The sequence below is a fragment of the Rhinoderma darwinii genome, chromosome 12 (assembly GCF_050947455.1).
Source record: "Rhinoderma darwinii isolate aRhiDar2 chromosome 12, aRhiDar2.hap1, whole genome shotgun sequence".
Classification (NCBI taxonomy): Eukaryota; Metazoa; Chordata; class Amphibia; order Anura; family Rhinodermatidae; genus Rhinoderma; species Rhinoderma darwinii.
The window spans coordinates 1,355,469-1,418,630 of NC_134698.1; the positions used below are offsets into that span (position 1 = coordinate 1,355,469).

Sequence of the window (63,162 nt, forward strand, 5' to 3'; positions counted from 1 at the left end):
AACAAACAGCTCCAGCTCAGCAAACAGCTCCAGCTCAGCAAACAGCTCCAGCTCAGCAATCAGCTCCAGTTCAGCAAGTAGTGCCAGCTCAACAAACAGCTCCAGCTCAGCAAACAGCTCCAGCTCAGCAAACAGCTCCAGCTCAACAAACAGCTCCAGCTCAGCAAACAGCTCCAGCTCAGCAAACAGCTCCAGCTCAGCAAACAGCTCAGCAAACTGCTCCAGCTCAACAAACAGCTCCAGCTCAGCAAACTGCTCCAGCTCAGCAAACTGCTCCAGCTCAACAAACAGCTCAAGCTCAACAAACTGCTCCAGCTCAGCAAACAGCTCCAGCTCAACAAACAGTTCAAGCTCAGCAAACCGCTGCAGCTCAGCAAGTAGTGCCAGCTCAACAAACAACTCCTGCTCAGCAAGTAGCAACAGCTCCAGTTCAGCAAGCAGTGCCACTTCATCAGCCAGGACAGATATGCTCATGGCTAGCCTTACAATCACCTGCTCCAGTGGCACCTCTAACAACAGCTCAAGTTCCTGTACCATCATCCCAAGCAGCTCAAATTTCAACTGTAACACCATCCCAAGGAGAAGTTCAAACACCTGGCCAGGGTCAATTGGTGGCAATCCAAACAGGAGTTCAACAGCCAGCTGTAGTGCAAACTCAACTCCCTGTTCAACTTCAAGCTACAGGTCAACTACTAATTCAGGGCCAGCAAGAAGTGCCTGCTCAGCTGGTTGTCCAATGGGTAGCATCTTCTCAGGTGGCCCCTCAACAAACAGTACCACAGATAACTCTCCAGGATATCCCTCAAACAGTGGTGTATTTGGAAATTCCCCAGGCTGTGGCTCAACAAGTAGTAACTCAAGTAGTTCCCCAGGCTTTTCCTCAACAAGTATCATCTCAGGTAGCTCCTCAACAAGTGGTACCTCCTCAGGCTGTATTACAAGTGGGATATCACGTAGTTCCCCAGGCTGTTCCTCAACAAGTAGCATCTCAGGTAACTCCCCAGGTGGCTCCTCAACAAGTAGTGCCACCCCAGGCTGTTCCACAAGTAGGATATCACATAGTTCCCCAGGCTGTTCCTCAACAAGTAGCATCTCAGGTAACTCCCCAGGTGGCTCCTCAACAAGTAGTGCCACCCCAGGCTGTTCCACAAGTAGGATATCACATAGTTCCCCAGGCTGTTCCTCAACAAGTAGCATCTCAGGTAACTCCCCAGGTGGCTCCTCAACCAGCTCTACCGCCCCAGGCTGTTCCCCAAGTGGGATATCAGGTAGTTTACCAGGCTGTTCCACAACAAGTAACACCTCAGGTAGCTCCCCAGGTGGCTCCTCAAGTGGCACCTGCCCAGGCTGTTTCTCAACAAGCAGCATCTCAGGTAGCTCCCCAACAAGTGGTACCTCCCCAGGTTGTTCCTCAACAAGTAGCATCTCAGGTAGTTCCCCAGGCTGTTCCTCAACAAGTAGCATCTGAGGTAGCTCCCCAGGTGACTCCTCAACAAGTGGTACCTCCTCAGGCTGTTCCTCAACAAGTAGTATCTCAGGTAGTTCCCCAGGCTGTTTCTCAACAAGCAGCATCCCAGGTAGCTCCCCAGGCTGTGCCACAACAAGTGGCATATCAGGTAGTTCCCCTGGCCGTTCCTCAACAAGTAGCATCTCAGGTAGCTCCCCAGGTGGCTTCTCAACAAGTAGTACCACCCCAGGCTGTTCCACAAGTGGGATATCAGGTAGTTCCGCAGGCTATTCCTCAACAAGTAGCATCTCAGGTAGCTCCCCAGGTGGCTCCTCAACAAGTGGCACCTCCCCAGGTTGTTCCACAAGTGGGATATCAGGTAGATCCCCAGGCTGTTCCTCAACTAGTAGCATCTCAGGTAGCTTATCAACAAGTATTACCTCCCCAGGCTGTGCCACAAGTGGGACAACAGGTAGTTCCCCAGGCTGTTCCCCAAAACGTAGCATCTCAGCTAGCTCCCCAGGCTGTTCCACAACAAGTGGCATATCAGGTAGTTCCCCAGGCTGTTCCACAACAAGTGGCATATCAGGTAGCTCCACCAGCTGTTCCCCAACAAGTAACATCTCAGGTAGCTCCCCAGGCTGTTCCACAACAAGTGACATATCAGGTAGCTCCAGCTGCTGTTCCACAACAAGTGGCATATCAGGTAGCTCCACCAGCTGTTCCCCAACAAGTAACATCTCAGGTAGCTCCCCAGGCTGTTCCACAACAAGTGACATATCAGGTAGCTCCAGCTGCTGTTCCTCAACAAGTAGCATCTCAGGTAGCTCCCCAGGTGGCTCCACCACAAGTAGTACCACCCCAGGCTGTTCCACAAGTGGTATATCAGGTAGTTCACCAGGCTGTTCCTCAACAAGTAGCATCTCAGGTAACTCCCCAGGTGGCTCCTCAACAAGTAGTTCCAACCCAGGCTGTTCCACAAGTGGAATATCAGGTAGTTCCCCAGGCTGTTCCTCAACAAGTAGCATCTCAGGTAGCTCCCCAGGCTGTTCCACAACAAGTTGCATATCACGTAGTTCCCCTGGCTGTTCCTCAACAAGTAGCATCTCAGGTAGCTCCACCAGCTGTTCCCCAACAAGTAGCATCTCAGGTAGTTCCCCAGGCTGTTCCACAACAAGTGGCATATCAGGTAGCTCCACCAGCTGTTCCCCAACAAGTAGCATCTCAGGTAGCTCCCCAGGCTGTTCCACAACAAGTGACATATCAGGTAGCTCCACCTGCTGTTCCTCAACAAGTAGCATCTCAGGTAGCTCCCCAGGTGGCTTCTCAACAAGTAGTACCTCCGCAGGCTGTTCCAGAAGTGGGACATCAGGCTGTTCCTCAACAAGTAGCATCTCAGGTAACACCCCAGGTGGCTCCACCACAAGTAGTACCACCCCAGGCTGTTCCACAAGTGGTATATCAGGTAGTTCACCAGGCTGTTCCTCAACAAGTAGCATCTCAGGTAACTCCCCAGGTGGCTCCTCAACAAGTAGTTCCAACCCAGGCTGTTCCACAAGTGGAATATCAGGTAGTTCCCCAGGCTGTTCCTCAACAAGTAGCATCTCAGGTAGCTCCCCAGGCTGTTCCACAACAAGTTGCATATCACGTAGTTCCCCTGGCTGTTCCTCAACAAGTAGCATCTCAGGTAGCTCCTCAACAAGTAGTACCTCCCCTGGCTACTCCTCAAGTGGTGCCTCAGTCAACTTCCCAAGCTCAGATCTCCACACAACAAGCAAATGAAGTGCCACTCTACCCATTTGTATGTAACGCAGGGTACCAGTTTTGGTCTCCCTATGCTTATTTTTATTATTAAAGAAGAAATGTGGCCTTGTCCTGGTGACACATCTCCTGCCTTCTTCCTTAGGAACTTGTCTGTGTAGAATCTTCTTCCGCTATCAATGTCTTAGAGATTAAATTCCTATATAACTGTATTTCCAGGGGAAAGAAATAAAATATACTGATAAAGCTTCACTCGCCTAGTCTCTTTTATGAAGGTCGGATTATTTTATTTCATTTTTTATTATTATTTTTCAGTTTAAAACTAAAATAAAATAGGACCCTCCATCAGATTACGTATATACTACCCTTCTCAACACAGGTCTGCTTGTGGTCACTGATTCTCGAGCGGGTCGAGATCTGGACTGTGACTTGGTCATTGTAGAATGGAGAAGATAAAATAAAATATTGGATCCTTTGTTCTGGCGCAACTGTATGAAGCAAACTCTGTTTTTCAAACAGATTGACACTGATCCAAGAGATATTGATCTATAAAGATTTATTTGTATAAATTAAATCAACGCGTTTCGGGGCCGGACCGGCTTCTTCATCAGGTAAAATACAAATAGGCAGGACTGTGTGACTCTACAGGATAGCGGCTCTGCCCCATGACCCTTTAATGAGTAATTAGAATATAGTGTGCCCCGTTTCAAAAGTTGATCTTATAGATTTTTCTGCATCTGAAAAAAAAACATACAGAGAATATTTGGAAATATTGTCAGGTCATGTATTATAGCATGGTGGCGGTACAAGGGTTAAAATTACCAGACAGGTCCCCAGTAAATATAAATCTGCCCAGCAATTTTGTTATTATAAATATATCCTATATAATTACAGCTCCAGAACCAACATCTGACATGTATGGCTCCAGAACCAAGCTCAGTACATATATACTGCACCAGAACCACCAAGCTCAGTACATATATACAGTACCAGAACAAAGCTCAGTACATAAATACAACACCAGAACCAAGATCAGTACATATATACAGCACCACAACTAAGCTCAAACATATATACAGCACCAGAATCAACCTCTGTACATAACTACAGCACCAGAACCAAGCTCAGTACCTATATACAGCACCAGAACCAAGCTCAGTACATATATACAGCACCAGGACAAAACTCAGTACATATATACAGCATCAGAACCAAGCTCAGTACATACAGTGAAGGAAATAAGTATTTGATCCCTTGCTGATTTTGTACGTTTGCCCACTGTCAAAGACATGAACAGTCTAGAATTTTTAGGCTAGGTTAATTTTACCAGTGAGAGATAGATTATATAAAAAAATAAAAATAAAATCACATTGTCAAAATGATATATATTTATTTGAATTGTGCACAGAGAAATAAGTATTTGATCCCCGACCAACCATTAAGAGTTCAGCCTCCTCCAGACCAGTTACTGCTCCAAATCAACTTGGTGCCTGCATTAAAGACAGCTGTCTTACATGGTCACCTCTATAAAAGACTCCTGTCCACAGACTGAATGAATCAGTCTGACTCTAACCTCTACAACATGGGCAAGACCAAAGAGCTTTCTAAGGATGTCAGGGACAAGATCATAGACCTGCACAAGGCTGGAATGGGTTACAAAACCATAAGTAAGACGCTGGGCGAGAAGGAGACAACTGTTGGTGCAATAGTAAGAAAATGGAAGTGTAATGACGGGGGTAGGGAAACGGACAAGTGAGCCCTAATCTACCCGCCACTCTGTCCCTGCCTACTTGCAACGACCCGCCCTAGGCGACGGGGTACAACTTGGCGGCGGTCCCTTCGCTCAGTAAGTGCACGAGATAAACAGACAAGGGAACACAAAGCAAAGGGAAAGGGGCAGTTGTCCACGGCAACACCGTGAGCAACAAGAATGGTGAACGAGCCGAGTCAAAACCAGGAGTGCACGAGGTACCAAACGCAGAGCAGGAGAGTAGTCAGTAAGCCAGGGTCAGTATGGAGCAGGATCAAATAGTCAGAAGCTGTAGCAGGGCCAGGAAACCACACAAGAAGAATCACAAGCAAAGGAGGAACAGGAAAGGCAGGTATAAATAGACAGAGGGCGGGAGCTAGCTCCGTCTGGCCAGGCTGCGATAGGCTCTCCCACTCCTAAGCCTACTTCACCGCATCAATGGGAGAATGGATGGAGCAATGTACCGTCAAATCCTGAGTGACAACCTCCTTCCCTCCACCAGGACATTAAAAATGGCTCGTGGCTGGGTCTTCCAGCACGACAATGACTCGAAACATACAGCCAAGGCAACCTGTGAGTGGCTCAAAAAGAAGCACATTAAGGTCATGGAGTGGCCTAGCCAGTCTCCAGACCTTAATCCCATCGAAAACTTATGGAGGGAGCTGAAGATCCGAATTGCCAAGCGACAGCTCCGAAATCTTAATGATTTACAGATGATCCGCAAAGAGGAGTGGGCCAAAATTCCATCCAACATGTGTGCAAACCTCATCATCAACTACAAAAAAAATTCTGACTGCTGTGCTTGCCAACAAGGGTTTTGCCACCAAGTATTAAGTCTTGTTTGCCAAAGGAATCAAATACTTATTTCTCTGTGCACAATGCAAATAAATATATAATTTTGACAATGTGATTTTTTTTTTGATTTTTTTTATATCATCTATTTCTCACTGGTAAAATTAACCTAGCCTAAAAATTCTAGACTGTTCATATCTTTGACAGTGGGCAAACTTACAAAATAAGCAAGGGATCAAATACTTATTTCCTTCACTGTATATACAGCATCAGAACCAAGCTCAGTACATATATACAGCACCAGAAACAAGCTCAGTACATATATACAGCACCAGAAGAAAGCTCAGTACATATATACAGCACCAGAAGAAAGCTCAGTACATATATACAGCACCAGAACCAAGCTCAGTACATATATACAGCACCAGAAGAAAGCTCAGCACATATATACAGCACCAGAACAAAGCTCAGTACATATATACAGCACCAGAAGAAAGCTCAGTACATATATACAACACCAGAACCAAGCTCAGTACATATATACAGCACCAGAACAAAGCTCAGTACATAAATCCAGAACCAAGCTCAGTACATAAAAACAACACCAGAACAAATACAGCTCAATTTAGTGCAACCCCTGCCATATAGGTTTGTACGGCGTAAATCTACAGCTCCCAGAATGACATGAACAACGGTAAGACACCAAAACAAATTCATACCACCCATCATCTCGCTGCAGATCAGTGACTACAGTGCTGATTAGAGGCAGAATAAACATTTACATTAAGTGACTCACCAGTGACATCTCAGATTCTAGTTCTTTTTCCCTTTTCTTCTCCCTCCAGTCCAGACCTCTATGATGGATTTCTCCCGGCCACGACTCAATTATGCAGTTTTCCGCTTCATGTCTTCAGCTTCTCACTTTTAAAACAATTCTGCACCTATAAACTAATATAAAATTCTCAACACCTCTAACTATAATAGCGCCATACACTGTGTCACTGATTATAATAGTACCATACACTGTGTTCCACACACACACACACACACACACACACACACACACACACACACACTGTGTCCCCTGTAGATAGTGCCCCCATAGTCACATGTCGATAGTGACCCCCATAGAGCCTCTGTAGATAGTGCCCTAAATAGAAGACCCTGTAGATAGTGCCCGCATACAGCCCTCTATAGATGGAGCCCACATATGGACTCCAGAGCTGCAAGGCAATAGTGCTAACCACTGAGCCACCGTACTGCCCTACATATAGCTTCCCCTATAGATAGTGCTCCACATATAGCCCACTTCTGTAGATAGTGCCTCACATATAGCCTAACCCTGTAGACAGTGCCCTACATTAAGCCCCCCTGTAGATAGTGCCCCACAGGTAACCCACCCCTGTATATAGTGTCCCACATATAGCCCACCCCTGTAGATAGTGCCCTACAAATAGCTCCCCCTATAGATAGTGCTCCATATATAGCCCACCTCTGTAGATAGTGCCTCACATATAGCCCACCCCTGTAGACAGTACCCTACATATAGCACCCCTGTAGATAGTGCCCCACAGGTAACCCACCCCTGTATATAGTTTTCCACATATAGCTCACCCCTGTAGACAGTGCCCTACATATAGCCCCCCTGAAGATTGTGCCCCACAGGTAACCCACCCCTGTATATAGTGTCCCACATATAGCCCACCCCTGTAGATAGTGCCCAGCATATAGCTCCCCCTATATATAGTGTTCCACATCCCCACATATAGACCCCCCTGTAGATAGAGCTCCCACTATAGATAATGCCATTCAAAGTTTTAGTAGAAAAAAAACAAGCTTTACATATTCACCCTGATCGCGATTCCACGTCGTCCGGTGGAAATGCATATCTGCTCTCTTCTGAACAAGCGGCGCGTCGTTGAAAGGCGCTGATTGGCTAGGCAGAATGACTTGCCCCGTCAATCAGCGCCTTTCAACCACGTAAGCGGTCCGATGAACGTGCCCGGCCATTCAGCGCTAATGCATGTATTTGTACCAGGGTGCTATAGACGCAGGTACAATTACTGCAAGATGGGGTGGCTGTTGCTAGCATCGGGGCCCCCTCCTGTGCTAGCGACTCCCCTGGGCATGAGAGGGCTTGTGTCGCCTGGCCCATAAATGTTAGAGGCTCGGTGGCGCGGGCCTCGTAGTAGCGCCGCTAGCACTGTAGCAGCCATAACGGCTGCTAGCGGCACCACCTGGCATATGGGGGGGCGTGTCGGCGGTCGGCATGGGCCCCCTCATGCCGCGGGCCCTGTAGCAGCCACTACATTGGTAGTTACGCCATTGAGTACTACCTCTTATTATTATATACAGTAGCAAACCTTATTATTATAGACAGTACCGATCCTTCTTATTTTATACACTACTGCCTCTTATCATATACAGTACCGTCTCTTATTATTATATACAGTGTCGTGGCCTGTACAGTATCGTCCCTTATACAAAAACAATCTAGACACTAGATGGCAGTAGATCTCCCTATACCTGTTTGACCGTAGACTCAGAAATTCTGTATCAGGGCGGTGTCCAGTTAATGGTGGCAGAAGACCGGCCACAGGACGTCATTTACATGGGTCTGCCTGTCCGCTCCTCATATATGCAGAAACGTGGACATATATAAATATAATTAAATAGCAGGTGTTTACACATTTTACCAGCAGGGGGCACTCTGGGACAAATAACGTGAAGCCTACAGAATTGATAAAATAGTGGAGACATCAAGTCCTTCTTACAGGTACCAGAGAGCTGCGGAGGAGATCATACACTGCTCCCAACCAGCCACACATGTGACACTACCGACCCCGAAACCCAGCGGAGCCTAGTGACAATATTATTCCAAGAGGATAGGGGGCTGCCCGGAACATCTGCCTCCGCTTATCTCAGAGACAACAATGGAGAAGGATGAAATCTACCCTGTAAGACCCTTGTTCACACAGACCACAGAGAAAAATGTCTATGGCCGACATTACCGCAGATCATTCCATGTCACAGTCCGGGTGATAATCATATTGTATCTCAGAGGACTCTGTATAACCAAGAGCTGCACCGTGATAGTTATATCTGCAGATTATTTCACCACTGACCTCTAGAAATCTGCAGAACATTGCTCTGTCCTCTCTACCTCCTGACAGATACATAGTGATATATCCTGCAGATTATTACACCACTGACCTCTCTACAGATCTGCAGAACATTGCTCCTCTACCTCCTGACAGATACATAGTGATATATCCTGCAGATTATTACACCACTGACCTCTCTACAGATCTGCAGAACATTGCTCCTCTACCTCCTGACAGATACATAGTGATATATCCTGCAGATTATTACACCACTGACCTCTCTACAGATCTGCAGAACATTGCTCCTCTACCTCCTGACAGATACATAGTGATATATCCTGCAGATTATTACACCACTGACCTCTCTACAGATCTGCAGAACATCGCTCCTCCACCTCCTGACAGATACATACTGATATATCCTGCAGATTATTACACCACTGACCTCTCTACAGATCTGCAGAACATCGCTCCTCTACCTCCTGACAGATACATAGTGATATATCCTGCAGATTATTACACCACTGACCTCTCTACAGATCTGCAGAACATTGCTCCTCTACCTCCTGACAGATACATAGTGATATATCCTGCAGATTATTACACCACTGACCTCTCTACAGATCTGCAGAACATCGCTCCTCCACCTCCTGACAGATACATAGTGATATATCCTGCAGATTATTACACCACTGACCTCTCTACAGATCTGCAGAACATCGCTCCTCTACCCCCTGACCGATACATAGTGATATATCCTGCAGATTATTACACCACTGACCTCTCTACAGATCTGCAGAACATCGCTCCTCTACCTCCTGACAGATACATAGTGATATATCCTGCAGATTATTACACCACTGACCTCTCTACAGATCTGCAGAACATCGCTCCTCCACCTCCTGACAGATACATAGTGATATATCCTGCAGATTATTACACCACTGACCTCTCTACAGACCTGCAGAACATTGCTCCTCTACCTCCTGACAGATACATAGTGATATATCCTGCAGATTATTACACCACTGACCTCTCTACAGATCTGCAGAACATTGCTCCTCTACCTCCTGACAGATACATAGTGATATATCCTGCAGATTATTACACCTCTGACCTCTCTACAGATCTGCAGAACATCGCTCCTCCACCTCCTGACAGATACATAGTGATATATCCTGCAGATTATTACACCACTGACCTCTCTACAGATCTGCAGAACATCGCTCCTCCACCTCCTGACAGATACATAGTGATATATCCTGCAGATTATTACACCACTGACCTCTCTACAGATCTGCAGAACATCGCTCCTCCACCTCCTGACAGATACATAGTGATATATCCTGCAGATTATTACACCACTGACCTCTCTACAGATCTGCAGAACATTGCTCCTCTACCTCCTGACAGATACATACTGATATATCCTGCAGATTATTAAACCACTGACCTCTCTACAGATCTGCAGAACATCACTCCTCCACCTCCTGACAGATACATAGTGATATATCCTGCAGATTATTACACCACTGACTTCTCTACAGATCTGCAGAACATCGCTCCTCCACCTCCTGACAGATACATAGTGATACATCCTGCAGATTATTACACCACTGACCTCTCTACAGATCTGCAGAACATCACTCCTCCACCTCCTGACAGATACATAGTGATATATCATGCAGATTATTACACCACTGACCAATCTACAGATCTGCAGAACATCGCTCCTCCTCCTGACAGATACATAGTGATATATCCTGCAGATTATTACACCACTGACCTCTACAGATCTGCAGAACATTGCTCCTCTACCTCCTGACAGATACATAGTGATATATCCTGCAGATTATTACACCACTGACCTCTCTACAGATCTGCAGAACATTGCTCCTCTACCTCCTGACAGATACATAGTGATATATCCTGCAGATTATTACACCACTGACCTCTCTACAGATCTGCAGAACATCGCTCCTCCACCTCCTGACAGATACATACTGATATATCCTGCAGATTATTACACCACTGACCTCTCTACAGATCTGCAGAACATCGCTCCTCTACCCCCTGACAGATACATAGTGATATATCCTGCAGATTATTACACCACTGACCTCTCTACAGATCTGCAGAACATTGCTCCTCCACCTCCTGACAGATACATAGTGATATATCCTGCAGATTATTACACCACTGACCTCTCTACAGATCTGCAGAACATTGCTCCTCTACCTCCTGACAGATACATAGTGATATATCCTGCAGATTATTACACCTCTGACCTCTCTACAGATCTGCAGAACATCGCTCCTCCACCTCCTGACAGATGCATAGTGATATATCCTGCAGATTATTACACCACTGACCTCTCTACAGATCTGCAGAACATCGCTCCTCCACCTCCTGACAGATACATAGTGATATATCCTGCAGATTATTACACCACTGACCTCTCTACAGATCTGCAGAACATTGCTCCTCCACCTCCTGACAGATACATAGTGATATATCCTGCAGATTATTACACCACTGACCTCTCTACAGATCTGCAGAACATCGCTCCTCTACCTCCTGACAGATACATAGTGATATATCCTGCAGATTATTACACCACTGACCTCTCTACAGATCTGCAGAACATCGCTCCTCTACCCCTTGACAGATACATAGTGATATATCCTGCAGATTATTACACCACTGACCTCTCTACAGATCTGCAGAACATCGCTCCTCCACCTCCTGACAGATACATAGTGATATATCCTGCAGATTATTACACCACTGACCTCTCTACAGATCTGCAGAACATCACTCCTCCACCTCCTGACAGATACATAGTGATATATCATGCAGATTATTACACCACTGACCTCTCTACAGATCTGCAGAACATTGCTCCTGTACAGAATAATACAGATACTGAGAATTACACCCAGTATACAGGACAGGAGGAGCGGGTGTGTGCTGTCTGTGTGTTGGAGGAAGCTCTTTCCGGGTGTCGGCTCTTTCCTCTCCAGGGAGAGAGTTTGCTGCTTGGGATGAGAGGAAGTTCTTCCCAGCCAAGTGCTTCTCAGCCTCCTGTTACCCGGTCTAGGCCGGCGGGTAGCGGGAGCGTTCAGCAACCGGCCGAAGTTGTGGGGGTGAGAAGATCTAGTCGGGGTCACAGCGATGTGGCCCCGATCCCGCCCCCGCCTGAAACCAGGACAGAAAGCCAGGAAAGCCGCAAGGTTCCTGGTGTTGCAGCCAGCAGGATCGCTCCTGGAGATGTGCAGCAGAGCATGCATGATGGTGTGGAGGCAGATTGGGGTGAACTACGTGCCACGGAGTCAACAACCACCTTTAGCTCCCGTGTTGCGGAGTGCCTCCGTGGGTATGAGGACGCCGGGAAGGCCATTCGGAAGCTCCAGGAGGAGCTGAAAGCAGCCCGGGTTCGGTCGCACGTCACTTCTGGAGCAAAGAGGTTGGTAGTAATGGCGACTATCAGGGATCTCAAATCTGAGGTGGATGCCCTGAAAGAAAAACGCACGTTTATTTTGGAGAATAGTGGACCTTTCAAGGAGAAACTCCTTAATGATGATCGGTTCCGGGCAATGAAGGGTGTCTGTGACCCTGGAAAGCAGACAGATGATGAGGGTGAGGAGGAGGAAATGTGTCCGGGTGCGTCTGGCCAGCGGAGCACGTGCAGCGAGCTGCCTGCAGAGCAAGTGGCTTTACCCATGGACTCCAGCTCAGCCGGTGAGGGGGACACCTGTGACCAGGACATCAGCAGCAGCAATTCAGGTGGGAGGCTGATGGCGGAAATACGGCAGCTCCAGTCTCCGGTGAGCCTGCAGCATTTTTCTTTTGGCGCGGACTTGGGTCCAGAGGAGAATGTTAATGCCAAGCGCGCAGCAAAGCGCAAAGCCCGGCGGCGACTAAAATCCAGAAAGGCTGGAAAAATCGTGGAGGAGGTCAGTTTTAAGTTTGTTCCCCACCCAGTGCTACCTAAGCTGGCCGCAGGGTCAGCTCGCTGCACAAGCCCCGTGATCCAGCCTAGCCCGGGCCCTGAAGTGGGTCCGGTGCAGGAAAGCGGGGAGATTAATGATGGCGTAATAATGGAGGCTGATGTCCCTGCTTGTCGTAGTAGCGGTGGCGTTTTTGGTGGCGTTTTTAAGGCGTCAATAGCGCCAGATAATGTTGGTGGCCCAGCGTTGGGTGCAGAACAAAGCTCTGGTGCTCAGGTTTCCTCCTCAGTAATGGGGGGCGGCTCGACACCAGAGCTGGCAGCGAATATTCCAGTGTCCCTGGAACCCGTTGGTGCTACTGAGCGGCGGCAGCATGAAGGGGCTGCTGGGACTGACGGCACGGTTGAATGTCCCCCCAAGCTTGCGGTCATTGGGTCCGGTGGCGCAGTCACTAGTATTCCTTTGGTGGCTGCGTCACATGAATCCCCAGCCCGGGAGCCAGCTTTGCCAGGGGTGAGGGCGAGTCTGGGCATTGCTGGCTCTAAGAAGGAAGGATTGTCTCAAGTAAATAAATGTCACGCTAATGAGGTTGAGGGGAAACCTGATGACACCGAGGCGATAACATCCGGCCCAAAAACACTTTTTACTGCTGGTCCAGAGGGTGAGGGTATGAATGGTGCCGGTACAAGTGCTGTTAATAATGGTGAGGGTATGAATGGCGCAGGTACAAGTGCTGTTAATAATGGTGAGGGTATGAATGGTGCCGGTACAAGTGATATTGATAATGGTCCCTCTCCTGTGTCTGGGGCCGGGGTGAGTGGTGGGAATGTTACTGCCAGGGGTATGAGGTCTAGTGAGGCCGGTCCATCTGCCCCCCCAGGGGTGACTACTCGCAGTTATGCCAGTGTCACTGCTGGGGCCTCCTCCTCATCTTCAGGCTCTGGGGACGGTATTTTACAGCGGCGCCTCCTGGAGGCCCTTAAAAAGGGTGAGAGAACAATAATGGTAGAGGGCCGAGCGGTTGATCTGTCCTTCTGGATATACAGGCATGGCCTGACTGCTTTCCGAGAAGAAAGGGAAGGGGAAACTGTGTGGACCCTTCCGACAGCCGGGCCTGGGGGGGCTCGTAGGAATGTTGTTCGTCTTCGCTGGAGAGGCAATGATACGTGCCCACCTAGGGCAAAAATAGTTGAGCTTCTGTTGAAGATGAATTTCAGGGCGATCGACATCTTTGCCCTGATACATCCCTATGGCACCCCAGTATTTGACATCAGCTTTGTTCGGCCGGAGGGCCTGGAGCTCTTTTGGTCAAATTATGAGCTGGTGAAGAATGAGCCCGGCTGGCGAGACTTCGCTGTACAAGCGTTGTCTCGTCAGAGCGAAATCAAGAAGGTGACCGTCCTAACTTGCAATGAGTGTCTTTCTTGTATGGACATTATGACCTGGCTCAGCAGGTACGGGGAGGTAACGGAGGTCCCCAAAAAAAACAGGGATGAATTTGGCATCTGGTCAGGGGCCTGGACCTTTATGGTTAAATTAAAGCGTTCAGGAAGTACTGTCACCCACATCCCTTCCTCAGCCTTTTTAGGAAGGGACCGAATCCTGGCCTTTTACCAGGGGCAGCCGAAGCTCTGCCACAGGTGTGGTGACCCCACGCACTTCAGTGCCCACTGCAGAGTGCAGAAGTGTGCGTTGTGCGGGGGGATAGGTCATCTTGCCGCATCCTGTGGGGATATTCGGTGTCACCTGTGTGGGGATCTTGGTCACCCATTCAGTCGCTGCCCTCGTTCCTTTTCCAACGCCATGGCGGGCCCAGCGGGAGAAAGCCGAGAGGTTGCTCCTGCCGTGGTTGGCACTGGTGGAGGTGAAGGGGCTGAGGGGCCAGGGAAGAAAGGCAAGTCACCCTCCAAGTTAAGGCGATTGGAGAACCGTCGAAGGAGTAGGGAGCTCGGGGAGCCCCAGGCAACTGGGGTAACCCTTGGCCCTGCTCCAGGGGCGAGTGTCATTGCTACTGAGGCCCTGGGGGAACAGGACTTGAATGAAGAGGTCAGGAGGTTGGAGAGGGAGGAGGAAGCCGCTTCTTCATGTTCCTCGCTATATGAAAGTATGGATGAGGACAGTAGACGGTGGCTAGATGAAAAGCGCAAGCAGGGTGCTAAAAAGAAAAAAAAGGGAGATAAGAAATCTTCTCCTCCCCTGGTCCAGGTGCCTAAGGAAAGCCCAACCGGCTCACCTCTTGTTGTTCTCTCAAACCGCTTTCAAACCCTGAGGGACATCTCCTCTTCAGATGAGGAGTGTGGGGGCGAGGATGTGGCGAAGGTGACGAGGGGGTCTGTGGGGGGCGTCCAGCTTCTTGCCTCAGGGCATGCGGAACCCTCAGGGAGAAGCGCTGTCCCGGAGCCTGGAGGTGAGGTTGATAGTGGTGCTGGTGAGGAGGTGGAGGAAGGGAAGGATATGGACACATCAGCATCCCTCAAAAGGGCCCTCGGCTCTTCATCAGACAGTGATAAAAACCAGGGGAAGGGCAAGGGGAAGGGGAAAAAGGTCATCTAATTCAATCACCCAGGATGGCGGCACCCACCCCGTTGACGCTGGCATCTATTAATGTCGCCAGCATTAAATCTGACAAGGCTAGATTTGCGGCCTTTGATTTTCTCGGCCGAATTGAGGCCGACATTTTATTTTTGCAAGAGACCAGGCTGACAGACTTGGCAGCCATACATAAAGCGAAAAAGGAGTGGAGGCGTGGACCATCTTATTGGTCTCTTGCGGCCGAGCCGGGTAGCGGGGTGGCGGTTCTTTTCACCGCATCGGTAGAATGCAGACGGGTTATTGAATTAGAAATGGGGAGGTGCCTGATCTTGGATGTCCTCATGAAGGGACAGGAGCTCAGGCTCATTAACATCTATGGTCCCCAAACCAGCTGGGACCGGAAAAGTCTCTTTATGAGGATCAAGCCCTATCTTTTTACGAGTCGGCAGGTGGTCTTTGGAGGGGACTTCAATGCTGCCACGAGGTCCCAAGATAGGGGAGGTTCCAGAGACAGGCTGACTTATGACTGTGTGGCCCTAAATAGGATAGCTAGTGAGGCTCGCCTGGTGGATGTCCACATCCGGCACACCCCAGGCCACGCGGGATTCACTTTTTATCGAGGTAGTTGTAGGTCTAGAATAGATAGGTTTTATTTAAAGGAGGATGCCATCTCTTCGGCAGTGTCCGTCGTTGAGGTGGAGTTCTCCGACCACTGTTTAATTTTATTTTCTCTGAATGTTGCAGAGACCCCCCGGATGGGAAGAGGCTTTTGGAGGCTCAATTCGTCTCTCTTGGAAGAAGCGGAGATAAGACGGTCCTTTGAGGATTTCTTTCAGAGCCAGGTACCATTACTGGATCTTTGTAGCAGTAAGTCGGAGTGGTGGGAGATGTTCAAAAAAAGGGTGGCGAGTTTCTTCCGCCAGCTCTCGAGCCTCAGGAGCCTGGACAGGTACCGCCTGTATCAGGGCCTGAGGAGGAAACTCGAGCATCTTGTCTCGACTGGAGGTGACCGCGAGGACATTTCCAGAGTGAAATCTTTGCTTAAGAGTTGCCAGTATGATAGACACGCATCTTTAGTTTTTGAGAGGGATTTTGGGAAGTACCGCTCGCCCGACCCCTACAAGAACTGCAAGATGTCAGTAAATAGTAAAGTGGTTTCAGGACTGATGGACAGTACAGGATCCCTGAAAAGGTCCAGATCAGGGATCTTGGAGGTCGTCAGATCCTTTTACTCGCACCTCTTGGGAAAGATGGATCTTGATCGGGATGCGATGTCGGCTTTCCTGGCTGAAACTGTCCCCGAACCAGGAGTAGACCCCTCTCTTGGTGTCTTGGCAGAGGCGATCAGGGAAGAGGAAGTGAGACTGGCGATTGAAGGGCTTGCCCTCAAGAAGTCGCCGGGTCCAGATGGCTTAACGTCTGAATTTTACAAGACCTTTAAGGACATTTTAGTTCCCCTGTTGACTGAGGTGTTGAATGAGTGTCTTTCCTCGGGCACTTTGCCGAAGTCAATGAGGAGGTCGGCCCTGATCATCCTGTCAAAGGGTAAAGACCCATCGCACATTGAGAATTGGCGTCCCATAGCGCTACTCAATGTGGACAGAAAGGTTCTGGCAAAGGTGCTGTTTAATCGGCTGGTGAAATTTGCACCCCGGCTCCTTTCGGGGGCTCAGCATTGCTCTGTTCCAGGCCGCAGCGCGTTTAGCGCTGTACTCGGTGTCCGAGAGGCAGTGGAGCAGAGTAGGGCGGGCCGTTGGAAGGGGTACTTGCTGTCCTTGGATCAGGCAAAAGCGTTTGATCGGGTTGATCACGAGTATCTCTGGTCGGTCCTTCTGAGGTATGGTCTGCCGGGGGGGTTTGTTGATTGGCTTAAGATCTTGTATGCAGGGGCAGAGAGTTTTCCGCTTGTGAACGGTTGGATTGGCCGCTCTTTTGAGGTTGGGTCTGGGGTTCGCCAGGGTTGCCCGCTGAGCCCGCTTTTATACGTGTTCGCGATTGACCCCTTCCTTAGGAGGGTAGATCGTGGACCGTTGGTGGGAGTCAGCATGGACTTGGCAGCCTCGGAAGCCACTCTGAGAGTGGTGGCGTATGCGGATGACGTCACCGTCTTTGTGTCCTCGAGAGGGGAGGCAGAGTGGGTGATGTCTGAAGTTGACCGCTACTCGGAGGCATCCGGGTCCATGATCAACCAGGATAAGTGTAAGAGTCTCTGGCTGGGAGGGGGAGATCCTACCTTTGATCTCTCGGACACTCTTCCAGGGCCTCAGGAGTTTGTAAAAATTCTCGGCATCGAATTTGGCCAGGGGGATTACCCCAAACAAAATTGGGACAGCAGGCTAAAGATCGCCGCTCAGAAGGTCGACCAGTGGAAGGGTTGGTCTTTGACCCTCAGGGAAAGGGTCAACTTGATCAAAACTTACCTGCTCCCTTTGTTAATCTATTTGGGCAGTGTCTGCATCTTGCCAGAACCTCTCTGGACTCGGGTCTACAGCTTGTTCTTCCAGATGTTATGGGGGAATAAGCTGAACCTAGTCAAGAGGGAGGTGACATACCGTACGAGGAGACTAGGGGGGTTGTGTATGGTCAACCCTGTGGTATTCCTGGTTAATACCTTTGTAAAGATCAACATGTCAAACCTCTGGCAAGAGAGGGCTCCTCCGTGGGTAGTCTCCTGCAGGGGGTGGTTTCGGCCTTTCTTCCAGGAATGGGAGACAGGAGGGCAAGTGAAGGACCTTCGCACGCCGCATGGGCATCTTCCGGCTTACGCTACCGTGGTTCTGAAAACAATTCGCCGGTGGGGTCTGGGGATGTGGGAGATCAGGACTCTGTCAAGGAGGCTCCTTGACAACAGAGTTCTGTTGACCCATTTCCAGAAGCCCCTGGCGCTCAGGGACTGCCCAAGTCGGGATCTGGAGGTTGGTTTGAGGGTTTTAAATTCTAGTAGGATCCCTTTAAAGTTTTGGGACTTGGCTTGGCGTTGCTTCCATGGGAAACTGTATGTGAGGGACAACTTGAAACACAGGAACCCTGAGGAAAGGGGTTGTCCCCGGGAGGAGTGTGGCGGCGTGCTGGAAAGCATGGAGCACTTCCTGCTTCATTGTCCCCTCAATACAGGGGTCTACAGCAGGGTGGGTGCCTCCATTGGTTGGCCTGGTCTGACTGGTCTCTCCTATGCGGAATGGGCCTATGGAACATTCAGACACCTGGGTGGTCGAGATCGGGGCACTTTATTCTTAGTCAGCTTAGCGGTCAGGTACGGCACGTGGAACGCACGGTGTTTTGTATCAACCAGACAAAAAACCCTCCCGGAGGAAGAGGTGGTGAGGAACATTCTCGGTGACCTGGGGAAGGTTCGTTCTTTGGAGTTCGAGAGACTGGGCACGAGTAGGGCCTCCATGCTTTGGAGGGGTTTCTCCTTCAGCGTGCCCTAGTCTAGTCGTCTCTATTCCTGGTGAGGGGCTAATGCTGTCACTGTAGCTTTTTGTTTTCTGTATAGTTGATGATGGATATAGGGCTTGCAGGTACCGAACCAGGGCCTTGTGGGTAGGATTTGTTAAGGATGTTTTATGTGTTATGTCAGGTAATGTAGGCCATTGTACAGGCTGAGTCTTTACTTACTATATCTTGTAGAGTGTAGTATTTTTGTATAGATGTGAGGGGGTTAGGTGTTAGGTGGGGAGGGGGGAAAGGGGGGGAGGGGGGGTTCAAATAATAAGAAAAAGCCGGGCCCGATCAAAGAGACATTGAAGGATGGACGATGGTGTCGGTCGGAGCTTAGGTAAGGACTTTGGACTGGACATTGGTCTTGAATTGGGTATAATGTAGATATTATATATTATGTTCAGTATTGTTTTGTATATATTGGTTACTAATTGGTATTCATATTGCGGATTTGTGGTTAAGAAAAAGGGTGGAGGGAAAAAAAAACAAAAAAAAAAAAAACATTTAAAAGTTAAAAAAAAAAAAAAAAAAAAAAAAAAAAAAAAAATTTAAAAAAAAGGGGGAGGTTATTTGCCGATTAGGCTCATGTTGTGTTTTCTCATGTAGGAATTTCTCATGTAGGAATTTCTCATTTTTCCTTGGTTAATATATTTTGATGGGCACATGGACCGGTTAGGGTCAGTTTTTGTTTTTATTGTGGTTTAACAATTTTATTTATTTTATTTTTTAGACTGTTACTGATTTTGGTCTTTTGAGGCGTCTGGATTGATGTTGTGACTATGAGTTTTGTGTATTTGTATTTATACTGATGTGAGTGACGTGTGGATGATGTGAGTGACGTGTGGATGATGAGAGTGATGTGTGGATGATGTGAGTTATAATACAGAAGACTGAGTGCTGGTAGGAATGTGATCTGGACCAGAAAGGAGGCGGCCGAGATTCATAATGTGTTTATAACTTGTTCATTTTGTGTTGGTTTTTGACCCGTGTATTGTATGTGCGGATTTATGGCATGTGTATGTTTGTTAACATTTATTAAAAAGATGAGAAGTGGTACTGTGCAGTGTCCATATATACAGAATAATACAGATACTGAGAATTACACCCAGTATACAGGACAGGAGAAGTGGTACTGTGCAGTGTATATATATATATACAGAATAATACAGATACTGAGAATTACACCCAGTATACAGGGCAGGAGAAGTGGTACTGTGCAGTGTATATATATACAGAATAATACAGATACTGAGAATTACACCCAGTATACAGGACAGGGGAAGTGGTACTGTGCAGTGTCCATATATACAGAATAATACAGATACTGAGAATTACACCCAGTATACAGGCAGGAGAAATGGTACTGTGCAGTGTCCATATATACAGAATAATACAGATACTGAGAATTACACCCAGTATACAGGACAGGAGAAGTGGTACTGTGCAGTGTCCATATATACAGAATAATACAGATACTGAGAATTACACCCAGTATACTGGACAGGAGAAGTGGTACTGTGCAGTGTCCATATATATATATATATATACAGAATAATACAGATACTGAGACTCACACCCAGTATACAGGGCAGGAGAAGTGGTACTGTGCAGTGTATATATACAGAATAATACAGATACTGAGAATTACACCCAGTATACTGGACAGGAGAAGTGGTACTGTGCAGTGTCCATATATATATATATATATACAGAATAATACAGATACTGAGACTCACACCCAGTATACAGGACAGGAGAAGTGGTACTGTGCAGTGTATATATATATACAGAATAATACAGATACTGAGAATTACACCCAGTATACAGGGCAGGAGAAGTGGTACTGTGCAGTGTATATATACAGAATAATACAGATACTGAGAATTACACCCAGTATACAGGACAGGAGAAGTGGTACTGTGCAGTGTATATATATACAGAATAATACACATACTGAGAATTACACCCAGTATACAGGACAGGAGGAGTAGTACTGTGCAGTGTATATATATACAGAATAATACAGATACTGAGAATTACACCCAGTATACAGGACAGGAGAAGTGGTACTGTGCAGTGTATATATATATACAGAATAATACACATACTGAGAATTACACCCAGTATACAGGACAGGAGGAGTAGTACTGTGCAGTGTATATATATATACAGAATAATACACATACTGAGAATTACACCCAGTATACAGGACAGGAGGAGTGGTACTGTGCAGTGTATATATATACAGAATAATACAGATACTGAGAATTACACCCAGTATACAGGACAGGAGAAGTGGTACTGTGCAGTGTATATATATACAGAATAATACAGATACTGAGAATTACACCCAGTATACAGGACAGGAGAAGTGGTACTGTGCAGTGTGTATATATATATATATATATATATAGAATAATACAGATACTGAGAATTACACCCAGTATACAGGACAGGAGAAGTGGTACTGTGCAGTGTATATACAGAATACGAGCAGTTACTGGGATACATTCAGTATATAACTGGCAGTCACAGAACCTGTCCTCCCACTTGCTGAGCCTCCCCTGGGGCGATCAGTGATCAGAGGTGAGGCCTGTATAAACAGCCACATATGTGACATAGTTATTAGCCGCAGCTTCAGGCCTCATGTACATCAGAGGGGAGTCCAGACATGGAGAAACCCCTCCCCCCTTTCACTATCGGACGCTGCTTGTAAACAATACGCTTTTGTAGTAATAAATTAATTCTATGAACACAAAATACATGAAGTCACTTTACAACAACCTGTCAGCAAAATAAATTCTGTGCCATAAAATGACACAAAAACTGAAATTGTCACAAAGTCTTCATTACAAAGTTACTTTTCCTTTGCTCACGAGAATGGGCGCCATTTAATAATACGTTTTTAGAAGTTGGACCCGCTACAATGAGAAGCTTCAGAGAAAGGGGGTGTCCAGTTGAGACCAATGCCCTCAACCTAAAACCGGAACTTAAAGGGCCGGTCCAGTCTAATGAAAAGTTCTGCAACTTTGGGACGGATCGACTCCTGTGTCTGTGTGTAGAAGGGTCGTAAAATTTCCCAAAATGTTGGCGTATTTCGGCGCATTTAATTTTAGACTAAATTAATAACAGATGTTTGTGCATCATTAGATACTTAGAAAAAAGGCGTGGCCTAATGGACAAGGGGAGTGGCTTAAAATGTGCCAACCGTAAATTAAGCCAAGCAGTAGTTGGCATAAGGAGGAGAAAAGTATCCAGCAGAATGTGCAAAGTTTATCGTGCAGTGTGCGCTACCGTCTGCATCAAACACAGCTTAGTAAATCTGCCCTTTTGTGTTGACTTGCCATATTCAATATCTATGCTTGCTGTCAGTGATTTAAGCCAATCTTATTTACATTTGGAGCTAAGAACTTGTCCTGCTGTTGTTTGTTACAATGTATCCAGCCTGGACTCCATATTGATACATTTTATCTGCACTGTTACAGGGGATTGTCTAGATTGGATACATATGTAACAAACCCTCAGCTGTGAAAAGCACTAGGTCCTTACAATTACTATTCACATGTTGCGGTTGAGCTCTGGTTAGAACCACATCAAAAAAACGTATCGGAAAAACGCAACTGCATCGAAAAACGCACCAAACAGCGGTAAAAACACATGCATCGGGATGCGTTTTTTTCATTGCGGTTCTTACCACAACTCAACTGCAAAGAGTGAATGGAACGTTAGGGGGTTAAATATGGTAAACAATAATGTTTTAATTCACATACAGCAAGCAGAGATATTGAAAACAATGAGGATATGAATCACAAGAGGGCTGTAGAGCTGAGGGATGTGATTCCCTCCTTCCTTGTGATTACTCATCAGTAGACATCCAGAATGGAGAGGAATGCAGAAATTGGGCAGGGTGTTGGCCGGGGGCCTGTGGGTGCGGCTCCCTCCTCTTAAAGTTTCTCTTCACTGTCTGCTCAGAGCCTCTCACCTACACCAGAGCAGCAGCACCCGGGGTCCTCCGCTCGGATCACCATGGTGAGTGCGCCTTTTCTTTTTACTGCGTTTGTTGACGTGGAGAAGTTTCAGGAAGTTTCATTGTTTAATAAGAATCGGTGGCGGGGCTCAGAGCTTCACCCGGCAGGACGCTGAGTTAACCTATTCCTGTGCTTCTACGATCTCAGGACATGCTGGGCCTTGCAGTCCCTCATACTAGTTGTGGTAGTTGGGATTGTAGTGAATTTTCTTATTGTATAGACGTTCGATCACAGCCTTGAAGTCTGGAGGGGTGGATGGGGCCTAGGCAGCAATGATGTCATCACACTACATTATTATAGTGTATACCAGGGTCCCCAACCTATGGCCATCCAGACGTGACAAAACCTGACAGCAGCAGAGATGTATATGATGTGTTCTATCATTCCAGTGTATGTATATATATATATATATGTGGTGTGATGTCATCATGGACAGTTAGGTGATGGGGCGTGATGTCCTCGTAGACAGGTGATGCGGTGTGATGTCCTCGTAGACAGTTAGGTGATGCGGTGTGATGTCCTCGTAGACAGTTAGGTGATGCGGTGTGATGTCATCGTAGACAGTTAGGTGATGCGGCGTGATGTCATCGTGGACAGTTAGGTGATGCGGCGTGATGTCATCGTGGACAGTTAGGTGATGCGGCGTGATGTCATCGTGGACAGTTAGGTGATGCGGCGTGATGTCATCGTGGACAGTTAGGTGATGCGGCGTGATGTCCTCGTGGACAGTTAGGTGATGCGGCGTGATGTCCTCGTGGACAGTTGCGTGATGTCCTCGTGGACAGCTAGGTGATGGGGCGTGATGTCCTCGAGGACAGGGGCGTGATGTCCTCGAGGACAGTTGCGTGATGTCCTCGAGGACAGTTGCGTGATGTCCTCGAGGACAGTTGCGTGATGTCCTCGAGGACAGCTAGGTGATGGGGCGTGATGTCCTCGTGGACAGTTGCGTGATGTCCTCGTGGACAGTTGCGTGATGTCCTCGAGGACAGTTGCGTGATGTCCTCGTGGACAGTTAGGTGATGGGGCGTGATGTCCTCGTGGACAGTTAGGTGATGGGGTGTGATGTCATTGTGGACAGTTAGGTGATGCGGCGTGATGTCATCGTGGACAGTTAGGTAATGTCATCATGGACAGTTAGGTGATGGGGCGTGATGTCCTCGTGGACAGTTGCGTGATGTCCTCGAGGATAGTTAGGTGATGGGGCGTGATGTCCTCGTGGACAGTTGCGTGATGTCCTCGTGGACAGTTGTGTGATGTCCTCGTGGACAGTTGCGTGATGTCCTCGTGGACAGTTGCGTGATGTCCTCGTGGACAGTTGCGTGATGTCCTCGAGGACAGCTAGGTGATGGGGCGTGATGTCCTCGTGGACAGTTGCGTGATGTCCTCGAGGACAGTTGCGTGATGTCCTCGAGGACAGTTGCGTGATGTCCTCGAGGACAGTTGCGTGATGTCCTCGAGGACAGTTGCGTGATGTCCTCGAGGACAGTTGCGTGATGTCCTCGAGGACAGTTGCGTGATGTCCTCGAGGACAGTTGCGTGATGTCCTCGAGGACAGTTGCGTGATGTCCTCGAGGACAGTTGCGTGATGTCCTCGAGGACAGTTGCGTGATGTCCTCGAGGACAGTTGCGTGATGTCCTCGAGGACAGTTGCGTGATGTCCTCGAGGACAGTTGCGTGATGTCCTCGAGGACAGTTGCGTGATGTCCTCGAGGACAGTTGCGTGATGTCCTCGAGGACAGTTGCGTGATGTCCTCGAGGACAGTTGCGTGATGTCCTCGAGGACAGTTGCGTGATGTCCTCGAGGACAGTTGCGTGATGTCCTCGAGGACAGTTGCGTGATGTCCTCGAGGACAGTTGCGTGATGTCCTCGAGGACAGTTGCGTGATGTCCTCGAGGACAGTTAGGTGATGGGGCGTGATGTCATCGTGGACAGTTAGGTAATGTCATCGTGGACAGTTAGGTGATGCGGCGTGATGTCATCGTGGACAGTTAGGTGATGGGGCGTGATGTCATCGTGGACAGTTAGGTGATGGGGCGTGATGTCCTCGTGGACAGTTAGGTGATGGGGCGTGATGTCATCGTGGACAGTTAGGTGATGGGGCGTGATGTCATCGTGGACAGTTAGGTAATGTCATCGTGGACAGTTAGGTGATGCGGCGTGATGTCATCGTGGACAGTTAGGTGATGGGGCGTGATGTCATCGTGGACAGTTAGGTGATGGGGCGTGATGTCCTCGTGGACAGTTAGGTGATGGGGCGTGATGTCATCGTGGACAGTTAGGTGATGGGGCGTGATGTCATCGTGGACAGTTAGGTGATGCGGCGTGATGTCATCGTGGACAGTTAGGTGATGGGGCGTGATGTCCTCGTGGACAGTTAGGTGATGGGGCGTGATGTCATCGTGGACAGTTAGGTGATGCGGCGTGATGTCATCGTGGACAGTTAGGTGATGGGGCGTGATGTCCTCGTGGACAGTTAGGTGATGGGGCGTGATGTCATCGTGGACAGTTAGGTGATGGGGCGTGATGTCCTCGTGGACAGTTAGGTGATCGGGCAGGTATAGCGTTAGTGCTGGGGTGGGGGCTTCAGTTTCCTGTAAACCCTGATTTCATCTCGTTACCTGTTCATACCTTATAATGTACACCACCACCCCCCTCTCTTATCTATCGCTGTGTATACTATCTAGGAGGGGTCTGACCTATAACGGTCACTATTAGTGGCAGCGCTGTGGGGGAAGGGCCCGCTGATAACCTCTGGGTCACGTCTTTATTGTTGAGGCTGATTGTAGGACATGAATACAATCTATTGTTCTCTGTTATCAGCCATGTCAGGCTGGGGGGAGGATGACTATAGGAAAGGTAAATACAATCTATTGTTCTCGGTTATCAGCCATGGGAGGATGACTATAGGGGACAGGTACATACAATCTATTGTTCCCTGTTATCAGCCATTTCAGATTAAGCCGAGGCTGACTATAGTGTTTTCTGATAGGATGGGTGACCGGAAGTGTGTGGCACTTTTATAACCTCCGGACTGTCGGGTTACTGGCCCTTTAATGCCAAGGAGTCCATCGTTTTTGAGGGATGGCCTGAAATGAATGACTTCCTATATTATTTTTTTTCTAGATACAAATCTCTAGTCATCGCCGCGTGCTTCCTGTGACTAATCCGTAAAAAGTTACTGACTGAACCCAGTGAATGTGACCTGCTCTGCGGTGGGCCATGTGCAGTGTGGGTGATGGTGGGGGTAGTTGTCCCCAGAGATACCTTAGGGTGGCTTCTCCATCTAGTCCGGAGACATGGTGGAGGCTCCACAGGAGGTCTCCCTATGATTTGGTGACGTTGCTAAGTATTGGTCAGGGGCACTTGTAGAACCTTTTGGGTTGAGGAATATCTGGGGTCCTTCTCCTCCTGGGGGACACTTGCCATAAACTGCATCCTTAGACTTTCAATACAAACTGGGAGTGTTGCTGCATGAGAAGTCAGATTCACTGACCAGGAGGGTAGAAAAGTTGGGTGACCATGTCTGAAGACTTAAGAACTTCTAAAATCCCCAGGCCTACGAGTCCTGAAATCTGTGGTGACTTGTAATATGCATATGAAGTGCCGTAGGGTGCACATAATACCACACTGCAATCTCTGCTCCACCTGCACGCTCATGGACTGGCGAGTATCTGCAGGCCCAGTGATATCGCTCTATGACGGGTCGGTTCGGACCCTCCACTCAGTATCGGAGGAAATGGATTATATAAGGAGACTTTGTCCTCTCCAGAGCCGGCTGTTTATGACCGCAGAGCCAGTTACATGTGCGGCCGGGCGTGTGTCTGCGTGTCCTGGGTCGTCCTGACATTCCACCGATTCACGGCCCATCACTATGGGAGACGGTGGGGTGTAGCCTCAGCCCTATAAACATATACCCGTTCCTATAGTCCCTTACCTATTGTTCTGTATGTTTGTGGAGTCTTTAAAGCGAAGCTCCACCTAAAACGGAAATCTCAGGATAAGGAGCTGCAGGTCGAAGCTTCTCCTCTATAAATATAATAGGGCAGGTGTGTAGCTTTTTATGGGGTGCAGAGGAATTTGTCGCACCCAAGCTCTGGTGCCTAAGGGGCCCAAAGTCCCCTCTATCCCATAAAAGGCCCTACATTTGTGATTGACCCCGTTCCAGGCGTTGTCCAGTTTGTAAGACTCTTGTTCCTCCAGTGACTAGTCGGGTGGTGAAACCTTTGGCCGTCCATGTAATGCAGGCAGATGCGGTCCCTGGAGTAAGAGCTGCTCATGTGGTCCTGAGTAGGTCACCACCAGTATAACCGCCATATGTCCTAATATAAGATCAGGGAAGTCTCATCACCCTACTAGGGAATCCCTCATATGTTTTGTATTTCGGCTTCAGTCGTTAACTCCGGACTTTCTTCTACTTTTAGGCACAAGTCAGGCAGAGTCCTCCGACCGACATGGAGCGCTCCATGGAGAAGATCATCACCGTCTTCCAGAGATACTCCGGCAAGGAGGGGAGCCAGGCCTCCATGAACTTCAAAGAGTTTGAGAACTTCATGAAAACTGAGCTGAGCTCCTTCACCAAAGTAAGTGATCTCCTGACTCCAATCCACCAGTGTGTCCGCTCCTCCGCCTTGTGTAGGATCAGCACATTGTGACCCACATCTCGATCTGAAAGGGGGCAGAATTATACCCGAGAGCACAATCCCCTCCATACGGATATGAAGCCAGGGATTGCCCACACCAACCGCTGATCTAGGTCCTAAATTGTCAACCTGAGCCCATGTAGCCCCGCAGGTCTACAGCCCCTGGTGCTCACGGTAACACAAAATCCTCCTCCTCCAGCAGAAAATTCCATGTTCTTACCCCGTAGTTTGTGATCCGGAGCTGATGTAACTGGGACAGGAACTGCAACCACAGTCGGCCATTTTAGAATTCAGGAGCTGATTATCTAGTCACCCGGTCAACAAATCCGTACATGTGAGGGTTTACACTGGCATCTATAAAAACGAGTACTATTGTTTGCATTGTCACCCCCTGGGCTTGCTTGGATTAGTGTACAAAATGAAGACTCTACGGTAGGAGCGTCCACATAACAGCCCACGTGCACTCTGGGTGAAATCCGTGCAAACTCCTCCCCTTCTGGTTTCCATTCATTTCATTAGCTTTGGTAGCCCTGTATGAATAATGAATCTGTGTGATCAGTGGAGATTCTAGGGTGGGAGAGCAGAATGAAGGGGCAACTTGTTCCATCAGAAGTAACCAACTGGGCAATTCCTACATTGGGACCTAAGGTGCCCATACACATTGGCCCAACCCACCGGTTTCGGCAGGACCGGCCATCCATCTAATGTGTATGGGGTGTCCTGATTCTACCGTCGGGGGTGGGGGATGAAGGATCGGCTAGTTGGATTTTAATATTCTTGATAGTTTGTGCTCACGGGATATAAAGGAGTCTGGCGGTGGTCTATACCCCTCACCCCATAAAGTACACATGGCCGATGTGTATTGGGGGTGGCCATACATGTGGCCACCTAGTGTCCATCCACAAGAGGTCGGATCACTGCTGTCCCAGAGGGAACATGTCGTCCTGTCATCTAGGGGACAGATACTTCTGGTTGTCCCTCCTACAATATGCAGGTCAAGCGGCAGCGACTTGTCCACAGACCCACTTCATGGTCATGATGGGTCCACCAGGGTCCCCGCATAGCCAGTCCTCACTCTTGGGTGGAGCTGGCTTTCACGGTCTTGTTTTCTCCAGTTATGGTTTTCAGGATCTCCACCCTATATAGTATCCCTGGAAATAACTTCTCTCCCCTGCCTCACCAGAACCAGAAGGATCCGAACGTCCTGCAGAAGATGATGAACTCCGTGGATGGCGGGATTGACGGAAAGAAGGACAAGGAGATGGATTTCCAGGAGTTCCTCAACCTCATCGGGGGGATTATGGTGGCTTGTCACGACGCCCTGTCCAAGTGCCCTCCAGCCAAAAAGGTAAAAGGCAATGTTATCCCCCTCCCCCTGCGGCGGCATGAGGTGTAGACTCCTAGATTCCCATTATGAGTCACCTGCTGTCTAAGTGCCAGAGTATTGTGTAGAAGCGGTGGTAGTCAACATCCTGAGCGGGTCATGGAGAGGACTACACCGCTCCTAGATGAGAGGTCTCTGTAATGTCATTGTGATGAGTGAAACCTGGACTGCTCTGTGTCACCCCCTGCTGGACTGTACATTACGTGGTATTCCATTGACTGGCTTCTGCGCCCACATACAGACTGACCCTGGCAGTGGTGCCTGCTCTATACCTGGTACAGGGCAGCCAAGTCTCATATGTTATTGCTTTGCTTCTCTCTCAGAATCCAGTGGCTGCCACCCCTCCCACAGAGATGGAATCTTCCATGGAAACCATCATCCGGGTCTTCCAGCACTACGCCGGCAAGAAAGGGGACAAGGACCAGATGAATTATACGGAGTTCGAATCTTTCATGAAAACCGAGCTGAAATCCTTCACCGATGTAAGTAATAATGGAGACAACCTGGAGGTACATAGCGGAAAGAGTAGCTCCCAGCAGCACAGAGTATTTCAGGAGAGGGTGTTCTGCTCTTGTGGAAGGAGCGAGGCTCCCAGCAGTACAGAGTATTCCAGCAGTAGAGTGTTCTGCTCTTGTGGGACGTTACATAATGGAAGGAGCAGGGTCCCCCACAGCAGCACAGAGTATTACAGGAGAGGAGTGTGCTGCTATTGTGGATGATGTTAGTGAGGACCGGGCACCGTCATGATGTGATATCAGGGGGACTCCTGTCATCTCCACCGGTCCCTCCTCTTGACGGCACCATGCAGGGCCTGTTCTTGACCCCGCTGTGTCATCTCTCCTCCCCAGAACCAGAAGGACCCGAACATTGTCCGCAAGTTGATGGAGTCGGTGGATGGAGCTGTGGATGGTAAACAGGATCGGGAGCTGAATTTCCAGGAGTTCATGAACCTGATTGGTGGGATTATGGTGGCTTGTCACTCCGCTCTGATGAGTCACCTGAAGAGGGTGTGAGCCGTACGTGGCCCCTCCGCATCTCACGCACGTTTCTTGGTTTTTACATGTGAATTGTGAATGTTTTCTTGTAATAAAATAACACATTGTATAACTGTGTCCTGTCCAGTGAGGAGACCTTGTCTGTCCGGGGCGACCACCTTCTGGTCCTTGTGCTGCTGGTGGTTCAGGACTTCTACAGGGCGTCTAGTAGTGACCGGACCACAGCAGCCCCTGCGGAGAGGGAGGGGCTGGCCCGGGGGTCTACTTTATGGTGTTAGGCCACTCTGTGTGATATCCGTAGCCGCTGATCTCCCCGCTGGATATCTGGTCATCGGACGTCCTCTTTTCCACCATCTTTGAGTGACTGGACCTGCTGAGGTCTCTAGATTAAATCTATTGCCTATTACCTGGAATTGGATCGCCCCCTAGTGGTCAGTCTGTGCCAAGTCTCGAGTAGGCGGAGCCCGTCACTTCCCTGGCACTAACGGATGTGTATGAGTAACTGCCCCCGATATAAACATTTATAGGATAATGTCGTCTCCTGATCAGGCGCCCACTCCGATGATTAGACACCCCCAGATTTCAATGGCCGCTCACACACAATACCAGCTGATTGTGGGGGCCCCCAGCAGTCACCGCGCCGTATCGTTTTCAGCACACAGTCCACACTTTACTGTATTCTTCTGACTACAAGACTCCGGTGTGACCGTATTACAGTATAGTCATAAGTGACACTATGGGGACATGGTAGCCACCACTGTTATGGGGGCACTGAGCATGTTATTATTTTGGGGGTCACTGAGCATGGCACTGTTTTGGGGGCACTGTGGGTGGCTGTGTTGAGGGGGCACACTGGCTGACTGTGTTGAGGGGGCTCTGTGGCTAGCTCTATCATGGAGGGAGCACTGGAAAAGGGGACATGAGGGAATCTCTCTGCGTCCTGCATGTCTGTCCCTCTTTCTCCAGGACTTTGGGGTACATGTTTTGCCCCCGCTGTGCAGTATTCCCGTCAGTCTGGTGATGCTGTAGTTGGTCTGGATCAGTAATCGGTGGATTATATTTTGCTCCTGACATTGCAGTGGTTTTCTCTGATCTTCGGTGGGGTGACCTTTCGGGGGTCAAGTCTCGGTTTGGGTTTCTCTTATTACCACTGCCCTTTACAGGTAACAAAGAGCAGAGGATTATCAGAGGTGCATGTAATAACTATGTGCCCGCTGCATAGAAACACTGCCGCCATTATACCTGGTGTCTGCCTGCCAATTACTGGCGACATCAGAAAACAATCGCTGCCTGTGTGATAAGAAGAAAGCGGATCACGGCCGAGCCCAGGGTTACATCTACACACTAAAGGGGGGGTGTATACAGGTATATTACAGGTCGGGGTGTATACAGGGCGGGGGTGTATACAGGTATATTACAGGTCGAGGTGTATACAGGTCGGGGTGTATACAGGTCGGGGGTGTATACAGGTACATTACAGGTCGGGGTGTATACAGGTATATTACAGGTCGGGGTGTATACAGGTATATTACAGGTCGGGGTGTATACAGGTATATTACAGGTGGGGGTGTATACAGGTCGGGGGTGTATACAGGTATATTACAGGTCGGGGTGTATACAGGTATATTACAGGTCGGGGGTGTATACAGGTATATTACAGGTCGGGGTGTATACAGGTATATTACAGGTCGGGGGTGTATACAGGTATATTACAGGTCGGGGTGTATACAGGTATATTACAGGTCGGGGGTGTATACAGGTATATTACAGGTCGGGGTGTATACAGGTATATTACAGGTCGGGGGTGTATACAGGTATATTACAGGTTGGGGGTGTATACAGGTATATTACAGGTCGGGGGTGTATACAGGTCGGGGGTGTATACAGGTATATTACAGGTCGGGGGTGTATACAGGTATATTACAGGTTGGGGGTGTATACAGGTATATTACAGGTCGGGGGTGTATACAGGTCGGGGGTGTATACAGGTATATTACAGGTCGGGGGTGTATACAGGTATATTACAGGTCGGGGGTGTATACAGGTATATTACAGGTCGGGGTGTATACAGGTCGGGGGTGTATACAGGTATATTACAGGTCGGGGTGTATACAGGGCGGGGGTGTATACAGGTATATTACAGGTCGAGGTGTATACAGGTCGAGGTGTATACAGGTCGGGGTGTATACAGGTCGGGGGTGTATACAGGTACATTACAGGTCGGGGTGTATACAGGTATATTACAGGTCGGGGTGTATACAGGTATATTACAGGTCGGGGTGTATACAGGTATATTACAGGTGGGGGTGTATACAGGTCGGGGGTGTATACAGGTATATTACAGGTCGGGGTGTATACAGGTATATTACAGGTCGGGGGTGTATACAGGTATATTACAGGTCGGGGTGTATACAGGTATATTACAGGTCGGGGGTGTATACAGGTATATTACAGGTCGGGGGTGTATACAGGTATATTACAGGTCGGGGGTGTATACAGGTATATTACAGGTCGGGGGTGTATACAGGTATATTACAGGTCGGGGTGTATACAGGTATATTACAGGTCGGGGGTGTATACAGGTATATTACAGGTTGGGGGTGTATACAGGTATATTACAGGTCGGGGGTGTATACAGGTCGGGGGTGTATACAGGTATATTACAGGTCGGGGGTGTATACAGGTATATTACAGGTCGGGGGTGTATACAGGTATATTACAGGTTGGGGGTGTATACAGGTATATTACAGGTCGGGGGTGTATACAGGTCGGGGGTGTATACAGGTATATTACAGGTCGGGGGTGTATACAGGTATATTACAGGTTGGGGGTGTATACAGGTATATTACAGGTCGGGGGTGTATACAGGTCGGGGGTGTATACAGGTATATTACAGGTCGGGGGTGTATACAGGTATATTACAGGTCGGGGGTGTATACAGGTATATTACAGGTCGGGGTGTATACAGGTCGGGGGTGTATACAGGTATATTACAGGTCGGGGGTGTATACAGGTATATTACAGGTCGGGGGTGTATACAGGTATATTACAGGTCGGGGGTGTATACAGGTATATTACAGGTCGGGGTGTATACAGGTCGGGGGTGTATACAGGTATATTACAGGTCGGGGGTGTATACAGGTATATTACAGGTCGGGGTGTATACAGGTCGGGGGTGTATACAGGTATATTACAGGTCGGGGTGTATACAGGTCGGGGGTGTATACAGGTACATTACAGGTCGGGGTGTATACAGGTTGGGGGTGTATACAGGTACATTACAGGTCGGGGTGTATACAGGTATATTACAGGTCGGGGTGTATACAGGTTGGGGGTGTATACAGGTATATTACAGGTCGGGGGTGTATACAGGTATATTACAGGTCGGGGTGTATACAGGTATATTACAGGTCGGGGTGTATACAGGTATATTACAGGTCGGGGGTGTATACAGGTATATTACAGGTCGGGGTGTATACAGGTACATTACAGGTCGGGGGTGTATACAGGTATATTACAGGTCGGGGTGTATACAGGTATATTACAGGTCGGGGTGTATACAGGTATATTACAGGTCGGGGTGTATACAGGTACATTACAGGTCGGGGTGTATACAGGTACATTACAGGTCGGGGTGTATACAGGTATATTACAGGTCGGGGTGTATACAGGTTGGGGGTGTATACAGGTATATTACAGGTTGGGGGTGTATACAGGTATATTACAGGTTGGGGGTGTATACAGGTATATTACAGGTCGGGGTGTATACAGGTATATTACAGGTTGGGGGTGTATACAGGTATATTACAGGTCGAGGTGTATACAGGTATATTACAGGTCGGGGTGTATACAGGTTGGGGGTGTATACAGGTACATTACAGGTCGGGGTGTATACAGGTATATTACAGGTCGGGGTGTATACAGGTTGGGGGTTTATACAGGTACATTACAGGTCGGGGTGTATACAGGTTGGGGGTGTATACAGGTATATTACAGGTCGAGGTGTATACAGGTATATTACAGGTCGGGGTGTATACAGGTTGGGGGTGTATACAGGTACATTACAGGTCGGGGTGTATACAGGTATATTACAGGTCGGGGTGTATACAGGTTGGGGGTGTATACAGGTATATTACAGGTCGGGGTGTATACAGGTTGGGGGTGTATACAGGTATATTACAGGTCGGGGTGTATACAGGTCGGGGTGTATACAGGTTGGGGGTGTATACAGGTACATTACAGGTCGGGGTGTATACAGGTATATTACAGGTCGGGGTGTATACAGGTATATTACAGGTCGGGGTGTATACAGGTTGGGGGTGTATACAGGTATATTACAGGTCGGGGTGTATACAGGTTGGGGGTGTATACAGGTACATTACAGGTCGGGGTGTATACAGGTATATTACAGGTCGGGGTGTATACAGGTTGGGGGTGTATACAGGTATATTACAGGTCGGGGTGTATACAGGTTGGGGGTGTATACAGGTACATTACAGGTCGGGGTGTATACAGGTATATTACAGGTCGGGGTGTATACAGGTATATTACAGGTCGGGGTGTATACAGGTATATTACAGGTCGGGGTGTATACAGGTTGGGGGTGTATACAGGTACATTACAGGTCGGGGTGTATACAGGTATATTACAGGTCGGGGTGTATACAGGTATATTACAGGTCGGGGTGTATACAGGTACATTACAGGTCGGGGTGTATACAGGTATATTACAGGTTGGGGGTGTATACAGGTACATTACAGGTTGGGGGTGTATACAGGTATATTACAGGTCGGGGTGTATACAGGTATATTACAGGTCGGGGTGTATACAGGTTGGGGGTGTATACAGGTACATTACAGGTCGGGGTGTATACAGGTATATTACAGGTCGGGGTGTATACAGGTATATTACAGGTCGGGGTGTATACAGGTTGGGGGTGTATACAGGTACATTACAGGTCGGGGTGTATACAGGTATATTACAGGTCGGGGTGTATACAGGTATATTACAGGTCGGGGTGTATACAGGTTGGGGGTGTATACAGGTACATTACAGGTCGGGGTGTATACAGGTATATTACAGGTCGGGGTGTATACAGGTATATTACAGGTCGGGGTGTATACAGGTATATTACAGGTCGGGGTGTATACAGGTTGGGGGTGTATACAGGTATATTACAGGTCGGGGTGTATACAGGTTGGGGGTGTATACAGGTACATTACAGGTCGGGGTGTATACAGGTATATTACAGGTCGGGGTTGGTGGAGGGGGTTTGGTCTGGGTGTGTCTCTCCTCTTATAATCTCACCTCTGCCACCCCTGGGGCACATCTTGCCCGGTCTCGCTGGCCCTCGGACCCTCCGGCATGGTAAGTGACAGACTTCATCCTCCTATAGTCATTTCTCCTCGTGCAGAATCTGACACTAACAGTCCCTCACCCCTCCCAGGCGTCACCATCCCGACTGGACCCAAAACGGCTCCTCGTCATTGTGGTGTTGTGTCTGTGCTGCTCCCCTGCGACCAGTCAGGTAAAGTCTTATCATTATCATACAGGGGGGTCACGTATATAATCTATACCCACCAAACCAGACACCTCATCCAGGGGACGACACCCTCATAGTACCAGCAGCAGCAGCAGGACCCCTCCCATGTGTGATACTGTCTGCTGAGCTGTGTATCTAATCCTATCATGTGTGATACTGTCTGCTGAGCTGTGTATCTAATCCTATCGTGTGATACTGTCTGCTGAGCTGTGTATCTAATCCTATCATGTGTGATACTGTCTGCTGAGCTGTGTATCTAATCCTATCATGTGTGATACTGTCTGCTGAGCTGTGTATCTAAGCCTATCATGTGTGATACTGTCTGCTGAGCTGTGTATCTAATCCTATCATGTGTGATACTGTGCTGAGCTGTGTATCTAATATTATCATGTGTGATACTGTGCTGAGCTGTGTATCTAATCCTATCATGTGTGATACTGTCTGCTGAGCTGTGTATCTAATCCTATCATGTGTGATACTGTCTGCTGAGCTGTGTATCTAATCCTATCACGTGTGATAGTCTGCTGAGCTGTGTATCTAATCCTATCATGTGTGATACTGTCTGCTGAGCTGTGTATCTAATCCTATCACGTGTGATAGTCTGCTGAGCTGTGTATCTCATCCTATCATGTGTGATACAGTCTGCTGAGCCGTGTATCTAATCCTATCATGTGTGATACTGTCTGCTGAGCTGTGTATCTAATCCTATCATGTGTGATACTGTCTGCTGAGCTGTGTATCTAATCCTATCATGTGTGATACTGTCTGCTGAGCTGTGTATCTAATCCTATCATGTGTGATACTGTCTGCTAAACTGTGTATCTAATCCTATCATGTGATACTGTCTGCTGTATCTAATCCTATCGTGTGATACTGTCTGCTGTATCTAATCCTATCATGTGTGATACAGTCTGCTGAGCTGTGTATCTAATCCTATCATGTGTGATACTGTGCTGAGCTGTGTATCTAATCCTATCATGTGTGATACTGTCTGCTGAGCTGTGTATCTAATCCTATCATGTGTGATACTGTCTGCTGAGCTGTGTATCTAATCCTATCATGTGTGATACTGTCTGCTGAGCTGTGTATCTAATCCTATCATGTGTGATACTGTCTGCTGAGCTGTGTATCTAAGCCTATCATGTGTGATACTGTCTGCTGAGCTGTGTATCTAATCCTATCATGTGTGATACTGTGCTGAGCTGTGTATCTAATCCTATCATGTGTGATACTGTCTGCTGAGCTGTGTATCTAATCCTATCATGTGTGATACTGTCTGCTGAGCTGTGTATCTAATCCTATCACGTGTGATAGTCTGCTGAGCTGTGTATCTAATCCTATCATGTGTGATACTGTCTGCTGAGCTGTGTATCTAATCCTATCACGTGTGATAGTCTGCTGAGCTGTGTATCTCATCCTATCATGTGTGATACAGTCTGCTGAGCCGTGTATCTAATCCTATCATGTGTGATACTGTCTGCTGAGCTGTGTATCTAATGCTATCATGTGTAATACTGTCTGCTGATCTGTGTATCTAATCCCATGTGTGATACTGTCTGCTGAGCTGTGTATCTAATCCTATCATGTGTGATACTGTCTGCTGAGCTGTGTATCTAATCCTATCATGTGTGATACTGTCTGCTGTATCTAATCCTATCATGTGATACTGTCTGCTGTATCTAATCCTATCGTGTGATACTGTCTGCTGTATCTAATCCTATCATGTGTGATACAGTCTGCTGAGCTGTGTATCTAATCCTATCATGTGTGATACTTTCTGCTGAGCTGTGTATCTAATCCTATCATGTGTGATACTGTCTGCTGATCTGTGTATCTAATCCCATGTGTGATACTGTCTGCTGAGCTGTGTATCTAATCCTATCATGTGTGATACTATCTGCTGAGCTGTGTATCTAATCTTATCATGTGTGATACTGTCTGCTGAGTCTGTATCTAATCCTATCGTGTGATACTGTCTGCTGTATCTAATCGTATCATGTGTGATACAGTCTGCTGAGCTGTGTATCTAATCCTATCATGTGTGATACTGTCTGCTGAGCTGCGTATCTAATCCTATTATGTGTGATACTGTCTGCTGAGCCGTGTATCTAATCCTATCATGTGTGATCCAGTCTGCTGAGCTGTGTATCTAATCATATCATGTGATACTGTCTGCTGAGCTGTATCTAATCCTATCATGTGTGATACTGTCTGCTGAGCTGCTGTATCGAATCCTATCATGTGTGATACTGTCTGCTGAGCCTCTGTATCTAATCCTATCATGTGTGATACTGTCTGCTGAGCTGTGTATCTAATCCTATCATGTGTGATACTGTCTGCTGAGCTGTGTATCTAATCCTATCATGCGTGATACTGTCTGCTCAGCCGTGTATCTAATCCTATCATGTGTGATACTGTCTGCTGAGCTGTGTATCTAATCCTATCATGTGTGATACTGTCTGCTGATCTGTGTACCTAATCCCATCATGTGTGATACTGTCTACTGAGCTGTGTATCTAATCCTATCATGTGTGATACTGTCTGCTGAGTCTGTATCTAATCCTATCACGTGTGATACTGTCTTCTGAGCTGTGTATCTAATCCTATCACGTGTGATACTGTCTTCTGAGCTGTGTATCTAATCCTATCACGTGTGATACTGTCTGCTGAGCTGTGTATCTAATCCTATCACGTGTGATACTGTCTGCTGAGCTGTGTATCTAATCCTATCATGTGTGATACTGTCTTCTGAGCTGTGTATCTAATCCTATCATGTGTGATACTGTCTTCTGAGCTGTGTATCTAATCCTATCACGTGTGATACTGTCTGCTGAGCTGTGTATCTAATCCTATCACGTGTGATACTGTCTGCTGAGCTGTGTATCTAATCCTATCATGTGTGATACTGTCTTCTGAGCTGTGTATCTAATCCTATCATGTGTGATACTGTCTTCTGAGCTGTGTATCTAATCCTATCATGTGTGATACTGTCTGCTGAGCTGTGTATCTAATCCTGTCATGTGTGATACTGTCTTCTGAGCTGTGTATCTAATCCTATCATGTGTGATACTGTCTTCTGAGCTGTGTATCTAATCATATCATGTGTGATACTGTCTTCTGAGCTGTGTATCTAATCCTATCACGTGTGATACTGTCTGCTGAGCTGTGTATCTAATCCTGTCATGTGTGATACTGTCTGCTGAGCCCTGTATCTAATCCTATCACGTGTGATACTGTAGCGTGGTTTTCGGAGGCTTGGAGATATGAGACATAAAATACTTTGTGTCCCTCATTGTATTGAAGTCCAGAATTTCTCCAACATGAAGCTGCTGATAACAGAGGACAATAGCTTGCCTTAGAGCAGAAGCAGACAGTGCTGGAACTTGTATAGAGGGAGATGACTGCTGTGGGGCCTGTGGTGGGAGGGACGGTGACTGTCATATCATGTATCCACAGCCACCACTAGGGGGCGCTCACTGCAGACAGATTGAGTTGAATATCCGCAGAGCTCCCTGTTAAGATATATTATATAATGATCAGCACAGGATTATAAAACGGTGGACGATAACCTATAAGGGTAGAATGATGGGGGAGGGGTGATCCTGATTGATGGGGCCCGAGGACTTCTATGGCAGTAAAGAGAAGGTCGGCAGAGTCACGTTTCCATTTTCCACTGTGTACAGAAAACGAAGACGACGTGGTTGAAGAGAATCATACAGGACCTGGTCAACACCTACAACAAATTTGCAGAAATGGAGGGAGACCCCCGAACCATGAACTGCCAGGAATTTACTGAGTACCTAAAGGTGGATATCCCAGGTTACCTAGAGGTGAGTTCACCCTACAGGACACTGCATTATGGGACGATCCGGTCTGTCCCCGCATCGGGTGTCCTACTCCAGTCACATCTAGAGCTGCATTTACAAATCTGCAATGTTTGCTGTGAGCTCTAAGGCTGCAGGACCTCCCATCTCCCTGCTGGATCGGTGTTCACCACAGGCGCAGTACGTCTATAATGTATAAATATGACCTCCGCATCTACCACGCTTGCAGTGCATTGGGATGACAGCTGTTAGGGTGCGTATTGTCAGCCGGCAGAATTGTGTGACAATATAAGACATGATGTAAAATGTGAGAACTGCTCTGGATGTGACTGGAGTAAACACATGATGTATCGGTACAGTTTTGAATGCAGCTTTGGATGTAACCGGAGTATAAGATGTGATATTATTCCAGATAAAGTTTTTACAAGGTTACTGAGCATTATATGGAAATGTAAAGGGGTTTAAGTATTGAGGCCCATCCTAAGGACTCCCGGACCCCTGCCGATCAGCACCATGAAGGGGCCACTGCGCCTCATTGACTGCAACTGGGCAGAATACGGACAAGTAAGTAATAAAGAAAAGTGGAAGAGTTGCGGCCCTTTCATTGTGCTGATTGGAGCAGGCCCCACCAATCAAATATTGACGGCCAATCCTAAAGACGATGGGCTCAGTAGTGGATATAGTCACGAGGTTGCGGCTGTGCGTGCATCCACAGATAACGGGTCTGACGCTTTCATTCGCAGGGTAAGGATCCGGACATGGTGGAGAAGATGCTGGTTGCCCTGGATAAGGATAAAGATGGCGAGCTGAATTATGGAGAATTCTTTTCATTTCAAGCGCAGTATATGGTGGCGAGATACAAAGCGGATAACCAGTTACAGGCTTAGAGCGGGCGCCACGGATATGTATGACGCCACGTCGTAGTTCTTATAGATTGTAGTTCTCATAATATAAGACGGGGAGGAGGGGGATGCAGCTGCAGGTTCTCTCTGTGACACTGCAGTGAGGGGGAGGGAGGGCTGACCATGAGAGGTACGGGCAGGGGGGCAAACATCACGCCATGGAGCGCCTGCCCACTCAGAGGGAAGCTGTACATTATGTACTACATCTGCGGACGGGAGGAGTGATCGCTTCGCTAATGATAGATCCACTTTACATTCCCATTAATTATTAAAAGCCTGTAGGTACGTGATGGGGGATTCTGGCGGATACGATCTTCAGATACGTGAGGTTGACGCCATGAGTGATCACGCGGGATTTTACACTGTTATTAGGTCATTATTCCAAAAATAAAAGCAAAAAAATGTTTAAAAAGTAAATAAATAAAGATCTTCTTGTAACGCTGCTGCGAAAATCGCTTTTATTTACGACATCACGCAATGATAAAGTATTGGTAAATACGCCGTTAAAGACGGACACGTCCTGGAGAAAAAGATTTAAAAGAGGCGCAGAAAGACAATGAAAAATATGGATCAAAAGTGGCGACAGTCCCTCCATGACAAGTGCCAACTGCAGACCAGGCCTTGTGAACGCGCCCAGAAAACAGCAGCGCTGCAGTACCTCATCGTGACCAGCAGATGGAGCCTGGTACATGTCAGACTGGTGTCCTGTCCTGGAGCTGCTCAGCCTATAGTCAATCCCAAGGTGAAACTAGCCCTGGATGTAGTGTCTCTAGTCCTAGAGTCTATGCAGTATCACTAGTCTTGGAGTCTATCTAGTGTCACTAGTCCTGGATGTAGAGTCTGTAGTCTTGGAGTCTATGTAGTGTAACTAGTCCTTCTCATTTCTCACACACATTCATCCATCAAATATTTATCACAGGTAGAGTGATCCCACATCCATAAAATGAAATATCCATCCATCACACACCCATCAGACATACATCCATCACTTATACAACACATATAGAGCCATCACACACAGATGTCACACACACATCCATTACACATACATTCATCACACATAGAAACATCCCATACAGAGCCATCACACAACCATTCATTACGCAAATGTCCATCACTTATACATCCATCGCTTACCCATCACACACAGATACATCACACAAATGCGTCACACATAGAACCCCATCACATACAGGGTCATCACATATACTTCCATCACTAAAACATCACACACCCATCACACACAGAGCAATCACACTTCCATCCATCAGACATAGAACCATCACATACAGATCCACCACACACAGCAATCACACATAGAGCCATCACGCATACATCCGTCACACAATGAACCATTACACATCTTTCCATCACACACAGCCATTACAAATACATCCACATACAGCCATAGCATGTACATCCATCACACATACATCCATCACACATACATCCAGCACACATACATCAAGCACACATACATCAAGCACACATACATCCAGCACACATACATCCATCACACATACATCCATCACACATACATTCACCACACATACACCCATCACACACATACACATACACCCATCACACACATACATTCATCACACATACATCCATCACACATACATCCATCACACATACATCCATCACACACATACATCCATTACACATACATCCATCACATATACACCCATCGCACATACATCCATCACACATACATCCATCACATATACACCCATCGCACATACATCCATCACACATACATCCATCGTACATACATTCATCACACATACATCCATCACATATACATCCATCACATATACACCCATCGCACATACATCCATCACACATACATCCATCGTACATACATTCATCACACATACATCCATCACACATACATCCATCACACATACATCCATCGTACATACATTCATCACACATACATCCATCACATATACATCCATCGCACATACATCCATCACACATACATTCATCACACATACCTTCATCACACATACATCCATCACACATCCATCACACATACATCCAGCACACATACATCCATCACACATACATCCAGCACACATACATCCATCACACATAGAACCATCACACATAGATACATGAAACATAGAGGCATCACACATAGAACCATCACACATAGCCATCATACATAGAGACATCACACATAGAAACAGCACACATAGAAACATCACACATAGATCCATCACACATAGAGCAATCGCGCATAGAAACATCACACATAGAGACATCACACATAGACATCACACATAGAAACATCAAACATAGAGCAATCATACATAGAGCAATCACACATAGAGCCATCACACATAGAGCCATCACACATAGAGCCATCACACATAGAGCCATCTCACATAGAGACAGCACACATAGAAACATCACACATAGAGCCATCACACATAGAACAATCACACAAAGGGCAATCACACAGAGACATAACACATACATTCATCACACATACACCCATCGCACATAGAGCCATCACACACATCCATCACACATACATTCATCGCACATACCTCCATCGCACATACATCCATCACACATACATCCATCCATCACACATATATTCATCACACATGCATCTGTCGCGCATACATCCATCACACATATTCATAACGTCGTCATCACACATAGAGCCATCACACATATGTACATCACACATATGTCCATCACACATACATCCATCACTCATAAAGCAACCACACATACATACATCACACATGCATCCATCACATATACATTCATCACACATACATACATCACACATACATCAATCACACATAGAGCCATCACACACATACATCCATCAGACATAGAGCCATCACACATACATTTATCACACACATACAGATCTATCACACACAAAGCCATCAGACATAGATCTGGTGTAAGTTTATGCTGTCGACATCTTGCGCAGGTTAGTAAATCACTATTAGGAAACGCAGAAATGTTTATTCTACAATATAGAAGATATATGAATATAAGCCCGGAGACCCCCATAGTCGTTCCTCCGCCCTCCTCCTCGCAATGACCCAGCATCCTCCCCTGGATACAGCCCGGGATTGGGAGGAATTGAAATTCTTAGGAAAGTGAAGAAGTTGCCAGGAGGGCGGGGGAGGCTGGCAGGAGTCTGTGACTCAGGAGCTTCATATTTCAGGGGCTGGACCCGCTGTACATGGGAGGTCCTGCCTCTGGTGATCAGCACAGACAGGGCAGGGCGCACCTCACTTCACCCAGCAGGACCCACTGCCAGCAGCTGACTGCTCTCTCTGCCACAAGGTGAGGCATCTGATATCCTCCTGCTAACAGGACACATCACTGCTGCTCCAAAGAGCTTACAATCTATTCCCAGGCACACTGGAGGTCTGTAATAAAACGTTATGGGTGCAGACCCTGATATATGCTGAGCAGCCTCGTCCAGATAGCCAGCTCCATATCAGAGCATATCATATAATTATATAGACTGGAGCAGATACAATGTAACATTCAGACATGAGGGGTCCTAGTATAAGGACTGGAGAAGATACAATGTAACATTCAGACATGAGGGGTCCTAGTATAAGGACTGGAGAAGATACAACGTAACATGTAGACATGAGGGGTCCTAGTATAAGGACTGGAGAAGATACAATGTAACATGTAGACATGAGGGGTCCTAGTATACAATGTGTGGATACAATGTTATGTGTGGATACAATGTGTAGGTACAATGTGTGGGTACAGTATAATGTGTGGGTACAATGTGTGGGTACAATGTTGTGTGAATATACTGTGTGGGTACAATGTAATGTGTGGATACAATGTGTGGATACAATGTGTTGTGTGGATACAATATGTGGGTACAATGTGTGGATACAATGTGTGGGTACAATGTGTTGTGTGGATACAATATGTGGGTACAATGTGTGGATACAATGTGATGTGTGGATACAATGTGTGGGTACAATGTAATGTGTGGGTACAATGTGTGGATACAATGTAATGTGTGGGTACAATGTAATGTGTGGATACAATGTAATGTGTGGGTACAGTATAATGTGTGGGTACAATGTGATGTGTGGATACAATGTGTGGGTACAATGTAATGTGTGGGTACAATGTAATGTGTGGATACAATGTGTGGGTACAATGTAATGTGTGGGTACAATGTGTGGATACAATGTGATGTGTGGGTACAATGTAATGTGTGGATACAATGTAATGTGTGGATACAATGTGTGGGTACAATGTAATGTGTGGGTACAATGTGTGGATACAATGTGATGTGTGGGTACAATGTGTGGGTACAATGTAATGTGTGGATACAATGTGTGGATACAATGTGATGTGTGGGTACAATGTGTGGGTACAATGTAATGTGTGGGTACAGTATAATGTGTGGGTACAATGTGATGTGTGGATACAATGTGTGGGTACAATGTAATGTGTGGATACAATGTGTGGGTACAATGTAATGTGTGGGTACAATGTAATGTGTGGATACAATGTGTGGGTACAATGTAATGTGTGGATACAATGTAATGTGTGGGTACAATGTAATGTGTGGATACAATGTGTTGTGTGGATACAATATGTGGGTACAATGTGTGGATACAATGTGTTGTGTGGATACAATATGTGGGTACAATGTGTGGGTACAATGTTATGTGTGGATACAATATGTGGGTACAATGTGTTGTGTGGATACAATATGTGGGTACAATGTGTGGATACAATGTGATGTGTGGATACAATGTGTGGGTACAATGTAATGTGTGGATACAATGTAATGTGTGGGTACAGTATAATGTGTGGGTACAATGTGATGTGTGGATACAATGTGTGGGTACAATGTAATGTGTGGGTACAATGTAATGTGTGGATACAATGTGTGGGTACAATGTAATGTGTGGGTACAATGTGTGGATACAATGTGATGTGTGGGTACAATGTGTGGGTACAATGTGTGGGTACAATGTAATGTGTGGGTACAATGTAATGTGTGGGTACAATGTGTGGGTACAATGTAATGTGTGGGTACAATGTAATGTGTGGGTACAATGTAATGTGTGGGTACAATGTGTGGATACAATGTAATGTGTGGATACAATGTGTGGGTACAATGTAATGTGTGGGTACAATGTAATGTGTGGGTACAATGTAATGTGTGGGTACAATGTGTGGGTACAATGTAATGTGTGGGTACAATGTAATGTGTGGATACAATGTGTGGGTACAATGTAATGTGTGGGTACAATGTAATGTGTGGATACAATGTGTGGGTACAATGTAATGTGTGGGTACAATGTGTGGATACAATGTGATGTGTGGGTACAATGTGTGGGTACAATGTAATGTGTGGATACAATGTAATGTGTGGGTACAATGTGTGGGTACAATGTAATGTGTGGATAAAATGTAATGTGTGGGTACAATGTAATGTGTGGATACAATGTAATGTGTGGATACAATGTGTGGGTACAATGTAATGTGTGGATACAATGTGTGGGTACAATGTAATGTGTGGGTACAATGTAATGTGTGGATACAATGTGTGGGTACAATGTAATGTGTGGATACAGTATAATGTGTGGGTACAATGTGATGTGTGGATACAATGTGTGGGTACAATGTAATGTGTGGATACAATGTAATGTGTGGATACAATGTGTGGGTACAATGTAATGTGTGGGTACAATGTAATGTGTGGGTACAATGTAATGTGTGGGTACAATGTAATGTGTGGGTACAATGTAATGTGTGGGTACAATGTGTGGATACAATGTAATGTGTGGGTACAATGTAATGTGTGGGTACAATGTGTGGATACAATGTAATGTGTGGGTACAATGTGTGGATACAATGTAATGTGTGGATACAATGTGTGGGTACAATGTAATGTGTGGGTACAATGTGTGGATACAATGTAATGTGTGGGTACAATGTAATGTGTGGGTACAATGTAATGTGTGGGTACAATGTGTGGATACAATGTAATGTGTGGGTACAATGTGTGGGTACAATGTAATGTGTGGGTACAATGTGTGGATACAATGTAATGTGTGGATACAATGTGTGGGTACAATGTAATGTGTGGGTACAATGTGTGGATACAATGTAATGTGTGGGTACAATGTAATGTGTGGGTACAATGTAATGTGTGGGTACAATGTAATGTGTGGATACAATATGTGGGTACAATGTGTGGATACAATGTTATGTGTGGATACAATATGTGGGTACAATGTGTGGGTACAATGTGTGGGTACAATGTAATGTGTGGGTACAATGTGTGGGTACAATGTAATGTGTGGGTACAATGTGTGGGTACAATGTAATGTGTGGGTACAATGTGTGGGTACAATGTAATGTGTGGGTACAATGTGTGGATACAATGTAATGTGTGGGTACAATGTGTGGATACAATGTAATGTGTGGGTACAATGTGACATGAAGCAGGACTACTCTTTCTAGCTGTAAGTAAACATCATTGTGTCGGGACATTCAGGGCTGTAAAGTTTGTCTCCGTGTGGTAAGGTATTGTCTCTTCAGAGTGGATGCCGGATAACAGAGGACGGGGGCCCATAGCACAGATAAAATTAGGACCCTTTTGGGTGCTGCTTGACACCCCCCTTCTCCTAACTGTTCTGGTTCCTCCATTTAATTTTCCACTCCTTGTTTGCTAAAATTGCAGCCGAAGTGGAGTGGCCCTTCTCTACAGGGGCCCCATGGCAGGCGTGTGGACTACCTCTATAGTATGTCCGCCCATGCCATACAAGAATCTTCCTTATTGGACTGCCTGGTTGATAAGCTGATATAAGTACCACTCGGGGTGATGAGTGGGGTGTGACTGGTCCACGCAGGAGCCGTAGATTTAGTGCCACGTGTATCCACTGTGACAACATGATAGATACCAACCACAACACTCATCGGACACAACTTGTTACCAGAGTTGGGAATATCTCATTAGGGGCGATAGACATACGGTGCAATGATTTTACAGGGGCGCCTGTCTGGTTGGGGGTGTCTATGTGTGCCTGTCCTGGTGAACAGCCATGTTTAATTCTGGTAAGAAGTTGGGCGGGGGGGGGATTTTGTGAATAATGAATTGTAAGCTCTGGGTCAAGAGTCCACATTACCGCAGGGTGTCAGCGGCAGGAACATCTGATAGTAACACGCCCAGCTCATCTATGTTACTCGTTGTTTCCAGGCCGCGGCCCCCGCCCCACACCTGATTTTGGGACACGTTCCTGCACATGGAGTAGACGTTAGAATAAATATGTAGCTGAGGTGAAGCTGGAGGTAAATGCGGACATTAGCCATGGAGTGGACCTGGTTGAAGTCAGAAATAATTCCCATGATGCACTGGGTGCTGGGCCGGCTCCAGTGGCGTGTGACCGGTGTGATCTCACAGGATACATCAGAAACATCAGGCCACTGTATGTTAGTTATATATGGACAATATAGGGCACTTTTATGTGGGCACCATACTGTGTGACGCTGTTAGTGAGACACTGTATGACAGTACTCCACTTCGGGGGGCACCAACAGAAGGTACCAGACAGAGTGCCCTTCTATGGCTAACTCTAACCAGATGGGCCACGCCCATTCATTCTCGGACAGGTTCGGAGAGTGAAGCTGGGAGACATGACGGGTTTTATCCTCTCCAGGTGTTGATCTCCCATTACAGGAGCAAATATCGTGGTTCGTCCCATAAAAGTAACATTAGTCCTGCCATCCTATCCGCTAAATTATCATCTACATACTATGAAGGGACATACATAGAGGAATGATGCCCCCTTCTGGTGCTGGTCCTACTACTACCACACCCACCATCCCTGAACACTAGGTTGTGGTCCTGGTGCTCGCCAGTGACGGTTCTCCCCTGTACCTGTGTGGCCCTGTGATGGTGCTCCCCTGTTTATGGTGCTCCCGTGACTGTGTGACCCTTTAATAGTGCTCCCCTGTGACGCTGCTCCACAGTGACTGTGCTCCCCTGTGACGGTGTGACACTTTAATGGTGCTCCCCTGTGACGGTGCTCCCCTGTGACGGTGCTCCCCTGTGATGGTGCTCCCCTGTGACGGTGCTTGCTTCCCTGTGACGGTGCTCCCCTGTGACGGTGCTTCCCTGTGACGGTGTGACACTTTAATGGTGCTCCCCTGTGACGGTGCTCCCCTGTGACGGTGCTCCCCTGTGACGGTGCTCCCCTGTGACGGTGCTCCCCTGTGACGGTGCTCCCCTGTGACGGTGCTCCCCTGTGACGGTGCTTCCCTGTGACGGTGCTCCCCTGTGACGGTGCTCCCCTGTGACGGTGCTCCCCTGTGACGGTGCTCCCCTGTGACGGTGCTTCCCTGTGACGGTGCTCCCCTGTGACGGTGCTCCCCTGTGATGGTGTGACCCTTGGGCCCATTTCTCTGTCCTGTTTGATAATATTGTCATTCCTTTCAACTCTTTGTCACATCAGATAAAAGCTCCAAATCTGATAATAACCCGGTATCTGGGAATCACTGTTTATACAGTTCTCTAATATATTCATGTAGGTTCGTGAGAGGTGAACTGAGAATCTCACCCTGTTCCCAGTGACCCCACCCCAGTACTTGGAAAACAAAGAAAGACGATATGGTAAATAATTGATAAGACTCCTGCAGGCACACGGGATGCTGAAAGATTTCAGGGGTGTCGGCTGCCCATACACATTATATAGCTCGCTCAGCGGACAGCTATTCCTCCTGATCCGCCATATACATACATACTCGCCTCGACCAAACCAGCTTGTACTCTGACTGCCGAGACGGGAGTAAGTCACTGCTAGACACCTATGGTGGTGGCTTATCTACCCAGAGAGCAAAAGGATCGGGCATGTTAAAATCCAACTGCCCGATTCTTCTCTCCCCCAACATCTGCGGTAGGGGGAATAATGGGAAGCCCCGATACACATTAGATGGGCGTCCAATCCTGCCGACCTTAATCTAATGTGTATGGTTTTTAGGGTCCTTGACGCCTTCTTCACCCCTATGACCAGCTCCCGGGTCATGAATGTGTTCAGGTGATATAGCTGGCAGTATGATGGATGATGAGTGGGATGTATCCGTCTTCTTGGCCTCTATGACCAGCTCCCGGGTCATGAATGTGTTCAGGTGATATAGCTGGTAGTATGATGGAGGATGAGTGGTGTGTATCCGTCTTCTTGGCCTCTATGACCAGCTCCCGGGTCATGAATGTGTTCAGGTGATATAGCTGGCAGTATGATGGAGGATGAGTGGGGTGTATCCGTCTTCTTGGCCTCTATGACCAGCTCCCGGGTCATGAATGTGTTCAGGTGATATAGCTGGCAGTATGACGGGGTGATGAGTGGGGTGTATCCGTCTTCTTGGCCTCTATGACCAGCTCCCGGGTCATGAATGTGTTCAGGTGATATAGCTGGTAGTATGATGGAGGATGAGTGGTGTGTATCCGTCTTCTTGGCCTCTATGACCAGCTCCAGGGTCATGAATGTGTTCAGGTGATATAGCTGGCAGTATGATGGAGGATGCGTGGGGTGTATCCGTCTTCTTGGCCTCTATGACCAGCTCCCGGGTCATGAATGTGTTCAGGTGATATAGCTGGCAGTATGACGGGGTGATGAGTGGGGTGTATCCATCTTCTTGACCTCTATGACCAGCTCCCGGGTCATGAATGTGTTCAGGTGATCTAGCTGGCAGTATGATGGGGTGATGAGTGGGGTGTATCCGTCTTCTTGGCCTCTATGACCAGCTCCCGGGTCATGAATGTGTTCAGGTGATATAGTTGGTAGTATGATGGATGATGAGTGGGGTGTATCCATCTTCTTGGCCTCTATGACCAGCTCCCGGGTCATGAATGTGTTCAGGTGATATAGCTGGCAGTATGATGGAGGATGAGTGGGGTGTATCCGTCTTCTTGGCCTCTATGACCAGCTCCCGGGTCATGAATGTGTTCAGGTGATATAGTTGGCAGTATGATGGAGGATGAGTGGGATGTATCCATCTTCTTGACCCCTATGACCAGCTCCCGGGTCATGAATGTGTTCAGGTGATATAGCTGGCAGTATGATGGATGATGAGTGGGATGTATCCGTCTTCTTGGCCTCTATGACCAGCTGCCGGGTCATGAATGTGTTCAGGTGATATAGCTGGCAGTATGATGGAGGATGAGTGGGGTGTATCGATCTTCTTGACCTCTATGACCAGCTCCCGGGTCATGAATGTGTTCAGGTGATCTAGCTGGCAGTATGATGGGGTGATGAGTGGGGTGTATCCGTCTTCTTGGCCTCTATGACCAGCTCCCGGGTCATGAATGTGTTCAGGTGATATAGCTGGTAGTATGATGGAGGATGAGTGGTGTGTATCCGTCTTCTTGGCCTCTATGACCAGCTCCAGGGTCATGAATGTGTTCAGGTGATATAGCTGGCAGTATGATGGAGGATGAGTGGGGTGTATCCGTCTTCTTGGCCTCTATGACCAGCTCCCGGGTCATGAATGTGTTCAGGTGATATAGCTGGCAGTATGACGGGGTGATGAGTGGGGTGTATCCATCTTCTTGACCTCTATGACCAGCTCCCGGGTCATGAATGTGTTCAGGTGATCTAGCTGGCAGTATGATGGGGTGATGAGTGGGGTGTATCCGTCTTCTTGGCCTCTATGACCAGCTCCCGGGTCATGAATGTGTTCAGGTGATATAGTTGGTAGTATGATGGATGATGAGTGGGGTGTATCCATCTTCTTGGCCTCTATGACTAGCTCCCGGGTCATGAATGTGTTCAGGTGATATAGCTGGCAGTATGATGGAGGATGAGTGGTGTGTATCCGTCTTCTTGGCCTCTATGACCAGCTCCCGGGTCATGAATGTGTTCAGGTGATATAGCTGGCTGTATGATGGGTGATGAGTGGGGTGTATCCATCTTCTTGGCCTCTATGACCAGCTCCCGGGTCATGAATGTGTTCAGGTGATATAGCTGGCAGTATGATGGAGGATGAGTGGGGTGTATCCGTCTTCTTGGCCTCTATGACCAGCTCCCGGGTCATGAATGTGTTCAGGTGATATAGCTGGCAGTATGATGGATGATGAGTGGGGTGTATCCGTCTTCTTGGCCTCTATGACCAGCTCCCGGGTCATGAATGTGTTCAGGTGATATAGTTGGCAGTATGATGGAGGATGAGTGGGATGTATCCGTCTTCTTGGCCTCTATGACCAGCTCCCGGGTCATGAATGTGTTCAGGTGATATAGCTGGCAGTATGATGGAGGATGAGTGGGGTGTATCCGTCTTCTTGGCCTCTATGACCAGCTCCCGGGTCATGAATGTGTTCAGGTGATATAGTTGGCAGTATGATGGAGGATGAGTGGGATGTATCCATCTTCTTGACCCCTATGACCAGCTCCCGGGTCATGAATGTGTTCAGGTGATATAGCTGGCAGTATGATGGATGATGAGTGGGATGTATCCGTCTTCTTGGCCTCTATGACCAGCTGCCGGGTCATGAATGTGTTCAGGTGATATAGCAGGCAGTATGATGGAGGATGAGTGGGGTGTATCCGTCTTCTTGGCCTCTATGACCAGCTCCCGGGTCATGAATGTGTTCAGGTGATATAGCTGGCAGTATGATGGAGGATGAGTGGGATGTATCCGTCTTCTTGGCCTCTATGACCAGCTCCCGGGTCATGAATGTGTTCAGGTGATATAGCTGGCAGTATGATGGATGATGAGTGGGATGTATCGGTCTTCTTGGCCTCTATGACCAGCTCCCGGGTCATGAATGTGTTCAGGTGATATAGCTGGCAGTATGATGGGGTGATGAGTGGGGTGTATCCGTCTTCTTGGCCTCTATGACCAGCTCCCGGGTCATGAATGTGTTCAGGTGATATAGCTGGTAGTATGATGGATGATGAGTGGGGTGTATCCATCTTCTTGACCTCTATGACCAGCTCCCGGGTCATGAATGTGTTCAGGTGATATAGCTGGCAGTATGACGGGGTGATGAGTGGGGTGTATCCATCTTCTTGACCTCTATGACCAGCTCCCGGGTCATGAATGTGTTCAGGTGATCTAGCTGGCAGTATGATGGGGTGATGAGTGGGGTGTATCCGTCTTCTTGGCCTCTATGACCAGCTCCCGGGTCATGAATGTGTTCAGGTGATATAGCAGGTAGTATGATGGATGATGAGTGGGGTGTATCCATCTTCTTGGCCTCTATGACCAGCTCCCGGGTCATGAATGTGTTCAGGTGATATAGCTGGCAGTATGATGGAGGATGAGTGGGATGTATCCGTCTTCTTGGCCTCTATGACCAGCTCCCGGGTCATGAATGTGTTCAGGTGATATAGCTGGCAGTATGATGGATGATGAGTGGGATCTATCCGTCTTCTTGGCCTCTATGACCAGCTCCCGGGTCATGAATGTGTTCAGGTGATATAGCTGGCAGTATGATGGGGTGATGAGTGGGGTGTATCCGTCTTCTTGGCCTCTATGACCAGCTCCCGGGTCATGAATGTGTTCAGGTGATATAGCTGGTAGTATGATGGATGATGAGTGGGGTGTATCCATCTTCTTGGACTCTATGACCAGCTCCCGGGTCATGAATGTGTTCAGGTGATATAGCTGGCTGTATGATGGGTGATGAGTGGGGTGTATCCGTCTTCTTGGCCCCTTCTACCAGCTCCCGGGTCATGAATGTGTTCAGGTGATATAGCTGGCGGTATGATGGGTGATGAGTGGGGTGTATCCGTCTTCTTGGCCTCTATGACCAGCTCCCGGGTCATGAATGTGTTCAGGTGATATAGCTGGTAGTATGATGGAGGATGAGTGGTGTGTATCCGTCTTCTTGGCCTCTATGACCAGCTTCCGGGTCATGAATGTGTTCAGGTGATATAGCTGGCGGTATGATGGGTGATGAGTGGGGTGTGGTGAACGGAGTTCCTGAAATTCCTGAAACTAATCCCAGAGATAGAGAAGAGCCAATAACTTGCCCCAGCACCTCGCTCTCTGCTCTCCCCGGCTCCTGTAATGCTGTATTTCCAGTATAACTGGGCAGATTACCATTCAGAATGCTGGGAAAGCTGCAGCACAACCATTGCGCGAAAAGTAGTTGGGCCGTATTGATTGGTGGGTGAAAACCAACATGACTGCCATCTCCTGCGTTGGTTGCACCCTGTTTTCCCAGACGCTGTAACGACTAATGTGTCCAGTTATGTATAATAAGAGTCGCGGCGGATCTAAAATCATGTCACGGAGAAAAAGTGACATAGAATGGGGGTGATCCGCGTTCAGGGAAAGGATATTCCAGACGGAAATAATCGTTGCGTGCACATTGGGCTGTGTTCACATCTGCGCTGCTTATTTTCGTTGTTCTGCTTCGCCATAGGATCAAAGCAACGAAAATGACAGCAGTGACGGATCTGTCGCATGGCGCCGACGGACCGCACGGAGTATAATGGGGTCCGTCATGTGACCTGCATGCTGCTCCAGTTTGTCCAGCGGAGGCTGCGCTGCGGATGTGTACACAGCCCCGGTGTAGAGGAATGCGGGGAATGTGCTGGGTGTGTTGATCTATGGACTGACACATTGTTAGATTACAGCAGATGGTTGACCTATAATCTGTGTTTCCTCAGAATACAGTCCACCCTCTTATATCCCGACCGGACCTGACACTGCAACTTTCTATTCGATTTTGTGTTTCACTCACCATTTTCAAGATCTCTGCATATTGCCAATGAATGGAAACGTTCTTATTTCTATTCAGAGGCTGAAAACCTTTACAAAATGAATGCTCCTCGCTGCTGTGGGTTTGTTACAATTGTATCCAGTCTAGACAATCCTCTGTGAGTTAAACACATCAGCAGCCCCTCTCTCCTGTCCGTATGTTTTGTTACAATGTATCAGTGCAGGTGAAATGTATCAGTCTGGATTCCACGCTGTTTAGCTCACAGAAGATTGTCTAGACTGTAACGAACCCTCAGCTGTGAGAAGTATGTCCTGGCTTGCACAAAATCTATTAGAAAGTTGCAGAACTTTAATTACATGAAACCTGCAGCCCATCACCAACACCGCTGCAACTCTCTGAATTGTTGTGTTACTGGCCCTTTAATACATTTTCAGTATTACAACCGTATTTGTAATCTGCAGCGGTCGCTTTACTTTTCATGTTGACTCGGTTGCTATGTCACTGTGGTCATAGCTACCAGTAAACAGAGAAAGAATTGATTCCCGGTCGCCATGGTGACACTACATCCTGGTTACAGCAGGAAGTCACATTCTCCTAGTCCAGGATTCCGCACTGCAGCTGTTGTAAAACTACAACTCCCAGCATGCCCTGACAGCCTTTGGCTGGTATAATAAAGACTTTGGCTGTCAGTGCATGCTGGGAGTTGTAGTTTTACACCAGCTGGAGTGCTGAAGGTTGCTGAGGCCTGTCGTAGTCCATAAAATACAGACATTAGACGTGTTTCTGGACGCGCTGGAGATACTCGTGTCATGTGGTGAAGACGTGAGAAACGTCGTATTGCCGGGGGCAGGGATCCGCCATGATAACGCCGCTCATCTGGATAGTCAGATCTTATAGTATAAATGATGGGCGCCTCCCATGTGCGAGGGTGACGGTTATTCGTGGACTGTCCCCCTCCAGGTGTCTTGTGATTCTGCAGGTGACGGCGGAGGGTGAAGTTTACGTTGCGAGGGATTTTGTGTTCTTAGATGTGGGCTCCAGGTCTCCTCCCGGATCTGCATCCTGAGCCTCGGGCACATTTATGGGTGGGATCTGCGCTCTGCCACCCTCCGCAGGAGATATGTCAGTATTGGGTGGAGCGTCAGCTCCCAGGATCGCTATATAGCGAGGCATAGAACCTGTAGGTGATCGCGACAACAACCAATCAGATCACAGCGATAAATGTCGCATCTATGACACCAGAAGGATCGGATCCTGACATATATATGGGATGTATCTGGCGTCAGGGTGACGTGTGTGTGTGGGGGGGGGGGTGATATTGGGGAGGTCCATGGGGTTACATCTCCCCCTCATCTCTATCCTGGTGCTGCGGAGGTTTGACACGGGAGGGGCCGGACGCATTTAGAAACCATTTCCCGTCAGAGCACATAATGGAAATAACAACGCACATTATCCTTCATTAAGTGGTCAGCGACTATTATCCCCCCTCATATGATCAATATCCGGACGCACGTGACGCACTCTGACCGAGGAGACGTTAACCCATTCATCCCTCTAATCCCTGCACAATCAGCACCGTCACTTTAAGAAGGCAAAACCCCTCAATGACTAAAGACCCTTTTACACGGCTGATGATCGGGCAGAGGAGCTCATTGCCCCGTGTAAACATGGCGGCCATCAGTCCATGAACGAGCACACGTTGAAGCTGCCATAAAAATGTTGATCGGCCCCACATCCCCCCCGTAAACAGGGGACGTCCGGACGACTATACGCAAAATGACAAACGTGCGTATTAACCGATCGTGTGGAGCAAACGGGCGCCGAACAACGGACTGGCGCTTGTAAAACCTACGTTTATGTGCGCCACATTGTGACGAGCGACCAGCCCCTAGATCATACAGCGCGGTAACTCCTGGCTCCAAAGCAAAATCTTGGCCCCCTGATCCCTTATGTCGTAGAGGGGCATCTCGGGCCCCTTCATGCACTCGGGACCAGGTACGACTACTACCTCTGCACCTCCTATAGCGAAGCCACTGACATCATTACAATGTCTGAGAGGTTGTCACAGCCCCGCCCCCTGACTTGTCATGATCAGGATATATGGATAATTAAACATGTGGGGGCCACATCACTGGTCCTCTATAGAATATAAATGTGCTGTGAAGCATTGTCTAGAGATGTAGTACCAATGATGTCATATAGTGACACGTTCAGCCTGACTATGGGCCGATGACTTCACCCTTGTGTATGTCCTATAGGATCATAGAGACAAATAGTTGTGTGATGACCTCATCATTGCTATCTCTATACAAAAGTCAAGCTCTGGACCCCACTACAGACCACAGGGGTCCCCACCGGTGATGTCAGTGACATCTTCATTAAAGCATGGTACAGCGGGTATGGGGACATAGCTCCTCCGATGTCAGGGCCTGGCATCTGCTCCATGAGGTATTGATAAAGCAGAGCTGACCGGGTACGTGTGGGTCTCGGGGTCCGGAGGTCTCCTGTTGACTGGGAATAATGGGCTTTGTCTTTTCTTGCAGAACCTTAGACCCCAGCGATCATGGTCCCCTCTGAGATCGAGCAGGCGATGGAGAGCATTATGTTCAAGTTCCATAAATATGCCGGGGACAAGAGCTACATGTCCAAGGACGACCTCCATAAGATGATGGAATGCGAGTTCCCTGAATTCCTGACGGTACGAGTACCCCTTTTTCTCAAACAGGTCACTGGCTGATGATAGGGGCGCCCCTGATTAGACTCCTCATGATCAGCTCTTATTGCCAGGAGGAACTTCTTAGCATCCTAATGAAAAAGCAGCTGTGTAATACTTGGACTTCCTGTCATGTAACCTCCCAGAATAGATTTATTAGAGTGGTGGTCACATGACCAGATATTCAAGTGAGTCTGCTGTTACCGTGACAACCCCAGAGCAAGCACAAGATTTTCATGACTGCTGAAGTTGGAATATCCGACTATATAATGTAGAGAACCCTCCTTTTCGTGGTCGTCACCCTACTTGTCACTTACCCAGGACTCTATATTGGCAGCGCGCGGCCCTCCTAGAGCGCTGGTGAGAATCCTTCCTGCGAGCCCCGTCTTGCCCGCTATTACTTGTAATCTCTCGCCTGTGATCTGTGGGGGAGGAGAGACAATGATTGGGATTAACAAGTCATTTCACAATCAGATATTGAGATTCTCATGTGTGGGAAGAGACGCTCTCAGGAATTGTGTAGACCAAAAGCGGCAGCGTACACAGCGAGACAGCGAACATGTGCTGCAGAGATATCATGTTGTCAATTCTCCGTGCCGAACAAATCATGTGGAGTATGTCCGCCTCTGATCACCATGTTACAGATTATAGATGACACTCCCCAGAAAGCAAATCACCAGAGCAAGTTCTGTGCAGACACTGAACAAGCAGGGTCTTACCAGGAGAGTTCAGCTCTGAAGCAGCAGAATAGTGAGTGCAGCTCTGGAGTATAAGGCCTGATTCAGACGGACGTGAAAAACTTCAGTTTCCCAGGTCCGAGGTGCAACCGTGCTCTGCACTGCGGGACGCGATATCACGCATCCCCCATAGACTAAAGTCTATGGGGGATGCGTGAAGCGTGAAAAAATAGGACATGTCCTATTTTCTCAGGGACCCTTCACACGGTCTGTTGAAACAAAGGCCAAGTGAACGGCCACATTGAATTACATAGGTCCGTGTGACGGCCGTTGTTTCAACGGCCGTCACATGGACGTATTACACGTTTGTCTGAATAAGGCCTTATACAGGATGTAACTCAGGATCAGTACAGGATAAGTAATGTAATGTATGTACACAGTGACTCCACCAGCAGAATAGTGAGTGCAGCTCTGGAGTATAATACAGGATGTAACTCAGGATCAGTACAGGATAAGTAATGTAATGTATGTACACAGTGACTCCACCTGCAGAATAGGGAGTACAGCTCTGGAGTATAATACAGGATGTAACTCAGGATCAGTACAGGATAAGTAATGTAATGTATGTACACAGTGACTCCACCAGCAGAATAGTGAGTGCAGCTCTGGAGTATAATACAGGATGTAACTCAGGATCAGTACAGGATAAGTAATGTAATGTATGTACACAGTGACTCCACCTGCAGAATAGGGAGTACAGCTCTGGAGTATAATACAGGATGTAACTCAGGATCAGTACAGGATAAGTAATGTAATGTATGTACACAGTGACTCCACCAGCAGAATAGTGAGTGCAGCTCTGGAGTATAATACAGGATATAACTCAGGATCAGTACAGGATAAGTAATGTAATGTATGTACACAGTGACTCCACCAGCAGAATAGTGAGTGCAGCTCTGGAGTATAATACAGGATGTAACTCAGGATCAGTACAGGATAAGTAATGTATGTACAGTGACTCCACCAGCAGAATAGTGAGTGCAGTTCTGGTGTATAATACAGGATGTAACTCAGGATCAGTACAGGATAAGTAATGTAATGTATGTACACAGTGACTCCACCAGCAGAATAGTGAGTGCAGCTCTGGAGTATAACACAGGATATAACTCAGGATCAGTACAGGATAAGTAATGTAATGTATGTACACAGTGACTCCACCAGCAGAATAGTGAGTGCAGCTCTGGTGTATAATACAGGATGTAACTCAGGATCAGTACAGGATAAGTAATGTATGTACACAGTGACTCCACCAGCAGAATAGTGAGTGCAGCTCTGGAGTATAACACAGGATATAACTCAGGATCAGTACAGGATAAGTAATGTAATGTATGTACACAGTGACTCCACCAGCAGAATAGTGAGTGCAGCTCTGGAGTATAATACAGGATGTAACTCAGGATCAGTACAGTATAAGTAATGTAATGTATGTACACAGTGACTCCACCAGCAGAATAGTGAGTGCAGCTCTGGAGTATAATACAGGATGTAACTCAGGATCAGTACAGGATAAGTAATGTAATGTATGTACACAGTGACTCCACCAGCAGAATAGTGAGTGCAGCTCTGGAGTATAATACAGGATATAACTCAGGATCAGTACAGGATAAGTAAGATAAGTAATGTAATGTATGTACACAGTGACTCCACCAGCAGAATAGTGAGTGCAGCTCTGGAGTATAATACAGGATATAACTCAGGATCAGTACAGGATAAGTAATGTAATGTATGTACACAGTGACTCCACCAGCAGAATAGTGAGTGCAGCTCTGGAGTATAATACAAGATGTAACTCAGGATCAGTACAAGATAAGTAATGTATGTACACAGTGACTCCACCAGCAGAATAGTGAGTGCAGCTCTGGAGTATACTACAGGATATAACTCAGGATCAGTACAGGATAAATAATGTAATGTATGTACACAGTGACACCACCAGCAGAATAGTGAGCGCAGCTCTGGAGTATAATACAGGATATAACTCCGGATCAGTACAGGATAAGTAATGTAATGTACACAGTGACTCCACCAGCAGAATAGTGAGTGCAGCTCTGGAGTATAATACAGGATGTAACTCAGGATCAGTACAGGATAAGTAATGTAATGTATATACACAGTGACTCCACCAGCAGAATAGTGAGTGCAGCTCTGGAGTATAATACAGGATGTAACTCAGGATCAGTACAGGATAAGTAATGTAATGTATGTACACAGTGACCCCACCAGCAGAATAGTGAGTGCAGCTCTGGAGTATAATACTGGATGTAACTCAGGATCAGTACAGGATAAGTAATGTAATGTACACAGTGACTCCACCAGCAGAATAGTGAGTGCAGCTCTGGAGTATAATACAGGATGTAACTCAGGATCAGTACAGGATAAGTAATGTATGTACACAGTGACTCCACCAGGCATCATCTTTGGAGGTCAGGGCAGGGTGTATTTGACGTTGCCAATAGTTAGGCTTAGTAGCTGTAGACTGGTTGTATCTGGTTTTCTTTCCTCACTTAACCTGATCCCTCTCTTCCCCTGACAGAACCAGAATGATCCCCTGGCCGTGGATAAGATTATGAAGGACCTGGATCAGTGTCGAGATGGACGTGTCACGTTCCATAGCTACTTCTCCTTAATCGCCGGTCTGACTATTGCCTGTAACGACTACTACTGTAAGAACATGAAGGGCAGGAAGTAAAGCAGACCAGCCCCCAGCCGACACCTTCTATTCCGCATATATCACGGCATATATACCACCCTTCTCTCCAATCAACTCAGTCCGCCCAGAAACCAAATCCGTAATAAATACCCAAATGTTTTTGTACGTCTTGTTGTGTTTTATTCCTATACTAGAACTGAATCAGTGACTGCGCTGCGCACATTATATTGATAGAATCGGGTAAATCCCAAGAGTAGTTTATAATCTGCGAATTTGTGACCACAAGCCCCACCCCTATTAGTGAGTGTCTGAAATATATCGAAATCTGTGTACCCTGAGCTGGTTTGGGATAGTTATGTACAATAAATCCTATAAGGTTACACGCCCCATCACATACTTGTGTAATATCACAGGAGGTCTACAGGGGGCAGCAGTAGGTGTCACCTGTGACACATTGGCACTGCACCCTATTCCCTCAGGGTACTGCATCAGCTCTTCTTGCAGCACCCGCTGTCTCTATCACACCTAGGACTTGATTTATGAAGTGACTTCGGCTGATGCCGGCGCTGGCCGTGGATTTATTTCCCTCTGATCTCCGTGCGACAGAATCTAGAAAAGGAAAAACCCAACCTGTCCAATTAATTTCTACCCAAAAACTCGAATATCAGGTCCGTCAGCTCCCATAGGCACAAGATTCTGGAGGTAAATCAGTGGTAATCCTGTAATGTCTCTGTGTGTGATCACGTGATCACGCTCGATCACAATGATCTGCTGCACTGGAACCAGTAGATTATAACATAAGGTAATAATCAGGACTACGCCCCGGCCCATCCGTTCCAGGAATGACAGGAACATGCGTTTAGATGTATTATTCATGAGGATCTTCCACGATTCTAGAAGCTTCAGGCAGGTTATAACACAAAGCTCCAGTCATAGTAAAATACTGCTCGCCCCACCCAACAATCCATACACAAGAAGTACTGCTACAGTCCTGTAATAACCCGGGTCTGGAAGTACTGGTGGCTGTCATCAGTGGTCACACAGGAGTAAGGAGACTCAGAGTAGTCACCGACTGCATGCTGTACCTGTTGCTAAGCAACAATCCTAGTGAACGCAGTGTCAACTCCACACCAGGAAACAGCACCCAGCAAAGCTGAGCATATGCGGGGCCCGCTGTGTTCGGTCGGGGCCACTACCTAGAAAACGTACTGCAACTATAAAACAAGTCCTGAAGTCTCCCTGATGTGTAAATACTATGAGGAAAGTCCATCATTACCCTACAAGTAGTCACCGGTACTGACAATTGTCACCTATTGCCTCGGCTCTGTCCCTTATGATGATGGTCGAGGAAGATTGTGGACATATAATGGTGTCTTCTTCTTTTCCACCTGGCTACAGCTCGTGTGTAATTTCAGATGATCCATGAGACCATTCAGATCCCGTACCACCTCAAGAAGTCCATTCGTATGATCGAGCAGATAGTGCAGGGGTCCATAGATACCTCCAAGATCAGACCATTCATCCAGACAGATCCTTATTGTCGCCACAGTTCATCCCACGCACATGTCCACCTGGTGGACCCACTCTGAGCCAGTGACCACAATTTGCACAGTTTTTGATCCATTGAGCAGTCGGTTCCGGTTGACTGGTGGCCATACAATGCCGGGTGACTCGTTATCTGTGATAACAGAGGCAAATATTCCCAGACACAAAGATCAAAGCTCTTGTGTACATTTCAGACTAGACGTCTCGGCCTGGAGAGCGCAGGAGATGCCAACACTTGAAGGTTTTCCGCGCATCCTTATGTCACTGAGGTCACCAGAGATGGGGCTCCAACCCTCCCCTTGTATAAATCCCCCAGGGTGCACTCACCATAGGCACTCGGACTGACAGGGAGATAGAGGAGACAGGAGAGGGGGGTAGACCTATAGATATACTGGCTCGACTATCTACCAGTAAGGAGGATCTCAACCAGTCTGCAAGTCACGTCGATTAGGACCAAGTGACTTGTTCAGGACCACTGCAAGTCCGTCAACCAGAGACTACCTGTAAATGAACAACCAGTAAATGATCGTGTGTGTAGAGTCGTCCATAGACAATATGTATATCAAAGACCATACGTGAGCCGATGAGCTGTTATCACAGGGGAGGACCACCCAACAAGAGTGGACCACCAGAGCTAGACCACTCTATGTAAGGGCTCTCTAAAGCGTGGGGTTTATCATGATATAATCATTGTATCACGACAGAGATTCTTTATATCTTTAGCACTTCTGGTGGTTATGACCGAAGAGCCGAACAAAAGCCTATGGGTCCCTATTACAGAACTGGCTCCAGGGTAATGTGGGCCCTTAGGTGACCGTCATAGAGGGCCTCCTGTCCAGTTTACCCTCTGTCAGACCAGGATCCCCTGAATTTAGAGGACTATAGGGGTCCGAGTCTTGTGTTCGTAATACAGGCATTTATACTGCTGTTTTATGTTCTGTTGAAACCGGCCAAACATCTGGAGAACTGATAACGTGTAGTCGTTGGGACCAGGGTGTGAATCTTCTGAAATATTCTCTACGACCTTAGGATTGTTGGAAGCAAAATTGACGGCAATAGAAATAAATCAGAAAACAAGGGCGGCTCCTTCCTCGGACGGTGAGAGCGTTGTGGGGAGCAGCAGAGTTCGGGCCCCTCTGATCATCATCATTATTTACGTTGGATGAAGATTCTCCGGCTTTCGATCCCTCAGATTTTTTCCTGTACCTTCCTCTCGTTCTCTAGGGATATTACCTCAGCAGCAGATATGAGGTTAGGACAATGATGGCTACACAGGGCTCTGTGCTGGGTAGTAGTCCAGGGATCAGTAGCTGGATCCACCACCCAGCCGGCCGCTCTAGGATTACATAGTGATCAATCATCTTCTTTCTACATTGTCAGTTGTGTACGATTATGGGAATTCTTCTAGAAGAAGGGTCTCTGGCCGGCACAATCACCAATGAGTATCAGATTTATTGTACTGACAAGTCACAGGACGAGAATCACATGTCACACTCCAACCAATCACATCAACCACAAAGATCCCTTTATGTATCAACAATCAGATTTCACCAAAATCATTTATCCTAACAAGGCAGCTCCCCTCTGTATAGCCTCTCACCTCTCCCCCTCTTATATATATATATCCTCTCACTATATCCTCTCCTCTCTCTACATCTTCTCCTCTCTGTATATCTCCTCCACTCTCTCTATATATACTCCCCTCTCTCTATCCTCTGCTCTATA

The 63,162-nt window shown here is 47.4% G+C and overlaps 3 protein-coding genes across 4 annotated transcripts; all 3 read left to right on the plus strand.

Moving 5' to 3' along the window:
* The first annotated feature begins 11,909 nt into the window (after positions 1–11,909).
* On the plus strand, positions 11,910–29,937 carry LOC142665192 (uncharacterized). 2 transcript variants are annotated; one of them, XM_075844786.1, is made up of 5 exons: positions 11,910–12,810; positions 27,228–27,386; positions 28,630–28,794; positions 29,154–29,312; positions 29,679–29,937. In XM_075844786.1, exons 1-5 carry the CDS (start codon positions 12,139–12,141, stop codon positions 29,841–29,843), a joined length of 1,320 nt encoding a protein of 439 aa, XP_075700901.1. In that variant the 5' UTR covers positions 11,910–12,138; the 3' UTR covers positions 29,844–29,937. The 2 variants fall into 2 exon arrangements, with proteins under 2 accessions (XP_075700901.1, XP_075700902.1); XM_075844787.1 differs by lacking the exon at positions 11,910–12,810 and adding an exon at positions 22,621–22,806.
* Positions 29,938–35,085: 5,148 nt separating this feature from the next.
* Positions 35,086–40,531, plus strand: LOC142665194 (protein S100-G-like). Its single transcript, XM_075844788.1, has 4 exons — positions 35,086–35,192; positions 35,272–35,352; positions 39,051–39,197; positions 39,935–40,531. The coding sequence occupies exons 1-4, from the start codon at positions 35,190–35,192 to the stop codon at positions 40,076–40,078; spliced, it is 375 nt and encodes a 124-aa protein (XP_075700903.1). The 5' UTR covers positions 35,086–35,189; the 3' UTR covers positions 40,079–40,531.
* Positions 40,532–43,305: 2,774 nt separating this feature from the next.
* On the plus strand, positions 43,306–60,057 carry LOC142665195 (protein S100-A10-like). The gene is made up of 3 exons (XM_075844789.1): positions 43,306–43,414; positions 56,336–56,490; positions 59,776–60,057. Exons 2-3 carry the CDS (start codon positions 56,356–56,358, stop codon positions 59,929–59,931), a joined length of 291 nt encoding a protein of 96 aa, XP_075700904.1. The 5' UTR covers positions 43,306–43,414; positions 56,336–56,355; the 3' UTR covers positions 59,932–60,057.
* Positions 60,058–63,162: the final 3,105 nt, after the last annotated feature.

Bases quoted from the DNA above. Each gene is read 5' to 3' on its own strand.
- LOC142665194 (XM_075844788.1), top strand. The intron at 35,353-39,050 runs GTAAAGTCTTAT...CACTGTGTACAG, and splicing joins GCTCCCCTGCGACCAGTCAG to AAAACGAAGACGACGTGGTT. The intron at 39,198-39,934 runs GTGAGTTCACCC...TTTCATTCGCAG, and splicing joins ATATCCCAGGTTACCTAGAG to GGTAAGGATCCGGACATGGT.
- LOC142665195 (XM_075844789.1), top strand. From the start codon at position 56,356: ATGGTCCCCTCTGAGATCGAGCAGGCGATGGAGAGCATTATGTTCAAG. The intron at 56,491-59,775 runs GTACGAGTACCC...TTCCCCTGACAG, and splicing joins AGTTCCCTGAATTCCTGACG to AACCAGAATGATCCCCTGGC.
- LOC142665192 (XM_075844786.1), top strand. From the start codon at position 12,139: ATGCATGATGGTGTGGAGGCAGATTGGGGTGAACTACGTGCCACGGAG. The intron at 27,387-28,629 runs GTAAGTGATCTC...CTGCCTCACCAG, and splicing joins AGCTGAGCTCCTTCACCAAA to AACCAGAAGGATCCGAACGT. The intron at 28,795-29,153 runs GTAAAAGGCAAT...CTTCTCTCTCAG, and splicing joins AGTGCCCTCCAGCCAAAAAG to AATCCAGTGGCTGCCACCCC.